Source organism: Schistocerca nitens, chromosome 8 (genome assembly GCF_023898315.1).
Source record: "Schistocerca nitens isolate TAMUIC-IGC-003100 chromosome 8, iqSchNite1.1, whole genome shotgun sequence".
NCBI classification, from domain to species: domain Eukaryota; kingdom Metazoa; phylum Arthropoda; class Insecta; order Orthoptera; family Acrididae; genus Schistocerca; species Schistocerca nitens.
Window position 1 is genome coordinate 479,876,064 of NC_064621.1, and position 72,089 is coordinate 479,948,152.

General features: G+C 42.2%; 1 pseudogene; it reads right to left on the reverse strand.

Moving 5' to 3' along the window:
- Nucleotides 1–7,439: 7,439 nt before the first annotated feature.
- Nucleotides 7,440–40,657, reverse strand: LOC126199625 (coiled-coil domain-containing protein 6-like; annotated as a pseudogene).
- Between the last annotated feature and the right edge of the window lie 31,432 nt (nt 40,658–72,089).

Sequence of the window (72,089 nt, forward strand, 5' to 3'; positions counted from 1 at the left end):
ATCAACCTCTGAAATGTGTTAGTGCACAGATTCAAGAAAAACTGAATTCTTTACAGTAGCCGCAAATGGATTCTTCGGTTCCTCAGTGACATTTAATTGTTGGTTTGAACCATTTCCATGGAGAAGGTTGCTTCTAATTACACTGCAAAGGTACTGAGATGTACATGGTGTGAAGCCATTGTGGCGATTATCATCATACAACGGAAGTTGATGTTGAGATCCCACTTGCAGTATTAATTCTTAGTCGGGGAGGAAATGAATTAACCTGTTTTGGGGCGATTCAGTGTTTACAGCGTGTGCGGGAGTTCGGCTGCCACTGCACTTAATTTTTAATTATTTAAATTTTCCAAACTGGAGTATCAATGGAAGCTTGAGTTTGTCTTCGGTGTTTCTAGTAACAGTAACTAAGCTGTGTCTGCAGGGCACTGCCTTACATTAGACTGCTTTGGTGCTTAATCCTTTGAGCTGGCACTCGGCATATTTTGTATATTTATACGCTTTCTTAAATGGTAAAAGGTAAAGGGGACAGAACTGGTACTTTACCTTAGATTATAGATATTTATTTAAGATACTATTTTGTGTATGTTAACGTTTTTGTCTTTCTGTTTCAGAGCTCTAAAACCTAACTGGACTGTACCCATGTAGTGGTGACGACCTCTAGCTGATGATGCTGAATGTAAATATCGGCTTCTGATTACGTTTTGAGACCAAGCCTTGGACTTCCTCGTCGGTAAACCCTGGTTTGTAATTTATTTTGCACTACTGGTGTTTTAAAATAATTTGGTAAGTGGTCTAATCTGTTTTGGAGCGGATTTAAATAATTCTTGGTACTGTTATTTATTGTTGCCTCTGAAACAATTCTGCATTACGAGTGTTTTTAAAATAACTGCTGGTAAGTGGTCTGAGCTGCTTTTGGGCACATTTAAATAATACCTTCATACTGTTGCTTATGGGCGCTTTTGTTATATTTTGATTTTGAGGGCGTTACAGAGCAGTAATTGTATTACTTTAATAAAGGTGCTCAGGTTATCAGTGTGTGCCTTATGTAAATTTATCGGTACTGAAATAAAATAGTTTAATTTTTCTGCTGAGTCTGAGCGCATTAGGTTACCACTCCGGCATCCAGGGATCCTTACTCATTTCATACGTATATAGTCGTGGAATATGAGTTTGTAGACATTCTGCGACAATTATAAATGAAACAGTTACTGCGTAAAAGACTTGTTTATTTACTCATTCCGCGTTTTGATGTTTAACACCATCATCTTCATGTGGAGGATTGTGTTTTTACATTTCTGGTGTAAGTGCAGAGAACTGGTGCCTTTTCACAGCAGCGGATCAAGTCCAAGGCAATTAATTTTTCGTATTTTGCTGGTGATAAAATTGGTTTTCCAGATAAGGCACTGTCAAAGTTAAAACCATGAATTTGAAGAAGTGAAGTGTGGGTACAAGGGAAGTACAATGGGAAAGATGGCGCATGCTGTTATTTGTTCCATGTGCTCTTCACTGTACATTACGATCCCTTCACACAAATATGTTAAAAATGCGAGACATATGCTTGCTTACAATGAGTGTTAATCGTTACTAAATTCAGACTTATTGCTAATTGTCAATGTACCACGGATATGAAAAAAAACTAAACAGCTAAAAATATACCGTTGCAAATGTCAGACTTTGATTGTTTACGTTGTTGTATTAACAAAAAAATTTTGTTGTGTACTACATGTTCATATTTCTTAAGTTCTTTCCTGTTTTACGAAGATGGATCAAAACAGATCATGTGTATATACTGTAAGTGAATTAAAACAGATAATTTGTATGTAATGTAAGTGGAACTTACTGGGATACAAGAAGAAGAGCTTCAATAAATTGTTGTGCCTTAAATTTTGTTCTATGTTATTAAAAGCGTTCAAGCACAAAGTGGGGCAAATAAAAGAGGCCTGGAGAACAATGTTCCAGGGTACAAAGAAACACAGCAGATTAATAGAAATACAGTACTAACTTGACCATAGCAGTTATTGAAACTAACCATCATTCATCTCTTAGCACTTTTGGGCTGACTATAGCAGTGTTGAAACTGACCACCATTCATCTGTTAGCACTTTGGGCCCTTATCAGGAAGCTGCTGGAATTGCTGCAAACTCACTCGAAATGTTCTGAGGCGGTTCTTGGAGACTATGAGGGTTGTTGCGATACACCTTAGACTTCATGGCTCCCCACACAAAGTAATAGCGACCTGACATATCAGCTAACCCAGGTGGCCAGCTACAGCGGCGACCACACTGAACTCTGCTAACAACACTGTCAGGGGTGAAGATTGTGCAAGTGTGATCCAAGGTTCGGCAGCTGTATGGGCAGTTGATCAACCCTGTTGGAAGTAACTGTAGGTCTTTTCCTCCTCCGTTAATGCTGAATGGTTTCACAAATGGTTTCAAAATGTCAGCAATGTAACGCGCCGAAGTCAGCTTCTGATGGTTGTAGGTGGGACAAATAATGCGGCGTGCGACACTGCACACCAAACCCCATCCTTCTGATAATATTCAGATTTACTCCCACTGTCCATTCAAATGTAGGCCATCTAATCCATTTAATATGTACAATGTTTTGATGTTACACAAATAAGTAGCAGTTTTTACACCTTAGTAACAGTATTATATTTGTATCACTCACGTCCTAGTCTTACGTAATACGGTTAGCCGCGTCCAACAGATCACATGGTCATCGTAATTCTTATCACCTGCTTATGCTGTTTTGTGACAAAATAAATGCAACCTTGGAATATATCCGTCTGTTGCTTTAATTTTCGACACAGTGTATTTTCTTCCTCGTTCAAATCTATTCGATTTGTATTTTAAGCTGTATCGGACAAATTCATTTCCTCATTATCGAAGTATTAATGTACAAAATTTTCTGTACATTATATACACCAGAATATGCAACATAAAAGTTGCGAAATCAACTTCAATAAAAACAGCTACTGCGTGCAAATTGGAGTTTTATGTTTTAACAGTTTTAACACCTGTGCATATACGAGGGGTGTTTGAAGAGTCCGTGCAACATCAGAGACATGACACCACCGGCGCGCGTCGAAGTCATGTTTAGTTAGTAGCATCTTTGGAAAGAACGCACACGAAGTTTCAGCCTTATTGGTCTATTTCTTTGTGTTTGGCATTAGTGTGAATCAAGGAAGTCGAGTGATTGTCCAAAAATTGACGAAAAAGAATTTCGTGTGGTAATTAAACATTACTTTATGAAAAGCAATACCCTCGGGCATGGATGTTTGTGATGTCCTTAGGTTAGTTAGGTTTAACTAGTTCTAAGTTCTAGGGGACTAATGACCTCAGCAGTTGAGTCCCATAGTGCTCAGAGCCATTTGAACCATTTTTTTGAAAAGCAAAACGCCTCATGATACTAAAGAGAAGCTTGATAAACACCACGGTGACTCTGCACCTTGGATTAGAACAGTTTATAAGTGGTTTCAAAATTTTCGGAGTGGCCATATGGGCACAAGTGATGCTGAACGTTCTGAACGCACTGTGGAGGTTACGAGTCCAGAAATCATTGATAAAATCCATGATATGGTGATGGATGACAGAAGAGTTAAGGTGCGTGGGATTGCTAGTGCTGTAGGCATCTCGAATGAATGGGTACATAATATTCTGCATAAACATTTGGACATGAGAAAGCTATCCGCAAGATGAGTTCCGCGATTACTCACGCTTGACCAAAAACGGAATCGTGTGAAGTGTTGCAAGGATGGTTTGCAGCTGTTCAGGAAGACTTTAAGCGTCGTTTCGTCACTTTGGATGAAACATGGATACATGTCTATACTCCTGAGACCTAAGAACAATCTAGACAATGTGTTACCAAGGGAGAATCTGCACCAAAAAAGGCGGAGACCAGTCCTTCGGCCGGAAACGTTATGGCGACTATCTTTTGGGATTCGCAAGGGATAACCCTCATCGACTATCTGGAAAAGGGTAAAACTATTACAGGAGCATATTATTCATCGTTACTGGACCGTTTGAAAACAGAGCTCAAGAAAAACGCCGGCGATTGCTGAGCAAAAATGTCCTTTTCCATCACGACAATGAGTCCGGAGCCGCGGGACTGCTACGGTCGCGGGTTCGAATCCCGCCTCGGGCATGGGTGTGTGTGATGTCCTTAGGTTAGTTAGGTTTAAGTAGTTCTAAGTTCTAGGGGACTTATGACCTAAGATGTTGAGTCCCATAGTGCTCAGAGCCATCACGACAATGCACCAGCACACACCTCAACAGCTGTGGTAGCAAAATTAAGGGAAATAGGATTTCAACTCGTTTCACATCCCTCCTATTCTCCAGACTTGGCTCCCTCAGATTACTATTTGTTCCCGAATTTGAAGAAATGGCTGGCCGGACTGAGATTTTATTTAATCTGTAGGCGCCCCAGTGGTCCCGGTCGCCTACGGTGGACTGGAAGCCGAGCAGTCACCTCTCCAGTTGTCAGGACGCTAGGAAATGACTGTGGACGCGTCAGAAGCGCCAAAGAAACATTATTGATTCGTGACACATTTATTCCTGCCAAGTACAATGTGGCTCGCGTAACACAGGCTGGCTGAGCTTGGTGATATCAACGACCTTCCCCGCGCCCTCGCTGACTCGGAGCGATGACACCAGCTCCGGGATGCACCAGTCTTGCTAGCGCAGCGCCGCGTGCTGTGACGTAGCGGTGGAATCCCTTTACTTCGGCTGCTCGTGGCTGGCGACGCCAGCTTGCCGGCCGGCTAGGTGGCGGACAGCAGGCCGCTGCGCGTAGGAGGCTCCGGGTTGGAGTCCCGGCCCTGTCGGTACGAGAGGCGTTCACGTAGTACGGAGTGTACTCTATCCCACCCCCTCTTCTTCGCTGCTACTCCTGGTGGCTCGTCCGCGGTGGACGGGCGGAACGAGCTGCAGTCCCCCAGCATCGTCAGCTCACCCGGTTGTGACGGCGGATGCACAGGGCCTAGGCCCCGCACGGTCTCGACGACGGCTCACTGATGTGGTCAGTATTGGTGGCGAGCGAGTCTGCCGCGATGTCTGCTAATCCTGGGTTGATGACTGACAGTGGCAGCAGAGAGGAGCAGAGTTGGTAGTGTCCCCTCACGTCTGCTGCTGGATGGGCCGCCCTTACTGCAACACCTCCTTCATAAAGATTAATATGTCGATCACCGAGCTGAGCGCTATGCAGCGACCCAGTACACATCTAACTGCGAGTGCCTTGTTGCTATCAAAGCTGGCGTATTTAAAGGAAGCACGAGCGACGTCCTGACGTCAAGCTCGTTTGTAATGAGCGCATTCGTTCCACTTATACTGCTGATTTATCTGTCGTACTCGCCCCTTAGGTGTTCTTGTTACAGAGTTACATGTTGTTACGGCAGACTTACGCGAAGTTATGAAATGCAGTACAGCTGACGCTATATCTCTGTCTTACACTCTACGAAAGTCTCCGTCTAACACAAACCCGTGTGCTAAGCAATTCTCTCTCGCCTGTTGTGCGTAACCAGGCCATTGCCCCTGTGCGACGACACATTCCGATACATGTACGAGGGCAGTTCAATAAGTAATGCAACACATTTTTTTCTGAAACAGGGGTTGTTTTATTCAGCATTGAAATACACCAGGTTATTCCCCAATCTTTTAGCTACGTGACACTATTTTTCAACGTAATCTCCATTCAATGCTACGGCCTTACGCCACCTTGAAATGAGGGCCTGTATGCCTGCACGGTACCATTCCACTGGTCGATGTCGGAGCCAACGTCGTCCTGCATCAATAACTTCTTCATCATCCGCGTAGTGCCTCCCACGGATTGCGTCCTTCATTGGGCCAAACATATGGAAATCCGAGGGTGCGAGATCGGGGCTGTAGGGTGCATGAGGAAGAACAGTCCACTGAAGTTTTGTGAGCTCCTCTCGGGTGCGAAGACTTGTGTGAGGTCTTGCGTTGTCATGAAGAAGGAGAAGTTCGTTCAGATTTTTGTGCCTACGAACACGCTGAAGTCGTTTCTTCAATTTCTGAAGAGTAGCATAATACACTTCAGAGTTGATCGTTTGACCATGGGGAAGGACATCGAACAGAATAACCCCTTCAGCGTCCCAGAAGACTGTAACCATGACTTTACCGGCTGAAGGTATGGCTTTAAACTTTTTCTTGGTGGGGGAGTGGGTGTGGCGCCACTCCATTGATTGCCGTTTTGTTTCAGGTTCGAAGTGATGAACCCATGTTTCATCGCCTGTAACAATCTTTGACAAGAAATTGTCACCCTCAGCCACATGACGAGCAAGCAATTCCGCACAGATGGTTCTCCTTTGCTCTTTATGGTGTTCGGTTAGACAACGAGGGACCCAGCGGGAACAAACCTTCGAATATCCCAACTGGTGAACAATTGTGACAGCACTACCAACAGAGATGTCAAGTTGAGCACTGAGTTGTTTGATGGTGATCCGTCGATCATCTCGAACGAGTGTGTTCGCACGCTCCGCCATTGCAGGAGTCACAGCTGTGCACGGCCGGCCCGCACGCGGGAGATCCGACAGTCTTGCTTGACCTTGCGGCGATGATGACACACGCTTTGCCCAACGACTCACCGTGCTTTTGTCCACTGCCAGATCACCGTAGACATTCTGCAAGCGCCTATGAATATCTGAGATGCCCTGGTTTTCCGCCAAAAGAAACTCGATCACTGCCCATTGTTTGCAACGCACATCCGTTACAGACGCCATTTTAACAGCTCCGTACAGCGCTGCCACCTGTCGGAAGTCAATGAAACTATACGAGACGAAGCGGGAATGTTTGAAAATATTCCACAAGAAATTTCCGGTTTTTTCAACCAAAATTGGCCGAGAAAAAAAGTGTTGCATTACTTACTGAACTGCCCTCGTATACTCCTCTTACCTCTTGACTAACCTACTGCCTCTGGCTCTAGGCATAGGCAACGAAACTATGACAATATTCCACGTTTCCAATTCTTTACTATTCCGTGACACTACAGCAGCAAAAAATAGCTATTCTGCAGACTTGGACAATCCCTATTATTCGGAAGGGATCAACAAATTAGAATAGCGTTGGACGAAGTGTACAAGTCTTAAAGGAGACTATATCGAAAAATAAAAAAGGTTTACCCCAAAGAAATAAGTAGTTTTTATTTTTGCACGGACTTTTCAAACGCCCCTCGTACACCTGATGTACTGTATGAATTGGTCATTCACGTATGTAAAACTACTTAAAATAATTCCAAACCGTGATGCGCTGGGAAGTGAGCTGCGAATTTTAGCTGAAGAGAGCGCAGGTGTTTTGAGCACGAGCGCGCTGGCACGTACGGTACGTCTTGGCCCACCCTCGGGTGGCACTGACGCCAGTAGACTGGCGCGCTTATCGCGGCTGGCGTGAGGCAGCTTCGCCTTGTCGGCCGTTCAGCGAGGCTTACCGGGGAGCCCCAGGAGTGCAGCCGGCGGCGCGCCGCGGAGCGTCGATATTGCGAATCCGCGGAGCTCTCCAAATCCACGCGACGAGCGCGGCCGCATTTGCATCCTCCATAAACACCGGCGAACATGACGCCGGCGCCGAGGAAGGCCCGCCACCTGCTCCACGGTGCTCGCAGCCCAGCTGCCAGGCGGCAACGGCGTCAACCCTGTGCTGACGGAGGAGGTCGACATCCGGAAATGACGACAAACTATACTCTCCAAAACACAGTAGACAGACTTCCGAAAAATAAGCGGTGAGTCAAAAAGGACTTTACAAGTTTGGAAGAATATAGAAATTTATTGAGATAATTTACAGAATCGGTAGGTGTGGCACTTTGTAGCAAACAACCTCAAGTTTCACATAAAAGTGTCTTTTGAGAATCTCGTTTCCAAAAGGTATCAAATCTATAAAATCTAATTTTAGAGGAGAGAGAGAAAAAAAGTTTTACAACCACAGCAGCATCAGACTGTCTTGTAGCATTGTTGTTACATGCAGACAGATACTGAGACACATTTGGATTCCGTAGAAATATTTGAACACGTGAGGCAATACGACCCTACGACTTATCTTAGAAGAAAGATTAAGGAAAGGCAAACCTACGTTTCTAGCATTTGTAGACTTAGAGAGAGCTTTTGACAATGTTGACTGGAATAATCTCTTTCAAATTCTGAAGGTGGCAGGGGTAAAATACAGGGAGCGAAAGGCTATTTACAATTTGTACAGAAACCAGATGGCAGTTATAAGAGTCGAGGGACACGAAAGGGCAGCAGTGGTTGGTAAGGGAGTGAGACAGGGTTGTAGCCTCTCCCTGATGCTATTCAATCTGTATATTCAGCAAGCAGTAAAGGAAACAAAAGAAAAGTTCGGAGTAGGTATTAAAATCCATGGAGAAGAAATAAAAAGTTTGAGGTTCGCCGACGTCATTGTAATTCTGTCAGAGACAGCAGAGGACTTGCAAGAGCAGTTGAAGGGAATGGATAGTGTCTTGAAAGGGGGATATAAGATGAACATGATGAACATCAGCAAAAGCAAAACCAGGATAATTGAATGTAGTCGAATTAAGTCTGGTGATGCTGAGGGAATTAGATTAGGAAATGAGACACTTAAAGTAGTAAAGGAGTTTTGCTATTTAGGGAGTAAAATAACTGATGTTGGTCGAAGTAGAGAGGATATAAAATGTAGACTGCCAATGGCAAGGAAAACGTTTCTGAAGAAGAGAAATTTGTTAACATGGAGTATAGATTTTAGTGTCAGGAAGTATTTTCTACAAGTATTTGAATGGAGTGTAGCCATGTATGGAAATGAAATGCGGACGATAAATAGTTTAGAAAAAATGAGAATAGAAGCTTTCGAAATGTGGTGCTACAGAAGAATGCTGAAGATTAGATGGATAGATCATATAACTAATGAGGAGGTATTGAATAGTATTGGGGAGAAGAGAAATTTGTGCCACAACTTGACTAGAAGAAGGGATCGGTTGGTACGACATGTTCTGAGGCGTCAATGGATCACCGATTTAGTATTGGAGGGCAGCGTGGAGGGTATAAATCATAGAGGGAGACCAATGGATGAATACACTAAACAGATTCAGAAGGATGTAGGTTGCAGTAGGTACTGGGAGATGAAGAAGCTTGCACAGGATAGAGTAGCATGGAGAGGTGCATCAAACCAGTCTCAGGACTGAAGACCACAACAACAGCATTGAGACATATTACGCCAAGTATCTCTGTTAAATGTTTATTTTTTAAATTGTTACTGTATAAATAAAAACGGATTTGGTACCTTTCGGCGGAAAATTGTGTTAAGCTTGGTACCATTGTTCTGCAGTTTCTGTTGGTGACACACAGTATTAATCTGATATATCATACTCCAAAATTTAATTAAAAATTTTAAATGGACATAAAAAAACACCAGACACATCCTTCCAATATACAGTGTCATGTAAACAATTCTCGGCCATGTTGGATGTGACATCATTACCGAGGCGAGCAACGATTGACTACCGGGATTTGGTACTTCTTGGAAAGGAAATAAGATTGGATTAGCTACTCTTCGCCATGGACAGCAAGCCGTAAGGAGAATTATATAACGGATATGGTATGTTTTGGCATAAATAACAGTTCTTATTACATACGTCAAGGTTCTAAGCAGTGCTCCCACTTGTCAACTAATTTTTCAATTTTTCCGATTTGGTACCTTTGGGAAATGAGCTTCTCATTTTGGATAGACGTAACTACCATTTGTGATGCGACAAACATCCCACCCGTAGTCAATTTCTTCCCACATTCGTTGCAGAGATAGGGTGTAGCTAGTGCAATGGCAGCGTTGATTCGATCTTTCAGGTTGGCTAAATTCTTTGGTAGGGGAGGAACATACACGTGGTTTTTCATGAAATCCCAGAGAAAGAATCGAGTGGTGTCAAGTGTGGGGAGCGAGGGAGACAATCGATTCCGCTTCATACCGAATCCACAGACCTGGGAAGCGACTATGGAGGAAACATGTAACTTCCGTGAGGAAATAAGGTGGTGCACCATCTTGCTGATAGTAAACAACCCCATCTCGACCATCTTCATCGATCTATGCAATTAAAAACTTTTCAAGAATGTCCAGTACACTATACCAGAGACAGCTTTCCCGATGAACAAGAAAGGGCCGAATACTTTCAATTTGCGAAGGGCACACAACACATTAACTTTGGGGTTGTCATTAACATGTTCCAGGGTTGCAAGTGGATTTTCGCTGCCCCATATTCTGCAGTTGTGGATTTTCACCGTGCCGCTGATGTGAAATGTTGACTCATCGCCGAATATTATTGTGTTCAAGAATGTCTCGTTATTCTCTATCCGATTCAAAATTTCCACACAAAATTCCCCACAAGTAACTCATCTGCATCAGTAATGTGTTGTGCCATTGTGAATCTCAACGGTTTCAAGTGTAAACGTCTAAGCAGTACACGCCAAACAGTGTTGTGTGGAATGCCAGTCTCGCGAGACGCACGAGCGTTGATTTTTGGGACTGCGGAGAAAGCTTTCCCTAACGTGTTACACATAAACAACACACGGGAGACCTGGTGTAACATGTCACAGTGAACAACGTGTCTCAACGAAGTTCTCGTGCCAAGAATAAATTGCGGGCCTGCTCTGAGGTTCTTTAGCTTATACGGTGCGAAATTTACATCAAACAGTTGCTGCAAAGTTCGTTTCATGAAATCAAAACACACAGTGAGCACGCCCCGCACCAGTGAAAGTAGCGTTTCATTCTGCACTACACTGGCGCTCCTGGTGGCGGAACACGGTACTGGTACACTATGTGAATCAATGTTGAGATTGTTTGCACAAAATCTACCGATTCTGTAAGTTATCTCAATAAATTTCTGTATCATCCCAAAGGAGTCAAGTCCTTTTTGACTCAACCTGTGTAACAGCCACTGATGGCCACTAAAATTACAACAGCTTAAAGGCAACACACGGCAAATTTGAAAGTGGCTGGAGTGCTCTTGTTGTGCATGACTGCTTACACAACGATAAGGAGGGCCGGGCTTCACAGTGGTGCAGCAACTGTTGTCGTAGGACAGCTGGACAGGAGCAGAAATGATTAGGATACAAGATAGCACGATAAACAAAAGGTTTATTTAACTTGTATTTCTCCAAGCGTATGAAAACTAGCTACAAATAATGCAGCAAAAAATGTCACAAGGAGAGGTCCCCAACGGTGGGATTGACTTTCTGAAACCTTCTATACGATGATGTAGGTTAAGATACAAGGTATGACACCCCGCAACCTTTGACCCTGATGCACCCTCGTTTGCAAGTAGTTGGGAATTTCACGTGATATTCTACATCTTTAAAAATGGTAGCGTTAATCAGGTTGTTGTCATAGCATAACAATTATTGTGCGATCCTCACTTGCAAGACGTTAACGGTTCGAATCTAATCAGATCTTTTTTATTTTTATCGAAATGACTGGTCGTTACTTTTACTCGATTAACTGGTTTACATGTAATTTTTTATTTTTATTCCTTTGTCACGCCATTTTTATCGGTGTATTAACTGCTCCAGTTGCGTTCATCTCTTCCTCCTATCATTCTTTTTCCATTTGGAATATCTGTGCATGTTAATTTCATTATTTTTATTTATCTGCCATAATGTTTAACATATGAAAATGCCGATTTATTGGTTAGAAACAAAAGACGAAATAATCTGTTCATATTGAGTGTGCAGTGGTGTCAAAAATGTATTTTTCGTTACAAGATGAACAGGTTTTTGGATGGAAATCGTCGTATAAACATCTAATACATAGTTTCTTATTGTATTACGCACAAAATAATACAGATGAATATTTAAACGAAAAAAGGATATATAATTAAAAAGAAATTCCAGCAAAATGAGGGAAAAAAATAATGAATGCAGTAACATGGATGAAAATGTAAGATAATAAAAGGAAAGAAAATGGTTCAAATGGCTCTGAGCACTATGGGACTTAACATCTGAGGTCATCGGTTCCCTAGACTTAGAACTACTTAAACCTAACTAGCCTAAGGACATCACTGCCTGAGGCAGGATTCGAACCTGCGACGGTAGCAGCTGTGCGGTTCTGGACTAAGGGCCTAGAACCGCTTGGCCACCACGGCCGGCAAAACGAAATTATTACACTTTTTAAGGTTGTAGAGCATCACGTGAAATTTCAAAACATTTTTTCGTCGTTTACTCGCATATGAGGGCCAACCAGAGTGAATGGTTGTAGGGTGTGATATCTTGCACCTTAATCTACGTCACCATATAAAAGCTTTCAGAAAGTGAATCCCACTACTGTGGCCCACTCTGTGTAAGCACTAATGATGGTGATGAAACCGCTGCTAGGCAGCGTCTATATAGCATCACGTAGCGAAGTGGATCTGAGTGCGAGTGAGCTGTCCGGTTGCGGCAGACTTGCGGCGGTAAAGGGCGCCTGTAATCCGGAGCTGCTGGAGGTGTGGCACCACTGGGTCCACCGCATTCCGCACGACATCTATCGGCGTCTGACAGAAACTTGCATTTCCGTTGCCAACTTTGACGCTTGTGCAGTGGTATCAAACATTATATCAGAGTTATATGTGCTCGGATATGCAAATGATTAGCATTTCAGCGCCACAACACAAAGTGGGTTTGAGTAATGCCATCTACATTCTGTATACAAGCAAAAATTACATAGCAAGTTTACCATTCAGAAATCGCACATGAATTACGTCTGTTTGTGAGAAGACTACGTTCCTCATGGAAGAAGGACTAATGTCTATCAGTACATGCTGGATCCGACAGTGACAGGATTGTGGCCTATCGGGAGCTTGACAGCTACAGTGTACAGAAGAATTAGGGGAACACGAGAATCAACGTATGGTACGTTAAATCTACACTACTGGCCATTAAAATTGCTACACCAAAAAGAAATGCAGATGATAAACGGGTATTCATTGGACAAATATATTATACTAGAGCTGACATGTGATTCCATTTTTAAGCAATTTGGGTGCATAGATCCTGAGAATCAGTACCCAGAACAACCACCTCTGGCCGTAATAACGGCCTTGATACGCCTGGGCATTCAGTCAAACAGAGCTTGGATGGCGTGTATAGGTACAGCTGCCCATGCAGCTTCAACACGATACCACAGTTCATCAAGATTAGTGACTGGCGTATTGTGACGAGCCAGTTGCTCGGCCGCCATTGACCAGACGTTTTCAATTGGTGAGAGATCTGGAGAATGTGCTGGCCAGGACAGCAGTCGAACATTTTCTGTAACCAGAAGGGCCCGCACCGGACCTGCAACATGCGGTCGTACATTATCCTTCTGAAATGTAGGGTTTCGCAGGGATCGAATGAAAGCCGGCCGGTGTGGCCGTGCGGTTCTAAGCGCGTCAGTTTGGAACCGCGTGACCGCTACGGTCGCAGGCTCGAATCTGCCTCGGACATGGATGTGTGTGATGTCCTTAGGTTACTTAGGTTTAAGTAGTTCTAAGTTCTAGGGGACTGATGACCTCAGTAGTTAAGTCCCATAGTGCTCAGAGCCATTTGAACCATTTGATCGAATGAAGGGTAGAGCCACGGGTCGTTACATATCTGAAATGTAACGTTCACTGTTCGAAGAGCTGTCAATGCGAACAAGAGGTGACCGAGACGTGTAACCAATGGCACCCCATACCATCACAGCGGATGATACGCCAGTATGGCAATGACGAGTACACGCTTCCAATGTGCGTTGACCGCGACGTCGCCAAACAAGGATGCGACTATCATGATGCTGTAAACAGAACCTGAATTCATCCGAAAAAATAACGTTTTGCCATTCGTGCACCCCGGTTCGTCGTTGAGTACACCATCGCAGGCGCTCCTGTTTGTGATGCAACGTCAGGGGTAACCGCAGCCATGGTCTCCGAGCTGATAGTCCATGCTGCTGCAAACGTCGTCGAACTGCTCGTGCAGATGGTTGTTGTCTTGAAACGTCCCCATCTGTTGACTCAGGGATCGAGACGTGGCTGCACGATCCGTTAGAGCCACGCGGATAAGATGCCTGTCATCTCGACTGCTAGTGATACGAGGCCGTTGGAATCCAGCACGGCGTTCCGTATTATCCCCCAGAACCCACCGATTCCACATTCTGTTAACAGTCATTGGATCTCGACCAACGCGAGCAGCAATGTCGCGATACACTAAACCGCAATCGCGAGAGGCCACAATCCGACATTTATCAAAGTCGGAAATGTGATGGTACGCATTTCTCCTCCTTACACGAGGCATCACAACAACGTTTCAGCAGGCAACGCCGGTCAACTGCTGTTTGTGTATGAGAAATCGGTTGGGAACTTTCCTCTTGTCAGCATGTTGTAGGTGTCGCCACCGGCGCCAACCTTATGTGAATGCTCTGAAAAGCTAATCATTTGCATATCACAGCATCTTCTTCCTGTCGGTTAAATTTCGCGTCTGTAGCACGTCATCTTCGTGGTGTAGCAATTTTAATGGCCAGTAGTGTATTTTGATACTGTGGTCTTACTGCATTGCTTGAATTCTTCATTTTCAATGTAAGCATATTACACTGTCAGGTGATTCTCAGAACAACTGATATGTCCCAGTATTTTCTAGTGACGTACACAGACGGCAGTTGTCATTTGTGGATGTTGTATTCAACCAAGCATTTGCAATGCTGTGACATATTAATTGGAAGGGCTAAGATGTGGGTGTGATATTCGTTTAAGACGACATCCATTTATTACAATAGGAAAAGCCAACAAACATTGCGTTAAGATAATTTTAAAAACACTCGCTCACAATTTATAGATCAGAATTTTAAACCCTCAACATTTCCAGCAAGTTTATTGTAATGATCACTCACAAAATAAGAATAAAAAGGACAATAATAATACTAATGAATCTGAAAATACTTCAGACAATTTGTCACACAATAATGTCAATAGCAAGGCAGAGTTTCAGAATGCTTGATTAGAAACAGTTTCACACAAAATTATAACGAGGCAGTATTTCAAACATTTCCTTCCAGTCGAAAGCAACCCTGATATAAATTTGTGACTTAGGTATGCAAGCTAGCACACATACGATATATGATTTTGAGAACGCATCCCTTCTACAACAGAAAAGGTTTCCTTTGTAGTACATAGCCATACGCTCAGTTTATGAAGAATCCGCCTGGATAACGATTCTGCTAGGCACACAGGTAAGACTACCGTCTAATTTAGCAAACGAAAAAACATTACAACTCAGAACCACTCGCATTTATGAAAAGGTGTTCTTCCACAGTAACTTCCAGCATCTACAACCCAGTCAACATCGACTCCTGTTTACGTGCCATATCCGGCACTCTGGCTGCACAGACAAATCAGCCACATCGTTTAGCGGCACCCAACAAGTTTAAAACTCAGTAACAAGCGTTGTTCACCAGGGGCACCGACTGGTGCACAAATCAACTAGTACACAAATTTCTAGTGTGATGGTGACCGCCACTGTCACCGATGCCGAGCAAATTGACAACTTTCGTCGATGTAGCGAACGGCGTGCTGCAGGAAGAGCGAGGCGAAGTTGACCCTAGCAGGTTGCAGACACGATACGAACAGCAGCTCCAGCGATTTCGGGGAGTGGTATTGATAAAACGTCGATACAAAGAGTTATCGATACATATATACGGGGTGAGTCACCTAACATTACCGATGGATATATTTCGTAAACCACATCAAATACTGACGAATCGATTCCACAGACCGAACGTAAGGAGAAGGGCTAGTGTAATAGGTTAATAGAAACCATAAAAAAATGCACGGAAGTATGTTTTTTAACACAAACCTACGTTTTTTAAAATGTAACCCCGTTAGTTTTGTTAGCACATCTGAAAATATAAACAAATACGTAATCAGTGCCGTTTGTTGCATTGTAAAATGTTAATCACATCCGGAGATATTGTAACCTAAAGTTGACGCTTGAGTACCACTCCTCCGCTGTTCGATCGTGTGTATCGGAGAGCACCGAATTACGTAGGGATCCAAAGGGAACGGTGATGGACCTTAGGTACAGAAGAGACTGGAACAGCACATTACGTCCACATGCTGACACCTTTTTATTGGTCTTTTTCACTGACGCACATGTACATTACCATGAGCGGTGAGGTACACGTACACACGTCGTTTCCGTTTTCAATTACGGAGTGGAATAGAGTGTGTCCCGACATGTCAGGCCAATAGATGTTCAATGTGGTGGCCATCATTTGCTGCACACAATTGCAATCTCTGGCGTAATGAATGTCGTACACGCCGCAGTACATCTGGTGTAATGTCGCCGCAGGCTGCCACAATACGTTGTTTCATATCCTCTGGGGTTGTAGGCACATCACGGTACACATTCTCCTTGAACGTACCCCACGGAAAGAAGTCCAGAAGTGTAAGATCAGGAGAAACACGGTCGTCATCGTAAACATGTCCCTGCAGATGCTGCTCGCCGACCGTGGCCCGTGTTTCTTACCACACGCAACTGAACATCGGAGGTTTCAAGCGTCAACTTTAGGTTACAATATCTCCGGATGTAATTAACATTTTACAATGCAACAAACGGCACAGATTACGTATTTGTTTATATGTTCCGATGTGTTAGCAAAACTAACGTGGTTCCATTTTTAAAAACGTAGGTTTGTGTTAAAAAACATACTTCCGTGCATTTTTGTATGGTTTGTATTAAACAATTACACTAGCCCCTCTCCTCACGTTCGGTCTGTGGAATCGGTTCGTCAGTATTTGATGTGGTTTACGAAATATATCCAGCGGCAACGTTAGGTGGCTCACCCTGTATATATACAGGGTGGTCCATTGATCATGACCAGGCCAAATATCTCAGGAAATAAGCGTCAAACGAAAAAACTACAACGAACGAAACTTGTCTATCTTGAAGGGGAAAACCAGATTTCGTTATGGTTGGCCCGCTAGATGGTGCTGCCATAGGTCAAACTGATATCAACTGCGTTTTTTAAAATAGGAACCCTCATATATTATTACATATTCGTGTAGTACGTACAGACGTATGAATGTTTTAGTTGGACCACTTTTTTCTCTTTGAGACAGATGGCACTGTAATAGTCACCAACATATGGCTCACATTTTTAGACGAACAGTTGGTAACAGGTAGAGTTTTTAAATTAAAATACAGAACGCAGGTACGTTTTAACATTTTATTTCGGTTGTTCCAGTGTGATACATGTACATTTGTTAACTTATCATTTCTGAGAACGCATGCTGTTACAGCGTGATTACCTGTAAATATCACATCAATGCAATAAATGCTCAAAATGATGTCCGTCAACCTCAATGCATTTGGCAATACGTGTAACGACATTCCTCTCAACAGCCTTCCGTAATATTCGCACATGCCTTGACAATGAGCTGACGCATGCTGTCAGGCGTTGTCGGTGGATCACGATAACAAATAACCTTCAATTTTCCCCTTAGAAAAAAATCCGGGGACGTCAGATCCGGTGAACGTGTGGCCATGGTATGGAGCTTCGACGACCAATACACCTGTCGTGAAATATGCTATTCAATACCGCTTCAACCGCACGCGAGCTATGTGCCGGACAGCTACCATGTTGGAAGTACATCGCCATTCTGTCATGCAGTGAAACATCTTGTAGTAACATCGGTAGAACATTACGTAGGAAATTAGCATACATTGCACCATTTAGATTTCCATCGATAAAATGGGGGCCAATTATCCTTCCTCCCATAATGCTACACCATACATTAACCCGCCAATGTCGCTGATGTTCCACTTGTCGCAGCCATCGTTGATTTTCCGTTGCCCAATAGTGCATATTATGCCGGTTTACGTTAGCGCTGTTGGTGAATGACGCTTCGTCGCTAAATAGAACGCGTGCAAAAAATCTGTCATCGTCCCGTAATTTCTCTTGTGCCCAGTGGCAGAACTGTACACGACGTTCAAAGTCGTCGCCATGCAATTCCTGGTACACAGAAATATGGTACGGGTGTAATCGATGTTGATGTAGCGTTCTCAAACCGACGTTTTTGAGATTACCGATTCTCGCGCAGTTTGTCTACTACTGATGTGTGGATTAGCCGCGACAGCAGCTAAAACACCTACTTGAGCATCATCATTTGTTGCACGTCGTGGTTGACGTTTCACATGTGACTGAACACTTCCTGTATACTTAAATTACGGAACTATCCGGCGAACGGTCCGGACACTTGGATAATGTCATCCAGGATACCGAGCAGCATACATAGGACACGTCCATTGGGCATTTTGATCACAATAGCCCTACATCAACACGATACCGACCTTTTCCGCAATTGGTAAACGGTCCATTTTAACACGAGTAATGTATCACGGAGCAAATATCGTCCGCCCTGGCGAAATGTTACGTGATACCACGTACTTATATGTTTGTGACTATTACAGCACCATCTATCATAAAGCGAAAAAAGTGGTCCAACTGAAACATTCGCAATTCTTTACGTACTACACGAATATATAATAAAAATCGGGGTTCCTATTTAAAAATGCAGTTCATATCCGTTTGACATATGGTAGCGCCATCTAGCGGGCCAACCATAGCGCCATCTGGTTTCCCCCTTCAAGCTAGACGAGTTTCGCTTCTTGCAGTTTTTTCGTTTGATGCTTATTTCGTGAGATATTTGGCCCAGTCACTATCAATGGACCACAGTGGGCGGCTACAAAAGGCGTCTGCTCCATATGTCAGAGGCGGCCTCAACCAACCTCCTGATCTGGAAAGTCAGCTTGTAGTCGGCAGCATGCCATACATCCAACTACTAAACATCATGATGGTACAACGAGAAAAATCTCATTACCCCGGGCCCCAGTCTACAGACTGGGATCGTCGTGAGCATCGGATTCCGGGGGCTCACGGACATCATGAGAACAATCAGAGCTTCTCAAACTCCCTCAAGACCAAACGCAAACACTACATCGGCACACTCAACGTGAACACACTGATGAAGACAGGAAAGATGAAACAACTGACAGACACTCTCGAAAAATTTCAAATCAAGATATGTGCACTGCAAGAAACACGATTCACAGACGAAGACCATTTCAACACGGAGAATTTCAGAATATACAAAGGAAAACCATTGAGACAACTGAAAAACCTAAGGCTTTTTGGCACAGGATTTGCAGTACACAGGTCCATCACGGACAGCATAATCGACTTTTCGTCACCAAACGAAAGAATCAGCACCATCACAGTGAAATCAGCCAATAAATCCTACACAATAATCAACGCACATGCACCGACTAATGACTACAACAGGAAAAACCCGGACGAAATTGATGACTTCTGGACGACAATGGAAGAAACTATCAGAAAAATTACTGCACATAGAGTCAAAATAATACTGGGAGACTTCAACGCTAAACTCGGAAAAGAAAAGATATACAGCCATATCACAGGAAAACATACTCCACACAAGGACACCAACAAAAACGGAAAACATCTGATAGACTTTTGCAGAAGCCACGACCTCGCCATTATGTCAACAAAATTCAAGAAACCAACACGAAAACTTACCATATGGAAATTTCCCAGCGGAAAGCAAGAACTACAAATCGACCACGTAATAGTCCAGAAAGACTCAGAAAAAGAAATTTTGAACATAGACACCCGTAAAGGCTGCTTCGACTCTGACCACCACCTACTACAGATCAGGATTCGCCTTTTGTCCAAGAAAAAGCTCCAGAAGAACAAAATTGTTAGACCAGATCCTGAATACGTTACTTTAAACCAGACACAAATATTACACAAAATTAAAATGGAGAAAACGACAGACTGGACACAACTTTCACGAAGAATCCGAGAGGCCCTGAAACTAGCACAAGCACCACGCACACGGAAACACCGTTGGTGGAACCACACATGTGACCAAGCTATTGACCAACGAATCAGTGCATGGAAAAAATTTAGTAGCCATAAATCCCAGGAGAATTGGGTGAACTTCTTGAAAACACAGAAGCAATCAAGCAAAATCATTCGCAGTGAAAAACGACAGTATGACAAACGGCGACTGACAAGAGATCGAATCGGACTTCATGAAGAACAATACAAGAAACTTTTACAGAACGTTCAGAGAAAATATGAAATATGACTGGATATCAACCACCCAACTTGTGCTTCAGAAGACCGGATGGAACCCTAGAAACCAATGCCAAAAACAATTGTGACATTCTGGCAAAGTACTTTGAAAAACTGCTCAACACGGACCCCCCTATGGAAGAAATGATGACAGAAACGAGCACATACAATCCAGATAGTGAACCTCCAACTCTAGAAGAAGTTAAAGAAATAATCAGGTCACTCAAGAATCGTAGAGCACCAGCAGAAGATGGCATCATCGCGGAAATCTGGAAGTTACAAGACCCAGAACTCACCAAAGACATCCACAGGATCTTGGAAGACATATGGAAGACCATGAAAATTCCTGACGACTGGAAAACTGCCCTGATACACCCACTACACAAAAAAGGTTACAAGACTGACCCGAACAACTACAGAGAAATATCCCTACTACCGTTCACATACAAGATCCTCTCTAAAGCTTTACTGAACAGACTAGAATGCCAGACCGACCACTTGATTGGGGAATACCAAGCAGGCTTCCGTAAAGGGCGGTCTTGTGCGGAACATTTTGGAACCTGAAAATGATTTTACAACACAAACAGAACCTGATAATTACCTTTGTTGACTTCAAAAAGGCATACGACTCTCGACCGGAAAACTCTCTTCAAAATTCTAGCAGAATACAAAGTAGACAACAGAACACGGGCTATCATAGAGCAAACTTTAACCAACACAACCTCCAAAGCAAAGTTCTTTGGGGAACTATCAGAGCCCTTTGAAATTCGCACAGGTGTCCGACAAGGCGATGGCCTCTCACCTCTCCTTTTCAATCTGGTGTTAGATAAGGTCATAAAAGAATGGGAAACATCACAACAGGGGATAACCTTAGGAAACCTACAGATTAAATGCCTGGCTTTTGCAGACGATTTGGCGATTGTCACGAAAGGTATAAAGGAAACAAAAGACGCTCTTGAAAAACTGCACGAAATCGCTTCCAAAACTGGACTACAGACCTCTTACGAAAAGACACAGTTTATGAGCACAAAGAAACTCTCATCTCTGAACACAAAGTATGGCACGATTTACAAAACGGCATACAAAGTAGTGTGGAATCATTACAACAAGACGTTTACCTCACAAAACGCCAAATTACGCCATTACGACATAGTGGTGCTCCCCGAGGCACTATATGCAGCAGAGACCACACTAATCCTAGGGCATACACGTATCAGACAATTAGAAAAAGTAGAACGGAAAATACTTAGGAAAATATTTGGCGCAACTAACAACAATGGAATATGGATCAAGAAACCTACAGAGGAACTGTACAAACATACGGAGACAATCACAGAAAAGATTAGAAAACGCAGACTACAATTCTATGGACACCTATACAGAATGCCATCACACAGGCTGACCAAACAGATCTTTGACTGGGTAAACACTAGAAACAACAAATGGGTGGCAGAGGTAGAAAACGACCTGAACCAACTCAACACAACAGCAGACACAATAAACGACAGAATAAAATTCAGAAACATCATTAAGAAAAGTAAACTACATTAGATACAATGTGACAAACGAACAGGCATAAAATGAACCGAAGAACGCAAGCAAGATCACAGCCAGAAGATGAAAGAAATATGGGCAACCAAAAAGGCAATCAAGATGAAGCCGAAGACACAAAGCCGACTAAAAGCATGGACAGAGGACCGGAAACAGAAACACAGCGAGCGAATGACGGAAGTTTAGGCAGCAAGGAAGGCAGCAAAAGGAACTGGCCATGTAGTTTAGTCCAGATGCGCTCTTTAAGGGCAAAACACCAATAATATCCTGGAAATTGAAATAAGAACACCGTGAATTCATTGTCCCAGGAAGGGGAACCTTTATTGACACATTCCTGGGGTCAGATACATCACATGATCACACTGACAGAACCACAGGCACATAGACACAGGCAACAGAGCATGCACAATGTCGGCACCAGTACAGTGTATATCCACCTTTCGCAGCAATGCAGGCTGCTATTCTCCCATGGAGACGATCGTAGAGATGCTGGATGTAGTCCTGTGGAACGGCTTGCCATGCCATTTCCACCTGGCGCCTCAGTTGGACCAGCGTTCGTGCTGGACGTGCAGACCGCGTGAGACGACGCTTCATCCAGTCCCAAACATGCTCAATGGGGGACAGATCCGGAGATCTTGCTGGCCAGGGTAGTTGACTTACACCTTCTAGAGCACGTTGGGTGGCACGGGATACATGCGGACGTGCATTGTCCTGTTGGAACAGCAAGTTCCCTTGCCGGTCTAGGAATGGTAGAACGATGGGCTCGATGACGGTTTGGATGTACCGTGCACTATTCAGTGTCCCCTCGACGATCACCAGTGGTGTACGGCCAGTGTAGGAGATCGCTCCCCACACCATTATGCCGGGTGTTGGCCCTGTGTGCCTCGGTCGTATGCAGTCCTGATTGTGGCGCTCACCTGCACGGCGCCAAACACGCATACGACCATCATTGGCACCAAGGCAGAAGCGACTCTCATCGCTGAAGACGACACGTCTCCGTTCGTCCCTCCATTCACGCCTGTCGCGACACCACTGGAGGCGGGCTGCACGATGTTGGGGCGTGAGCGGAAGACGGCCTAACGGTGTGCGGGACCGTAGCCCAGCTTCAAGGAGACGGTTGCGAATGGTCCTCGCCGATACCCCAGGAGCAACAGTGTCCCTAATTTGCTGGGACGTGGCGGTGCGGTCCCCTACGGCACTGCGTAGGATCCTACGGTCTTGGCGTGCATCCGTGCGTCGCTGCGATCCGGTCCCAGGTCGACGGGCACGTGCACCTTCCGCCGACCACTGGCGACAACATCGATGTACTGTGGAGACCTCACGCCCCACGTGTTGAGCAATTCGGCGGTACGTCCACCCGGCCTCCCGCATGCCCACTATACGCCCTCGCTCAAAGTCCGTCAACTGCACATACGGTTCACGTCCACGCTGTCGCGGCATGCTACCAGTGTTAAAGACTGCGATGGAGCTCCGTATGCCACGGCAAACTGGCTGACACTGACGGCGGCGGTGCACGAATGCTGCGCAGCTAGCGCCATTCGACGGCCAACACCGCGGTTCCTGGTGTGTCCGCTGTGCCGTGCGTGTGATCATTGCTTGTACAGCCCTCTCGCAGTGTCCGGAGCAAGTATGGTGGGTCTGACACACCGATGTCAATGTGTTCGTTTTTCCATTTCCAGGAGTGTATATATATATATATATATATATATATATATATATATATATATATATATATATTTCTCAATTTTCGATAAATATTTTGAAGTTGTTCTTTTGAAATTGGGATAGAACAAAATTTTATTTTCACTGTGTGAAGGGATGTTTCTAATTTTTGAGCTTTCATCACGTCTAGTCTTTCTCTTTGACTGTGTGAAGCACTTATAGGTGGCACAAAGATGAAGTCTGATTAATTTGGGGGCTGGTGGTGTGACTGGAATAACAAGACATCCGATGTGAAGAAATATCAAACCAGAACAATTTTTAACGCAACTATTGTGCTGTTTAATCGCGTCGGCATTCTTCACAATCAACTGCTGAAACTGATGAACAAAAATCTAAATGACAAGATTGGTCGCCGCAGTGTGCGGAGACACGTGAGGGAAAACGCTGATTTAGTTGCCGCTAGTTGCTTTCAACAGAAATTGCAACGTTTAACTTCACCTAGCAATTTTGATACTACAACTTTTGTGTCGTAACGTTGTCACTATAGGCTTGTACCATGGGAAGCAAAGAGAGAATGTTGTTTGGTGGCCAGTACCCTCTTTCTATAACACAACTGCACCCATGTCTGAACAGGGACCGGGCGAGGGGCGCAGTGGTTAGCACACTGGATTCGCATTTGGCAGAACGATGTTTCAATCCCGAGTCCGGCCATCCTGATTTTGGTTTTCCGTGATTTCCCTAAATCGCTCCAGGTTAATTCCGAGATGGTTCCTTTGGAAGGGCAGGGCAGGCTTCCTTCTCCGTCCTTCCCCAATCCGATGAGACCGATGATCTCGCTGTTTGTCCCTTCCCCCAAACAACCCAACCCTATTAATCACTGCTGGTAAAGCAGAAGTCCGCTATGCACACTGCTCTGGTCGCTATTTTCTGCCTGAGACTGAGACTCTGTCTGTGACTGCAAGTGACTGGGCTGAAACTCAAGATTCGATTCAGTGATTCCCTGGATGTCTGACTGGGCCCTCCGGTCGGCGGCGGCGATCTAAATACTGGCGGTCGAGTGGGCGTTGGTGGTCCGTTTCTTGCGAGTTTGCCTTGGGCCTCCTTCGTGATCGGCTCACGTGCTTCGGTGCCTAATATCGATCTTCTCGCAGCCCCTTTGCCATTCGGAGTGCTGGTGACAGCTTACAACAGCACGTTCCTCCACCCTAAAATGCTGCACTGCTGTCGTGTGAAGCTGTGAATCTGGGGAAAGAAAATCAGCAGAATCACGGGTCAAATGACAGGCGCGAACCTGGTTCTGGTGGCGGTGCTGCAAACCATCGGGACCTGCAATCACAAATATAGAAGAGCCAACGTATTCCTGGATATGAAGGCTCTTTTCCAGCGCCCACGGTTCCCATAAACCCTGAAAAGAACGAGATAGCGCAGCGCAAAGCGATACTTGCAGACCATTGGTGGCGCCAGATACTGCGGTGGGTGTGCGAAGTGTGGCAGCATCCGATGGTGGCGGCCATGCAGAAGTTCCGCCGGTGACGACTTGTCTCATGGGTGAGAGAGATAGGAGGTGAGAAAGAGTTGCTACGCCTGTTCCCACGTGTGGGTGGTGCGAAGCTTGACCATCTGCTGCTTGAAAGTGCGTACGAAGCGTTCTGCTTCTCTGTTGCACTGCGGGTGACATGAACGACTTGTTAGATGATGAATGCCATATCGTTCACTAAACTTTTCAAAATCACCTTAAGTGAACTGTGGTCCGTTGTCCGACACAAGTATTTCTGGCAAACCTTCGATGCAACATATGGAGGACAACGCTTGAACGGTGCTACGTGATGTGGTTGAAGCCATAGGCACCGTAAATGGAAACTTGCTAAAAGAATCTACCGCTATGAGCCAACGAGTGTTCCAAAATGGTCCTGCAAAATCAATGTGCACTCGTTACCATGGTGATTGAGTCTTAGGCCAAGCTGAGAATGCATGTGGCGGATTGGTTCTCCGCGCATGCATGACACTGAGAAGTCATCTGTTCAATATGGCCGACCATGCCCCGCCAAGTACAGTGCCAGCACGCTAAATGTTTAGTGCGAAAAATTCCCAATGTCCTTGGTGGAGCAATACAACACATCCTTTTGCAACACTATGGGAATAAGCACATGCGATTGTCCGATATCATTTTGAAATAGAATGACACACTGCATGGGGGCTTAATTAAATAAATATGAAAATAATTCTATTTTTTTTGCTTTAGTAGCTGTCTGTCCGATTACGAAGTCTCGTAAACGGTTGGCCCTGACTAGTATTATTATGCAATCTGACTGCATAGAACTACAACAAAGAATGAAATGGAAATTTTCATTAACACAATTAATTAATTAAGTCCCCAGCAACTATAAAACCTACGAAACCAAAACACAGGTGTCACTGTTCTGTATGTGGAAGTATGACTCAACGTACGCATCTGGCACGGTTCTTCTTCAACAACACAAGAAATTTTAAATATCATTTATACTGAATTAATTAAAGAAAATAGAAATACCATAATTACTCAAGAAAACCAGAATTACACTCTAATACAAGAACACAAGCCAGATGCTTTGTTGACTGAACCTGTAATGACGCATTATTCAGGACATTGAAATAATGAGAAAGAAAAGAAAAGTAGTTTGTTACCTTAATTTATATTGATGAAAAGCACTCTAGACATTACAATCTCTCCACACCGACTCGCTACTATCACATCTCAACAAGAACTTTTCAGTATCACATCTCAGCAAGCACTGCCTACTAGCTCATCTCAACAAACACTCCTCACTACGACATCTCAGCACTGACTACCACGAGTTCTCCCAAAGCACTGCCCACTACGAGTTCTCAATAATCACTGCCAGTGGAGGCGGCGGAACAATACTCTCTAGCGCGATCTCTGGCGCTGTGGCTCAGTGTAGCCACCTTTCAACACTTTGAACTGAAAGATTGTGCCTAAGTGAAAAATATTGGCGCATAACAGAGTTTTTGATATTGTTCAATGAACAAGGCCAAGACGTGTGAATGTAATGCAACACTGTCCGCATCTCGTGGTCGTGCGGTAGCGTTCTCGCTTCCCACGCCCGGGTTCCCGGGTTCGATTCCCGGCGGGGTCAGGGATTTTCTCTGCCTCGTGATGGCTGGGTGTTGTGTGATGTACTTAGGTTAGTTAGGTTTCAGTAGTTCTAAGTTCTAGGGGACTGATGACCATAGATGTTAAGTCCCATAGTGCTCAGAGCCATTTGAACCATTGTAATGCAACAAAATCTTTAGATTTAGGTCTGCTTCTATGGCCTGTGTAATTTTTCTTTAGTGCAAGGGAAAAGATTCCAGCGCATCGATTTGGCAACAAGATGTGGCACATGCAGCAAAATCAGAGTCTGGGCCAATCGGAAAGCGACATAGGGCGTCTGCATTGCCATGCTTTGCCGAAGGTCGGTACAGAATTTCATACTGATACTGCGAAAGCAACAAAGCCCAGCGTTGCAATTTTTGAGCTGTGCGTGATGTAACCGGCTTCGACGGATGAAACAAAGACGGCAAAGGCTTGTGATCTGTCACTAAATAGAACTTGCATTCATACAAATAGCGATGGGATTTTGTCATACCCTACACAATAGCGAGAGCTTCTTTTTCTATTTGTGAATAACTGCACTGAGTGTGAGTTATCAACTTTGAAGCAAAAGCAATGGGTCTGTCTTGTGCGCCAATTCTGTGCGAAAGTACAGCGCCGATTCCGTAGGAAGAAGCATCGACTTGCAGAACTACAAGCTTGGCAGGGTCAAAATATACTAAGCATATGTCACTAACTAAAGCATTTTTGATTTTCTGAAAGGCGTCTTGACAGTCTTTATTCCACACAAAAGGAACATGTTTGCAAGGCAAGCGATGATATGGAGACGCGATCTGAGCGGCATTCGGTATGAACCGTATGTAGTAGCCTGTGTCATCTTGCCTAGTACTGACTGCTGTTTAGGCACATTGCGAGGAACAGACAGATCACAGATGGCAAGCAAATGAGATTGGAGGGGGTACACAACCTGAGTGTTTACCACATGACTTGAGTACTGTAGTTCAGCTTTAAGTCACACTTTTCGAGACGACACTTTAGTCCTGCTTCTGACAACACTCGAAAAAGAGTACGCAAATTGACAATATGTTTCTCTGGCGTATGACCTGAGACGACAATATCGTCAAGGTAGTTTGAACTTTTAAAAGACACTTTTGCAGTCAGCTGTTCCAGTAACGTTGAAAAATGGCGGGTGCGGAAGCACTGCCGAAGGGCAAACGCAAATACTTGAACAGCCCTAAATGTTTATTTACAACAAACACTTTCTGTGATTGTTCATCTAATGGAATTTGCAAGCAGACATCACGCAAATCTCTCTTAGAAAAGTAACATCCTGCACCAAGCCTGACCATGAGTTCCTCAGGGCTACTGTCTGTGGGTTGACTGTAGATTTGAACTCAACACAAATGCGACTGCGACCAGAAGGATTAGGCAACAAAAAGAGAGGACTTGCCCACTGACTATCTTGAGTGGGAGCAATTACACCGTTATCTTGCAATTTTTTTCAGTTCATTGGCTACTTTGTCTCTTAAAGCAACTGGAACGGGTCGGGCCCGGAAAAACTTAGACTGTGCTTTGTCTTTCAATGTAACATGCGCCGGCCGGGGTGGCCGAGCGGTTCTAGGCGCTACAGTCTGGAACCGCGCGAGCGCTACGGTCGCAGGTTCGAATCCTGCCACGGGCATGGATGTGTGTGAAGTCCTTAGGTTAGTTAGGTTTAAGTAGTTCTAAGTTCTAGGGGACTGATGACCACAGATGTTAAGTCCCATAGTGCTCAGAGCCATTTGAACCATTTTTAACATGCGCTACGAAGTTATTTGCTTTTCCCATTCCTTCTGAAAATAGTTCAGGAAATTCTTTAAGCAAGCTAGCGACACTGTCTTTTGGTGCAATTGTAGAGACTGACAGTACATTATCGTGGATGCTAAGGCCAAAGAAGTCAAAGGCATATATACGAAAATGTTCTCACTGTCTCTGTTTCAACACTAAAATTCACTGTCCTGGTGTGAGATTTCTAAGTGGCAGGCAAACTACTCTGTCAAAGTTGTGGAATTTCCTGTCCGTTGTAAGCAATGAAGTGCTTGCTAGGTTTATAAAGGTATGCTGTGCCTAACTGTTCGTAAGTGGTGAAAGGTGGCTACACTGAGTCACAGCGCCAGAGATTGCGCCAAAGAGTATTATTCAGCCGCCTCCACTGGCCGTGCTTGTTGAGATGTGGTAGTGGAGAGTGCTTGTCGTGAAGGCGTCGTGGGGAGTGCTTATTGAGAAGTGGGCAGTAGGAGTTCCGATGTAGCCGTGACTAGTTGTGAGCATGTTGTATGCAGTTGTTCTGATAGACAGCCGATGCTGTTCGATTGCGGATGTTGTAATGATCAGAGTGTATGTTTCGTCAATATATATGAAGGTAATAATTTTTTTTTTTTTTTTTTTTTTTTGTAACTGTGTGTAACTGAAAGTTCACAAGACGGCCAGCAGTGCGTAACGATACAAATAGTCTATTCGAACGTCGTTGCACAGCAGTTGTTAGAGAAGGAGGCACAACCTTAAAAAAAAAAATTATTACCTTCATATATATTGACGAAACATACACTCTGATCATTACAACATCCGCAATCGAACAGCATCGGCTGTCTAGCCCATCAGAACAACTGCATACAACATGCTCACAACTACTCACGGCTACATCGGAACTCCTACTGCCCACTTCTCAATAAGCACTCTCCACGACGCCTTCACGACAAGGACTCTCCACTACCACATCTCAACTAGCACTGCCAGTGGAGGCGCAATTTCTGACGCTGTGACTCAGTGTAGCCACCTTTCAGTGGCACGATTAAGCAATGTTACTGAGGCACCTGTGTGTAACTAAAGTTCACAAGACGGCCAGCAGTACGTAACGATACAAATAGTCTATTCGAACGTCGTTGCACAGCAGTTGTTAGAGAAGGAGGCACAACCTTAATCTTACTTTTGACAGAAACTACTTTAGGTTTAAAAAACACAACGTTCACAGCTTGTGCACGGGCAAAATTAGCGTTTTTGTGCCGTTGCAAACAAACTGCTTGGAGATGACTTTTTTTTTTTTTTTTTTGCCCGCATCTCGTGGTCGTGCGGTAGCGTTCTCGCTTCCCACGCCCGGGTTCCCGGGTTCGATTCCCGGCGGGGTCAGGGATTTTCTCTGCCTCGTGATGGCTGGGTGTTGTGTGCTGTCCTTAGGTTAGTTAGGTTTAAGTAGTTCTAAGTTCTAGGGGACTTCTGACCACAGCAGTTGAGTCCCATAGTGCTCAGAGCCATTTTTTTGAGATGACTTTTTTTTCACACATGTGACACGTTGCGTTATGTGATGGGCAATCCTGTCTTTTATGGCGAGCAAAACATCTAGGGAAAGACTTCACCAACTTCACTGGTCTGTTTACCTGTCTGCGTGACTGTCCACGCAGTTGTGTACGAGCTCGTTGTTGTGGCTGCTTGGGATGGTCGCGAGCAAGGAGCTACTCGACGCGACAAATCAGGGCCTGGTCACACGTATCGGCCGCTGTGTCACCCGAATCATAGTGCTCTAAGATTTGAAGTACTTCGGGAAGTGATGGGTCTGAGTACTTTAAGATTTGGTCCCGTATTCTGTCTGGGACATTGAATGATATTGTACCTATAATCATTAAATCACTGTAAAAGTTGCCACAACTACACTTAAATTTACACTTGGTTCTGTGTAGCACTTACGGTACGTCTGTTCCAGCTTCCTGTGCGAGCGAAAGAACTGATACCTGGATGCAGCTACTTGGATATACTGGTCATAGTACTTGGTTAATGCAGCGATTACTTCGTCATAACTGAGTTCGTTGGGAGACGCAGTTTTTGTATTAACCTGAACACTGGGGACCCTGCAATCGAAAGAAACTATTGTAGCTTAACAGTACCTTGAACTCTATGAACTTAACAATGTGCTTGGAACTGTGTCAGGTATTCGAGCCATTCCTCTTCGGTGTCGTTTAATTGCCGGGACGTTGGTATGCTAGTCGGCGGGAATTGTTGGGCTGGTCGGTCCGTCGGTTCTTGTGCGGCAGACGCAGCTTCTGCAACCAGTAGTTGTTGTACCGTCGTCAGCAAGGTAGTAATTTGTTTGTTCTGAAACTGAAAAATTTATCTTAGATCGATGACATTGGCATCTGTTGCTGAGGCGTGGGGCCACGGGCTGGCGGGAGTAGGGTAGCCATGGTTTACATAAATACGTTATAGCAAAAAAGCAAGCATAGCCTCTGAAAAGAGAAATTTGATTAGTTCTGCGGCTTCCCTCCCGGAATAGATGCAAGAACACAACAACACATTAGCAAATAGAAATGAGCTCCCCTATAAGCTACAACACAATAGAAGCAAGCAAAATCTACACTGAATTATGATCGTCGCCAGTTTTGTGTCGTGTCGTTCTCACCGTAGGCTTGTACTACGGGAAGCAAGGAGAGGACGTTGTTTGGTGGCCTGTATCCTCTGTCCATAACACAACTGCACGCATTTATTACCAGGGTTCTTTATTCACTTAAACAAAAAGCTACTTAAGGTAGACCAGGTGTTGTGGTAGAAGCTCTTCCGTAGTAGCATACATTAGTCTCACTGGTGGTGAAATACAAGTCCGCTATGGACACTACTCTGGTCGCTACGTGCTGTCTGAGACTTACGACTGCAAGTGGCTGGGCTGCGACTGAATACTTGACTCGGTGACTCCCTGGATGACTGACGGGGCCCTCCGATTGGCGGCGGCGATCTAAATACTGGCGGTCGAGAGGACGTTGGTGGAGCGTTTCTTGCGAGTTTGTCTTTGGCCTCTGTCCTGATAGGCTCGCTTGCTCTGGTACCTACTATCGATCTTCATGCAGCCTCGTTATCGATCGGAGTGCTGGCATCAGTCTTACGCCAACGCAGAAACTGCTGGGTCGCTGGCGTTTGCAGAAATGGAAAACCAGGGAAGTCAACATGAAGTGTTCCAGACAAATCCGACGTGTGACGAAACTGAACGACGGACCCATGGGACACCTTTTGTTTTACCACTTACCTGCAGTTACCAAAATCAGTACTTAAATATACAACGCTAAAACTGTCAGTATATATACAATGTGCAGACGATATTTTCTTTGCGATACTTTTTCCGTCGATTTATCGATGTATCGATAATATTGCCCGACATGCCGTAGGCTGATAATCATATTTTTTTTAAATATCGAATTCCCGATATTTTTTTTAAATATCAACTGCCCTAGTGTCCGGTTAGCCGCTGCTGCAACTAGACGGCGCCACACTCAGCGCAGTCTGCGGCGCCGCACTGCGGTGAGTTCAGGAGACGCGGGGTTCTGGTATACAAGTCACCGAAATTTCTGGCGAACACAGCCAGCACAAACGCGACATCTTAAGGGGCTCCGGAAAGGCTCAAAATCATGAAAAGTTCAATTTTTACTTTTTTGCGTTTTCTGAATCTGCAGACTATTACCTTTTAATAGATATATAATTTATTCAATTCCGAAGACGACAACTATTTTTAAATTTTTTTTGAAATGTGTTCTACATGGGCGTGACCCACTGTGGCGCTGTTAAACTGCTGTCAAATGGTGTTATTATTAACGTCCGTGTTCATCAGGTACATTTTAGTGATGTGAGATAAAGTATGTGTTGTGGCTAACCTGTGATGGTTCAATATATATCGCTGGTGTGATTGTCGATTGTTTCATGTTTATTTATTCTGTCGTTATCTCGAAAATATTCGTAATTAATTCTGTTTCTTGAGTCTCTGTTTTGTTGAAGTATAATAATGACTAAAAGTAAAGTTATTAGAAATCCTCTGAAGGCTTTTAAGAAAAGGAGAAATGTTGGAAAGCCAAAGGTATTTAGAAATATGGGAATGAAGATAGGTTCTAACATGGTACGAGCGATGCTTGCTTTAGACAAGGAACGCTTTCGGGCTGCAGACAGGGCTGTAAAGAGTCTAGAAATACAAGCCAGGGTAAACAGGAGGAGGAACAAGAGGAAGCTGGAGGAGGAGTTTGCAGAGGATGAAGATAATCCATCCTATGGACCTGGAATGCACTAAAAAGTTAATCCAATCTTTGTCGCTCGATTCCCAAAACTTTTATTTTCTCATACTAATTACATGTTTCCTAAGGATCTTCCAAACATATTTGTTTCAAACTTTCAGTAAATGTTACACAGTACCTTCTGCATAATTTAACACAGCCTTTTTCCAAAAAACTGTATATTTTTGAATATATAAATAAAAAATTGCAAAAAAATGTGAATTTTCATTACAATTGAAAAAAATCATCTTTAATAACTGAACAAAAATTTTGTAAAATTCCTGTGTTAAGTTGTAGCCCATATTCCAATAAATAATCTGTAAAAAGTTCAACTTCCTATCTCAAATACTTTGTGAGGAAAGATGTAATTTACAAGCGTTATTTTAACATTGCAAGTATAGGGCGTTCCGGAGCCCCTTAACGCAGTGCAAGTTGCAAGGACGGTGAGTTTAATCCAAAATGGATGTACCTTTGGTCCTGTTCCTGTAGATGCCAGTGCCGCTCCACGCGTCATCCATATGTTATGGACACACAACAGGGAAACAGGACAGTACACAAGGCGAGTTGGACAAGATCGCCGAAGCTTTACAACCCCACGTGGAGACAGACATTTGACCATGTCTACGTCGCGGCATCTTACGGATCTCACCAGAGCACCGATCAGACTGTAAAGAACAGGTTGCGAGGAAAGGACCTTGCGACCCAGACGTCCTGTTCGAGTACTCAGCTTGAAACGACATATTGCAGTTCGCCTTCAGTTTAGCCGTCCGCATGTCTAGTGGAAACTTCGTCAGTGGCGAAACGTGTTAGTCACACACGTGTGCAGACACCTGATGCAAGGTAGTGGTCGTGATCGGTTGTGGAGGCCCGTGATGAGCGGTACTCGCCAAATGTCGTCCAAGAAAATCGATACATTTCCAAGGTTCGGTAATGTTTTGAGAAATCTTCAGTGTGGACAGCCATTCGGATCTCGTCGTTGCCCACGGTCGCCTCACCACCAGGCAGCACATCGAACAGATCCTGATGGACCGTGTGGTGGCTGCTACACACGATGAAGACCGTGCATTCCTTCTAATGCTAGGGTCTGTGTGGCGGGAATAAGGGGAGATGTCTGAACATTGAAGTAATGGAAGCGCCGACGTTGAGTCACGACCTAAACCCCATCGTGCGCATGTCGGGCATGTCTTAAAAACGTATTCGTGGTCGTCCTAAAAAAATGGTTCAAATGGCTCTGAGCACTATGGGACTTAACTTCTGAGGTCATCAGTCCCTAGAACTTTGAACTACTTAAACCTAACTAACCTAAGAACATCACACACATCCATGCCCGAGGCAGGATTCGAACCTGCGACCGTAGCGGTCGCACGGTTCCAGACTGTAGCGCCTAGAACCGCTCGGCCACTCCGGCCGGCTGGTCGTCCTACTCCACCACATATTCTCCAAGAACTCTGATGGGCTCTCATTGCAGAATGGGAACAGATCCACCGTGCGGACTCTGTAGACTTATAAGGAGATTGCCATGTGTGTGTCAGGCAGCGATAAACGCTCACGTAGGGCATATATGTTATTGAAACTGTCAAAGGCCAACGAAAACGACCACTTTGTTTTCGCATTTATCGGACATTTCATTTCTTTTTATGTCAAGGACCTAGGGTGTAGTATTTTCTTGTTTTCTCAGGTTTTAAAAGATAAAGTATAATTTGGTAACATACCTAGTCCTCAATTATTGCTCAATGTAGTATGGCAGACGCCCTACTAATTAATTTGAGCAGCGTAGTTCCGCAATATTACTGCTCTCGTTGGCCGTCGTGGGGGACCAGAACACTCCGTTAACTTTTGTTTTTATCTATGTATTCTTTTCTTTCTTTTTCACGTGCTCACAAGTTGTTGTGCCGCACTCATAAGATCTGATATTGATATGTTGGCATTCTCTCTTTTCTTTCGTGAATACTGTGTGATTCGCACACGCCGAGCGATGTGGAGCGAGTCCTGTGACACCCTATGTTGGGTTCAAAATGGTTCAAATGGCTCTGAGCACTATGGCACTCAACTGCCGAGGTCATTAGTCCCCTAGAACTTAGAACTAGTTAAACCTAACTAACCTAAGGACATCACAAACATCCATGCCCGAGGCAGGATTCGAACCTGCGACCGTAGCGGTCTTGCGGTTCCAGACTGCAGCGCCTTTAACCGCACGGCCACTTCGGCCGGCCCTATGTTGGAAAAGATGATGACTGCGACTGGAGGCTGACAGATACCAGCTCTTGACCGATGTTCCAAATCGGTGTAACAAATGCGATAAGTGGAAAATAATAACCGCGAGACAAGCAGTATATTTTCTGTGGGCGTCAATCCGTGAATAAAAAAGGCAGTTAAAAACAATGTCAACCGACTCTTCGCTGATTGTTAATGTTGAAGGGATGAAATTATGTTTAACGTAAAAATGTTTGGTTTGTCTCTTCCTCTGTCTTGTGTAATGTTATGAAAGGAGGTGTACTAATATTCTGTTTATTCCTTAAAAGTACTGTTTTTAAATTAAACATAAGCCTGATTTGTAATGTTGCTTATTGTATGTTATTCCTGTAGGAGTAAGTGAGATGCATTCGGAGTTGTGAATACGAACAACCATCGCTTGTATAAGGGAATGACGACAACGAAAATTTGTTTACAGGTATTGGGTTTCATAACTTCGCAAAATTTCATAATTACCTTGAAAATTAGTGAAGTTTGTTACATATGTTTATTACAAAGATGGATAATAGCAGTTCTCACTTTATTCCGGACATGGCTTCAAGTATTTTGCCCGGCAAAACGAAAATAAGCGATAAAGCGTAACACAACTTCATTATTTTAATTAACACAGAATACGACGGTTTCAGATGTTCCTACCAATTGACTGAAGTGCGTAGGTTTGATATGTTGGTATTTCATAGTCATTTACATATTACATCATTCGCACGGGAGATATTACTTTTTGTGACATTACAATTATCTTGTTAATTGCAGCCTGGGAGATGATTTGCCCTTAAAAAACTGAGAGTTGTGGTACCGACCTGTTCGATATGTTTTCCAAAGCGGTCTGTTACGTTTCAGTGAGGAGAGCACGGGCAACATGCAGTCTTGCGTTATCTTGTTGAAACGTGATGTCACACAAACCTAGAAGCTAGCCACAGCAACTTGGCTGAACACATCGGAAATGGAACGGCTGCCGTCCAAATTACCAGCTGTGAGAACAAGAGATTGTCTTGTTGTACACCTAGTGCCAACCCATAACATTACATCAGGTTCCGTGCCTGCGAGAAGATGATGAACGTATTCTGGCAATTTTCTTTCTCCTCGCAGCCTCCGCACACGGATACACTTATCTTAATGCTGGCCACGGAGCAATTACGCGTCTGAAAAGACGACTAAGTGTCACTCCTATGTCCGGTGACGTAGCTGGGCACATAACTGTCAGCGACCGTCTCTCCCCCACCACTTCATAGACAACCATATGCACAGTCGCCGTGCTGAAAGTCCTGGTGGCTCCAGAGGCTATCGCTCTGTCCGTGCGCATTTTTCTCGATCGTAATATTATTGCACCTGGGAGCGAGGGCGCTTTGGTCGGCTTATCGTGAGTTTTTATCGTGATATTTAATGAGGCCACGCTGAACAACTTGATAGGATATGCACAGAGAACTTCAAGGCACTGACACTCTGATACGTTTTCCTTAGTCACCACTGTACTTGTGTCATCATAACAGACGCCAAGGTCTTGTTGGTTTGTCCTCTTCCATTGTTTTCCATTTCTGTCACTCTAAATGTCATCGGTAGGAGTGGTCCGATTAAGGTCGCCGAATAACCTGTGATCGGGTACTGAGAGCTGTAACCTCATCTTCTCTGATTAAATTGGGTGTTGAATCAGTATGTAAAAGACAGTGGCTAGGCAGAAATTTGGAGCGACTTGCTGCTGTCTCGCAAAATAGTTTTACTGCTGAGTAGGCGTACTGGTCGCCATCTTGGCGCCAGGCATGTGCGTTGTGGGGGTGACGTCCTCGGCACCCGACCTCTTTGCATTGTGGGTGCCCGAGAGATATGCGCCACACGTAGACGGTGTTTTGCAGTGCTCGGGTGCAGTTTCTCACGCCTCTGCCCTCCCGCACGTGGCAAAAAAGGAGTGAAATTTTCTGATGGCTGGAGATGGTTCATGCAGAAATCACAGAGCGCCGCTCATATTTGGCAACAAGCCTCCCCAACGGAACCATATCTTGCGTAGTGGTTTTGGAGTTGTGTGCAGCGTACGGAGAGTTTCCGAGGAGTCTCACTTGGGTTGCCAGAGAGAGGTCGTGGCGACTCTCCTGGACCGGCAGAGAGAGAGTGTTTCATCATGGAACAGAAGACCAAATTCTTGGTCGACAAAGGAGTGATTACTGTCACGCGAGACCGAAAAGAGTTTCACAGATCCCATTCGTAATCGTCTGTCGGAATATGTTATCTTCCGAATCTGTGACTTGTCGGGAAAATACCCGCTGTCGCAGCATGTAAATGAGTTCGATGATCCTTTCTGCAACCTGCAAAGCATCCCAGTGTTTATAGCTGTCTACTCACGACCCGACTTCAAAGTCTAGTAAAACATACAGAGCACTGGCAAAGCAGAGACTTGTTTGTTCATGCTGACGCTCTCAGCTACGTGCACCATCGCACTGTGGCCACACCTGGGATTTTTGCATGTGTGAAACTATAGATGAGTAATCTTACTCAATCACTGTTCGACAGCATCGTCAAGTTTTTAGTCTACCTGAAATTTCATCCTGCATACAATAGAACGTAGGGAACCGTAGTTACGTAGTAGGTCCCTCTTGAGTTGTCCAACAGCTCATTATCACAACATTTTTTTTATTGATCATATTACACAATCATGACAGTGTTCATTGAATTGTCTCTGTGTCTAAGGTAATAAATCTCATACTGATACTCAATCTGATTATCATTTTAATAGTTGAGGTATGACGTTTAATATCCTGTCTCTGTACCATACATTTTTGGACGATATTAATCAAACAAATTGTCACTAAAGTAAATTATGATGCAGGTACCAACTCTTGAACTATCCACTCAGGGGCTGCAGCACAAAAAGGGGTGGGGGGGGGGGGGGTATAGAGTGCACTTTCCTTTCGGATACAGATTTATATGAAATCATGTGAACATCCCACTTCTCCATCCCGGCAACTCGCAACCGCGTGTTTCCAACAGCGGTCAAGAGAGACCGAGTGCAGAAATATCTTGGTTGTGTAGTACTTATCAAGCTGCAAACAAGCTTGTTTCCTAAGTCGAAGGCCGGCCGCGGTGGTCTAGCGGTTCTAGGCGCTCAGTCCGGAACCGCGCGACTGCTACGGTCGCAGGTTCGAATCCTGCCTCGGGCATGGATATGTGTGTTGCCCTTAGGTTAGTTAGGTTTAAGTAGTTCTAAGTTCTAGGGGACTGATGACCACAGATGTTAAGTCCCATAGTGCTCAGAGCCATTTGAACCATTTTGAACCTAAGTCGAGGTACGTAACATGGCTCCATCATCCAGTACGCCCTGGTGAGTAATGTCAGTCCTTGTGGGCGCTAATCGCACGGATCCTGCATGGCGTTGAGAAGGGTCGTCTTGGACCCGTGGATTCCACATTCACATGGCACTCATAGGGTCCATCAGAATACTCACAAATGGCAGTGCCGATTTAGTATCCCAAAATTTCTCATCTCTTCGAAAACTGTTTGATAACCCTGTCAAACCAAAGTCTCCACTTAAAAATTTGTTGCTCGGCTCCACGCCACAGTGTCATATTTTGTAATAATTAAGTAAAAACCAAAATAAATTCCTTAATTGCTTTTTTGATGTGTTGCTTAAAATTAACTACATGAAAAAGAAAGTTTTGCTACTGAAATAATTTTACTGCAGTTACATATTCCTTTTACCAATGTGAAAGAAGGCCTGACTGTTTAAGTACCTCTTTTTCTTTTCTTCTCTTCTCTGTATGTGCAAATTTAAGTCTCCTTTTCGTGTCCGTCTGTATGTGTTGGCTAATCTCTCGAACTGCTGTAGAGATTTTGATAATGTTTACGCTAATAGATACACTGATACACTAGGAAGGCTTCTGTATGTAATTCATATATATTTCGTACAAATTATACGAATTAAGATGAATTAAAGTTTTGTTGGGAGAACTCTGCCATTGCCACCTAGCATAGTCACCGTAACTCGGCGGTTTAGCAGTGTTTCGAGAACGAAGCAAGCAGAATCTACTTTGCTCTACATTGCATCTGGTTTTGTGGTCTAGCGGTCGCGGTTCGAGTTTGTCTGTTGAAAATATTTCAGCTCCTCTGCCCCAACCACCTCGCCCCCCCCCCCCCCCCCCAAGCCACATCTGCCCCGCGAGAGGATGTCTGCACGTCTTAACACGTCCCAACTCCTTCTTCCTTCTTTATCTCCGGCGTCACACCTATTAGCTTACTTTCAGTTTTACTTGTTTATGGAGGCGGGTAGTTTTATTGTCTCCACATCTTGTTAAAAAAAAAAGCAGTAGTTACCGACTTCTTGCCACTAGAGACTTTAGTGTAGTGCGTTGTATTTATGCTTGTGCAAATAAGGAAGTTTTGCCTATTTCCACTCTGTCTTTTAACGTAGCATTCCGCTCTTAATGATGTGGAGATACACATTTCGAAACATAATGGTAGTTTCAGAGTGCCAATCTCTGATTTCCTCAGATTAGCGATCGAAATTCGCACTCTTAATTCACTGCAATGTCTTCGAACAAAGGCAGTGAGATACTCAACTTTAAACTATCGTAATAAATATGAACAACGACTGAAAGATAACTGTATGATCATCTTGTGACTTATAATTTGAATGTACAAATTTTTTAACCAATCGTTTCCCTACAATCGTTTGTGAACAATTGTACAGCGAAAAAACATGCAAATCCAAAAATGTATTGTTTTATTTTTTATGCTACAAGTAAGACGTTTTCCTAAAATCTACTTCAGCTAGTTTACTTCGTTTACATACATTAAATTGGTTCAGCAGCGCAGCGAATGACTCAACTTTTTGTTTTCCTTAACCAAACACAGATGTGGAGACGATTCTTTACCTCGCAGGGCGAAGAAGTCTGCCATAAAGAGTCTACGTTCAATAACTGTGGTAATGAGTCTGAACAATGCATCGTACTTGGGTACTAAGCTTCACAAGCTTAACATTACGTCATGGGAGATTTTTTTACGATGAACGCCACTTCTACACAATTAAAAAATTCAGCTCTGCCATAATGTAACTTTTTATCACTGTCTGACTTAAATTTACCTGTAGAAACAGTGCCTCTTCATTCCTTTAAATGATACCTGCGAGAGAATTGCAGGAAGTTAATTCCAGAAGCGTATTTCCACTCGCGATATTGCAGTGCCTGGGCTGCTAAGAAGTATGATACAATTTTCCTTCATACGTGCAAGCAAGTCCGAAGAAACAGACACTGCGGCTGCTACAACCGTTTTCTGAAACTGTGTCACCGTTGCTTATTTCTCGAGGTGATGCAGCATCTGATACTGGTTGGTCCAGTTGTACCTGCAACATCGTCTTTTCAGTTTCAAGCTCGTCCATTCGCTTCTATTGTTTTTTAACAAGTGCTTCCTGTTCTTGCTCCAAGGTATTCTCGAATTCAGTCTTTTCTTGTCTACGCTGTTCCCAATTGTTTTGCTTTGCAAAAGTCTGCTTCCAATTTTTCTCATAAGCTTATCAACCAAACATTCCTGTTCTTGTCCCAGGGTATTTTCCAGACGCCATTTCTCTTGTCATAACTGGATGGGCTTCCTTGATAGGTTATTCGTAAGATAATCTTCTTATTGTTTTTATAGTGATGCGGCAGAGCCTATTTCTTCTTCTTCAGGGCGTGAGTATTTTTCAAAAGGGTGTTTCTAATGAGTTCTTCCACTTGTTCTGCTTTATCTTGGAGTATCACAGATGCTTGCCATAATCATCTGTTCTCTTCTTGCAGTGCCTTCACCCTTAAATTATAGTTCCCCTATTCCACTTTAAGCACTCAGTTCTGCCAGTGCAAGGACTCTGTTCTTTGTAATTGTTGCCGAGTTATGAGGGCCGTTGGCATCATTGTAGGACCTACATCGATGGTAGCTGACTCACTCTCACCGTCACTATCTGCCACGTTTGTTTAATCCCAACGTCGGCCTCGGTATAACTTAGATGGCCTAGAGGCCGGTGTTTCTCTTACCTTCAGCCTTTGCCTTTCCGTGCACGGCTCACAGCTAGAACCCTACTTCCATAAGTCGTCGTTCTTGTGTCACGACATGTACTAGCTCGCACATTATGTATTTCCCGTACAAGTGAAGATATTTTAATTGAAAGTCGTTACCACGTATCGGCGGATAAATACGATATAGCAGTGCCTGTGTTGTTAAGAAGAACGTTATAGTGTTCCTTCGGATCGTTTTTGTGTCAAAGACAGAATTATTGTTAATACTGGGCAAAAGACGTCATCAAATGTAAGCCGAGAAGATGGTAGGAAGAATGTGCTTAATTTTGTTATTGTTTAATTAAACAAATAGTGCATGGGGGCTTAATTAAATGGAATGCAAATAATTTTAATTTTTGCTTTAGTAGCTGTCTGTTCGGTTACGAAGTCTCGTAACGGTTAGCCCTGACTAGTATTATTACGCTATCTGACTGCATAGAACAACAACAAAGAATGAAAAGGAAATTTTCATTAACACAATTAATTAAGTCCCCAGCAACTATAAAAACCTACGAAACCAAAGCACAAGTGTAACTGTTCTGTGTGTGGGAGTATGACTCAACGTACGCATCTGGCACGGTTCTTCTTCAACAACACAAGAAATTTTAAATATCATTTATACTGAATTAATTAAAGGAAATAGAAATACCATAATTACTCAAGAAAACCAGAATTGCACTCTAATCCAAGAACACAAGCCAGATGCTTTGTTGACTGAACCTGTAATGACGCATTATTTAAAACATGGAAATAATGAAAAGTAAATCAAGTTTCGTACCTTCATATATTGACCAAAATCACTCTCATAATTACAATGTATCTCCACACCGACTCGCTATTACCACATCTCAACAAGAACTTTTCAGTATCACATCTCAGCAAGCACTCCCTACTAGCACATCTCAACACGAACTGACTGCTACCAGTCCTCGACAAGCACTGACCTCTAGCACATCTCAATAATGACAGCCCGTGGAGGCGGCGGAACAATGCTCTCTAGCGATCTCTGGCGCTGTGGCTCAGTGTAGCCACCTTTCATATGCCCTTCCTCCACGGCTAGAATTTGATGGTATTTTTGCCAGCATTGGTGGTGAAAATACCACCAAATTCGTCAAAAAAATACAGACAAAAATACAAGATAATATTAATACGTAAATATCATATAACTAGATAAAATTTTGGCTTTGCACTGACCTTTCAATAACCTATTATATAGAATACAGTAAGCAATACAAATTCTTTCATACATGTGACTTTACATAACAGTTTATACAAGTATTATGTGGTTAAACAGTTCAATCAATAGCGTCAGCAATGACGAATATGTGCAGGTAAGAGTCTCATAACTTTCCACAAACAGTAATACACAATAAATCAGTTTATACAAATATTCACATAAACGCTTTCCATAGCCCAAGAATAAGCAGTTGACAGTTCCAGCAGTAGCACCCAGCAATGGTCAACAGGTGCAAATACCACAAGTAACATTTTTTCAATAGAAACAGTCCATCAGTGGCACCCAGTACTGTTGAATAGGTGCAGACACCAACAAGTAACACCATTTCAGTAGAAGCAGTCCATTAGTGGCACCCAGCAATGTTGATCAGGTGCACACAGCAACAGGTGACTTCATTTCAGTAGAAGCAGTCCATCAGTGGTACCCCGCAATGTTGAGCAGGTGCAGACACCAACAAGTAACACCATTTCAGTAGAAGCAGTCCATTAGTGGCACCAGCAATGTTGATCAGGTGCACACAGCGACAGGTGACTTCATTTCAGTAGAAGCAGTCCATCAGTGGCACCCAGCAATGTTGAGCAGGTGCACACAGCAACAGGTGACTTCATTTCAGTAGAAGCAATCCATCAGTGGCACCCAGCAATGTTGAGCAGGTGCAGACATCAACAGGTGACATCTTTTCAGTAGAAGCAGTCCATCAGTGGCACCCAGCAATGTTGAGCAGGTGCAGACACCAACAAGTAACACCATTTCAGTAGAAGCAGTCCATTAGTGGCACCCAGCAATGTTGATCAGGTGCACACAGCAACAGGTGACTTCATTTCAGTAGAAGCAGTCCATCAGTGGTACCCCGCAATGTTGAGCAGGTGCAGACATCAACAAGTAACACCATTTCAGTAGAAGCAGTCCATCAGTGGTACCCAGCAATGTTGAGCAGGTACACACAGCAACAGGTGACATCTTTTCAGTAGAAACAGTCCATCAGTGGTACCCAGCAATGTTGAGCAGGTACACACAGCAACAAGTCACATTTCTCAGCAGAAGCAGTTCAATAAAATACACTGTCACTGATCACACTGTTCATCAGAGTTTATAAGCAGAAATTAAACATGTCCTAGTGGCACCAATCATGTAGAAAAGGTACAAGTAACAGTCCATAATTTTTTACAATCACTGATCACACAGTTCATCAGCAGAAATTAAACATGTCCTTGTGGCACCAATCATGTAGAAAAAGTGCAAGTAACAGTCCATACTATTCACCATAACTACTGAGACAGTTCAGTCATGAACAATAGTTTGAATGCACATACAATTTCTTTAACAAATTATTATCAATGCTCTTACACTAAACATACAAATCATAATAAACACACAAATGATATCAGATAATTGTCCTATTAACTATTACAATACACAAATCCAGTAAACCTATAACATTTATGGGTGTCAGTGCAAGCCACAACAAACAAGTGAAATAATATTTAGGAGATAGGTTGGGATCGCTTCTCTGGGATTATAAAAGGAAAACACACAAAACACACTCACTCATCTTTCATCCACATTAGTGCTACTGTGTAATTGAATAGTGTTAACTGTGTAAATGCAATTCTGTCAAAATTTTATGTTCATCCTGTGTATCAAGTAGTAGTGGCAGCAATGTATAACAGTCAATAATAGTTAAGTCAACGTCATAGTCATCATGTCAAGACCAATGTTTGCCAAGCCAGATCAAAATGTACGGTTGCTGAACAACTGTCAGTGTACCAAGATATGCAAATGCTTCCTCTCTCAAAAAAGTATATACTGCTTAGTGATTTGACAAAGTGTGTGTGTAGACAATCTTCCTTCCACTTTAGTGTTCTAGTCTGCCATCTTCATCCTCCTTGTTCCATATAAACCCACAAAAACAATATGCTCCTCATTTACTTTACCTCTTATTCACCAAAACTCCAATAATCATCATCATCACTTAATCTTAATACTTCAATAATACCTCATTTACCTTACCTCTTGTCCACGAAACTCGAATAATCATCAACTTCACATAATCTCAATACCTCAATAATACGTCGATACATATAAACCTCAGCACCAATATCATTTCACTTCCATAACAACTCTTTCCTCTAGTCAGTCTCCTCGAACAAGTACAGACAAAATCCTAGTGCAACTTCAATTCATCATCCCATACAATCAGAAGACACAGTGTCCACACACAACCTCTGTGTAATCCATCTGACCCAAATTTTCTACTCATTATAAATTATAAGATACATTTTGGTTCCTTGTCCATCATTAAATAAAAGAAATGCATACATGACCTCTAACAGACTTAGTTCGAATAACTCTCAGTAATTAAGTACGATTACGGAGTGTGAATGATCATAACATTTCACAGTGTGTACACCACTTCAAGAATCATAGCAGAAGCAAACATGTGGAGTATTTTTTTGTGTCAATTGTCACTTCCTATTTCAATTGCTCACGAAAATGCAGTGTAATACTGTCAATGGTCTAAACCTAGTTTTGGTATGTCATGTCGTTAGCTTCCTTCCTAGTAACATAAATTTATACAGCTTCCCTAAAACCTCAGCTCATGTGACTTCTATGAAGTTTCTTGTACTAATGTCGTTCGTCGAATTATAGCAGTTCATTTTCCTATCTTAAATATATAAGGCACTGAGCGTAAGCAAAACAAGCAATAGCGAGTAAATATACCAGTAGAGAACAGAAAGTCAACAAGTGGATGCAGCACAATTCCTACAACGAGGCTCTGCCAAGCGAACAATCTATAATTAATACCACAGTGTAACCTAAACTCTATGTTCGTACACTGTACATCAGCATTGCTATATACTAAATTGAAGAGTAGTTATGACAACAAAACAGAAATGTGTAAATATGCAATCCATACGCACAGCAGCAAACATGCCTTACACAATAAACAGGTCATTAGCATCACATCGACATAAGCAAATAAATGTTCATATGTAATCTTAATAAGTACACATGAAGGCGCAAGCAGATAAATCACAAAGTGTAACCTACATACATAACAGCACAACTAATCAGGTGACAATTATAATTTAAATAAATAAGCACAGCAGGCACATAATAAAAAAAATATGACATCAGTGAAAAAGCATAGCAGCCAAGCGATGCATAATATACACAAGTAATAACACTGTTCATTAATCAATAATTGTCAAAATCAGTAAATGTACACAAGCACGTCGCTTCACAAGTAAATTCATAGAACATAAAATTTAGCACAAAGTATGAGTCACGTAATCGCGAGCAGCAAATTACGTCTAAAGTACGTACCTAAGTGGAATTATGTTACCTGAAAAATAAACTCAATTAACCGTTACCTTTTTTTTGTCTATTACTTTCTTCTTCGAAATGACATTCTTCCTGAAAATTTTCTCCAAAGCAAGTCGTCTTAACGTCGGACACGCACAGAATTTACCTGAAGGTCTTAAATACTTTATACAACCGTATCCTGAAAAATACTGAACGTTAATAACATAATTTATGAGGTCACCATAGCTTTATACTGAATTTAATCCGAGAAATTAGACTGTGTATTTGTTTACGTCTGTCAGTGCATTCGCACTGAGCGCTCGATCAGCTGTAGGCGCGTGACGTAGGAATTCATTGTTTGCGGTCAACGACTGCCTCGTGCGGCGCGCAGACTGACTGTTACTTTGAGTAGGCGCCGCCGCCGGAACACGGCGCGGTATCCTTGTATTCTCCGCATGTTTACATGTAGCTGTTAGTTTCTCTAAAGTATGTCATTCCACAAAAATTTTTACGTTCGATATATGATGTATTCCTTTAGAGCGTCGTGATTTAAGAGTTTCTACTTCAACAGTGTTATCATGAATAATTTTGCGAACTCTATATGGACCGTTATAAAGCAGAAAAAATTAGCGACACAAGCCTTTTCCTTTATGAGACAAACGGTGGGACTTAATTAACACCTTCTGGCCAACTGACAAAGTTTTTAAACGACCAGGACGCTTAGCTGATTTCTCTCTTCTAGCAGCTGCAGATGCAATATTTTGCAGAGCCAGGTTCACAACTTCAGAATGCCGCAGTTTCCGTGAAGGCGGAAAAGGAACGATTTCAGAAATGCGATTTGTTGGTACTTTATTTTTTAATATCAATAGAGGCGGTAAAGAAGTTGAGTCATTAGGAAGTTCATTCAGAATGTTTTGAAAAATATGAAGATACTGATCCCAAGTTCTGTGATTCTGATGACAATAAAGACGGCACAATTTATTGATTTCCTTCATCCATCTCTCTGAAGCATTAGACTGAGGGTGAAAAAGTGAAATGAAGATTGGTTTAATTTTCCGACGCCGTAGAGTACGAAGCCAAATTTTAGAGCGAAACTGTGATCCATTATCTGATATAACCTTATCAACATGACCAACTTCTTTAAGAAAATGTTTGATGAAAGCATTAGATACTGAACGAGCTGTTGCCTTGCGTAAAGGTGTAAAACACACATATTTTGATGTCAATTCCACTGCTACGAAAATGTACGCAAAACCATTAGTAGAACGAACCACTGGACCGAACAAATCGACTGCAGCCATGTCCTTTAATTTCGCTGGAATGATAGGAAACAACGGTGCTCTGTGAGAAACTGTTGGCGGCTTAGCCTGCTGACATAATTTGCATTTGGCAAGAACAGATCGAATACGTTTTTCCATATTATTGAAGTAGCAATTTTCCCGTAATTTATGAAAGCATTTTCTGGGACCAAAGTGCGCATAACTGAAATGTGTGTACCAAATCAATTTATTGACCCACTCATCAGGAATACAAACTAACCAAACAGAGTTTTCGACCGATTTTCGTTTAAAAAGAATATCATTGCGAGCTAAATAATGCTGTCTAATCGCTACGCTTTCCTTTCTCCTCCACTTCTCCTTAATGTCCTTCCAGATTGGATCCTTGTTTTGCTCCTTAGCGATGTCCTGGAGCGAAGACGAAATAAAGTTCTCAAACGCAACACCTTGAATATACATCAAACAATAATGGTTTTCTTTGCAGTCCTCTTCAGCTCTTTGTTTCAAACCCATAGGTGCACGTGATAAAGCATCAGCAACAATATTTGAAGATCCCTGTATGTAAACAATGCTAAAATCAAATTCCTGTAGATACAACGCCCATCGTGACAATCTGCCGTGAGTTAATTTTGTTGACATAAGAAATTCCAGAGCTCGATGATCGGTGTAAACCTTAGTATGTCTGCCAAACAAAAATGTGCGAAATTTTGTGGAAGCCCAAACAACAGCCAAAGCTTCAAGTTCCGTAATCGAATAATTCTTTTCGGATTTAGAGAGAACACGACTTCCAAATGCAATAGTCTTCTGTACTACAACGCCGTTTTCTTCTATCTCTTGAAATAAATGTGCACCTAGGCCTTTGTATGATGAGTCCGTCGCCAAACAAAAATCTCTAGATAAATCCGGATGTGAAAGAAGTGGAGCAGCAACTAAAGCGTCACGAAGTTGTTCAAATTCTGATTGAGCTTCCTCATCCCAACACCAATTAGAATTCTTTCCAGATAGTTCACATAAACGAGGTGTGGCCAAATTGTCCAATCTAACAAAGCGTCTAAGAAAATTACAGACACCAAGGAAACTACGAACATCACGTTTTGTGGTAGGAACAGCATAATTACGAATAGCGTCTAGTTTCTCTGGATCAGGGAGAATACCTTCTGTAGAAATAATGTGACCGAGAAATTTCACCTGAGAACGACCAAATTCTGATTATTCCAAGTTCAATGTCATGCCAACTCGTGCAAAAATACGTAATAATGAATCCAAAATTTTGTTGTGCTCACTCCAAGAACGTTTAGCAAGAAGAATGTCGTCAACATAAGAAGTAATATTGTCACGAAGATAAACAGGTAAAATTTCATTTAAGCTACGAATGAATGCTGCTGAAGATACAGTAAGTCCAAACGGTAATTTCCGAAACTGGTAACAGTTACCAAAGGCTAAAAAAGCAGTATATTTTCTACAATCAGGGTGGAGTTCTATTTGCCAAAAACTTGCGCGCATATCAATCGTGGATAAAACTTTAATTCCATGGAAATGTTGAAGAAGTTCATCTAAATTTTGTGGACGGTCAGTTTCAGGAATGATGATATTATTTATCTGTCTGGAATCCAGAACCAAACGAATTGACCCATCCTTTTTAAGAACAACGTGTAATGGGCTGGTATAAGGGCTGACTGCTGGCTCAATAATGCCCTGATCTAACATGTATTGAAGTTCATTCTTAACCTTGTCTCTGTAAGCCAAAGGAATAGCGTACGTTTTCCCGCGAAATGGTGTGTGTTCTTTTACTTTAAATAAATATTGTAAGCCTTGTATAGTTCCTGTGTGATGACTAAAGACTGTAGCATGTGAAGTCAAAATATGGTGCAGCTCTTCTTTTGCAACGTCATCTGGCACTTCAGCTTTCTTAACCTTTTCATTAATTAATTCTTCGCTACTAATTATATCCTCCATCGCGTCTCTGTATCTATTGTCATTGCCATGAATGAACACATTGTCGTCATAATGCTCAGCGAAAACATCAGAAGTAAGAAACCTTAAACATTTTGTATCTGATTCAGATCTTGCTAAACACTCGAAAAATTTCAAACATTTCGGCATTCCGGCAACAGTCAAATTCACACTTCCTTCTTTAAAGTTCAAAATTGCCTTATGTGCGTTAAGAAACTCCATACCTAATATAATTTGTGTACTGAGTAATGGAACAATAATAAAATTAGCAGACAATTCGTATCCTTGACAAATGAAATTTAGGTTGGTCTGTTGTTTAACTTCCACACCTTTTCCAGAAATCGCTCCTCGAATTGTAGTTTTAGAAATAGGTAACACAGGACAGGCAATAGTTCTTTCACATATACGAAAAACTGATTCACTAATGACGTTCAATGGGCTCCCAGAATCTAAAACTGCAGTGAACTTATTCTTACCCACACATACTTCAATAACAGGATGTAAAAATGTATCTATATTATTTTCCTTTTCATCTAGCAAAATGTCTCTCATGTCTTCCAGGCGTACGTAGTGTAAAGTCGTAGTGTCATTACTTTCTGAACCGTCTATATTGCTGCCAGAAGCCGAAGCTGCTAGTCATTGTCGATTGTTTGCGTCACGTCTTTGATTATTCCCGACATTTCGCGGATCAATTTCTACTATTTCCACTTGTCTCTCTGAATTTCTGTCACGCGGAGGATGCCAATTAGGTCCTTCCTGTCTGTTAGATGCAAATTCTTGGTTGTGTCTGTTATTAAAATTTCTGTTTTCCTGTCTGTCTGCATAACTACTTCTTGTATAATTTCGACTGTCACTTCTGAAATTATTGTTAGACCTACTACCCTGGTTATTTCTGTAGTAAGAGTTTCTATTATTGTATGAAAAATTTCTGTCTTGATGATACCGATTACTGTTTCCGTATGATTGATCATTCCGGTACGAATTACCGTTATTATAATTGTCTGTGTAATTTCTGTTAGAACGTCTGTTATTGTCATAAGGCTGGTATCTATTGTCCTGTCTGTTACGTCTGTCATTCTCAAAGTTACCCATATAACGCCCGTTCCGATCACTATCCCTTTTCTCTGAAAATCTATCGTAATTACTGTTACTGAAAAAGTTACAAGAAGTCCCGTCGTCGTTGTCATACTCAAGTTCTTGTAACAAAGTCTTAAAAGTCTCGATGTCGTCTTTACATCTTCCAGCTAAAGCAATTTGTCTTATGGATTGTGGCAGCTTAGTTAAACAAATGCGAATTAATTCAGTCGGGCTATAAGGGTTGGACAGGAACTGATTCTTTCGAATCATGTCTTCAAAATATTCCGCTGGCGTGCGGAACTCAGACTGTTTGAAATTACGCTGCATAATAAGACTGTGTTTGACTCTGTCTTGCGTGTTTTCGGACCAATATGCCGATAGAAATGCATGATAAAAATCATTCAGATTATTACAATCTCTAATGAGTGCGCGCATCCGCGTCGCCGGTTCATTTTCTAAATATCCACACATAAATTCCAGTTTGTGACTTAGTGGCCAATTTGGTGGGAGTGCGTACATAAATTGATCTAACCATGCACATGGATGTATGTCATTCTTAGAATTGCGGAAGATCTTAAATTTCCGAACAGTCAAAAAGTGTTTATAGTCAAAGTTTTCGCCTCGTGGCGACAAAGACCTACCGCGTCTGTCCCAGTCCCAATGTCGATTATTGTCAAGTTCGCGCGCCTGGCGCTCTCTTGTTGCATCCCGTAAATGAAACAAATTATTTTCTTCAAACCCCTCTGCTATCTGTGATTCCAAATTTCTTTCGCTGTCTTTTCCTACAATTTCCCCTTCAATTTGTTTGACTTGCTTTCGTAATGCCTCAACTTCCCTTTTAACACGTTCATTAAATTTTCCCTGATTTTCAACATGCTTATTTATGTTCTGGTACTCTTCGGTTTCTGCAAATGGTAATGGAGCTGTATCATCCGAATCTCTTCCCCCATGTAAACTAAGACTTGTCAATTTATCTGAAATCTCTTCAACTCTTTCCGATAAGTCACCTATTTTTTCTTTCTGTTTATTTACGTCTTCCGTAAGTGTCGCGACTCGGGTTTCAGTGTTGACACATTTGGTAGTTAACTGTTCATATTGTTGTGTTAGATTATTTATTCTGTCATTTGGTACGGATTCCTCGATTCTCTCAAATATCTCATCCTTATCGTGTGCACATTGTAAATTTAACTCTGAAAATTTCTGTACTATCACGCGATCTCTCTCCTCCTGTTCTCTATCCTGTTCCCTTTGTCTAATCTCTACTGCAATTAATCTATTATTGTGAGAATTCAAAATCGGTTGTACTTCTTCTCTGATTTCTTTCTTTAATTCATCTTTCATGTTTTTGAAACAAGTCCCTATTCGTGAATCTAACCGTGTTTCCATTGTTTCCATCTCTGTTTTAATTTCAGATCGTAACTGTGATCCCACTGTTTTTAATTCAGATCCCAAAGTTCCCATCTCTGTTTTAATTGTTCCAATCTCTGTTTTAATTGTTCCTATTTGTGAGTCAAACCGTGTTTCCATTCGTGCTCCCAAATTTAATATAGCACTCATCAACTGCTCCATATCTTCTGTCGCTAATCTCGTATTCTGTAAATTTTCTGATTGAGAAGAATTTTGAAATGGTTCCGGACTATTTTCCCGACTTATTACATTGTTTTCCACTTCATTATCCATCATACTGTTTTCCTCTGTTGGCGAGTTCGCCATGTTAACAATTTCGTCATTCTCACTGTCCATCATTTTTGCCTTTTTCATCGACCGCGTAATCATTTACAAAACATACAAACTCGTCACTATATGAAAATTACACACAATGACACTTTATCTCCAACAATACCATTCACACGAAATGTTTCCCTCAAACACGATTAATCGAACAATTGAAATAATTGCACTAATTGTCAAACCCGTAGACAAGACAACAAAAAAAAAATTTTGAAAAAATACTATTACAAGAATGCCAATTACCACATCTACACATGCAAAATAGACTACAATTACTAAACTACAAATTACTACAACAATACTACTGTCTACTATTTTTACAATCAGAAGAATTCCAAGGGACGATCCGAAGCAGCGGTCGCCACGTGCATGGGGGCTTATTTATAATGTAATGAAAATGATTTTGATTTCTTGCTTTAGCAGCTGTCTGTTCGGTTACGAAGTCTCGTAACGGTTAGCCCTGACTAGTATTATTACGCTATCTGACTGCATAGAACAACAACAAAGAATGAAATGGAAATTTTCATTAACACAATTAATTAAGTCCCCAGCAACTATAAAAACCTACGAAACCAAAGCACAAGTGTAACTGTTCTGTGTGTGGGAGTATGACTCAACGTACGCATCTGGCACGGTTCTTCTTCAACAACACAAGAAATTTTAAATATCATTTATACTGAATTAATTAAAGGAAATAGAAATACCATAATTACTCAAGAAAACCAGAATTGCACTCTAATCCAAGAACACAAGCCAGATGCTTTGTTGACTGAACCTGTAATGACGCATTATTTAAAACATGGAAATAATGAAAAGTAAATCAAGTTTCGTACCTTCATATATTGACCAAAATCACTCTCATAATTACAATGTATCTCCACACCGACTCGCTATTACCACATCTCAACAAGAACTTTTCAGTATCACATCTCAGCAAGCACTCCCTACTAGCACATCTCAACACGAACTGACTGCTACCAGTCCTCGACAAGCACTGACCTCTAGCACATCTCAATAATGACAGCCCGTGGAGGCGGCGGAACAATGCTCTCTAGCGATCTCTGGCGCTGTGGCTCAGTGTAGCCACCTTTCAATAGTTAGGATTATTGTTCATTCTGCTTATTTCATGTAAATTCAAGTGATAACATTGTTTTCTATGATAAAATGAGGACGAGACGTGAACCTGACACTACATCTGAAGATGTCAAATAAGAAACTTGCTGAAACGTTGCCGGAGAACGACGCACTGACTTGGCTGTCAACCCGGGAAAATTTTACCATCGAGATTCGCCGAGAAAGCCTGGATTCTCATATAACATTGTTTTCTGGCTCATGTGTATGTTTGAGAAGAATAACAACGATTGAGACCGATAACAACGATTGTAACGTTTCTGATGTATGTCAAATTAACTTCACGTGATATTTTAAAATTGTAATATCCTAAAACTTATAATATCAACAACGAAATAATTGTACAAGTGCGTGAGTTGGAGATTTCATGTTTCTCTGTTGATCTGATATTCGTTCCGGCCGCTGTGGCCGAGCGGTTCTAGGCGCTTCAGTCCGGAACCGCGCTGCTGCTACGGTCGCAGGTTCGAATCCTGCCTCTGACATGAATGTGTGTGACGTTCTTAGGTTGGTTTGGTTTAAGTAGTTCTAAGTTCTAGGGGACTGATGACCACAGATGTTAAGTCCCATAGTGCCCAGAGCCATTTGAACCATTTTGATATTCCTGGTGGACCACCTGTGTTGCTCTGAGTGCGATGGGCGTTCAATAAGTAATTCAAAACATTTCGTTCTCTGCCAGTTTCGGATGAAAAATTGTAGAATATCCCCGCTTCAGCTGCTATAGTTTCATGAGGTTCCGATAGCCAGCGGCGCTATACGTAGCCCTCAAAATGGCGTCTGTAATGGAGGTGAGCGCCGCGGAGAGAATTGTCATTGAATTTATTTTGGCAAGAAATCAGACATCGCAGATATTCATAGGCACTTGCAGAATGTATATGGAGAACTGGCAGTAAACAGAAGCACGGTGAGTCGTTGGGCGAGGCGTTTGTCATCATCACAAGTTCGCGTTAACCTGTCGGTCCTTCTGCCTGCCAGCCGGCTGCACACATCTGTGATTCCCACAGCTTTGCAACGTGCGAACAGTCTCATTCGAGGTGATCGACGGATCACTATAAAACACCTCACTGCTCAATCGGACGTCTGTGTTTGTAGCAGGAAAACGTTGGCTCCCACGTCGACCAGTAGAGTGATACTATGAGGCATACAGGCCCTCCCAGTAAGGTTGTCGCATTGAACGGAGATTATGTTGAAAAATAAGGTTTTCTAGACAAGAGGGTGTGAAATGATATGGTGTATAGAAATCCTGAGTAAAATCAACCTGCTGCCAGGAAAAGATGTGTTGCATTACTTACTTAAAGCCCCTCGTGGTAAAATGTATTAGAACGTATGTCGGTATATCTTTTACTTAATTCACTGAGCACGCAGGATGAATATACATTCAGATCCTGTTCTTGTGAATAATTCCAAGATATCGAATAAGAAGAAGTCAAATACCTGAGTTACACCACCCATCTGAACTGTTTATATTTCGCTGAATCTAAATTGTAACAAGCTTGTATCATTTTAACTATCAAGAAATAAAATATAATTACTTGAAGACGCTACGTCTCCTCACCTACCTAAATATGGGTGGTATTAGTGTTACTGCGCTGGCCAGCAAGTTCTACTGAGTTCTCACCCACTAAAAATATCTGATAATGGGTTGCCGAAAGACAGGTGCGTCACCACTTGCTAGCCACCAACGTCGATGAACTTTGCACACAGCTGAAGCAGCGTGAAATTACGTAGCTACCCGTATCCGTCACCAAGGCTCAGTTTGACTCAGTTCCCAGCCGTGTTAGTACCGTTACTAGTGCCAGAACTGGCAACTCTTTGTATTAAATTTTGCGTTTTGATTATCTATTCATTTAGCCATTTACTCTCCCTACTATCTGTACATGCACAACAAGTAAAAATTCAACAGTCTTTAGTGTAGGATGTAATTCTGTCTGCACGGCTCTGAGGGTTTTTTCCGTGACAATATCTGTCGGGATGAAAGAAATGACAAAGTTACAGTACATTCGCTATTATTCAGTCAATCATGTCATGTCTTTATTAGTTAGTTACTTGTTTCTCAGGTCATTAGCCCAGCTTTTATCTAAATGATGTGAATCGATGAAGTTTACAGGCTTTGTGCACATTATTTATTTGTTTGTATGATTCATGTAGGGTGCTTACACAATACTAAAGCTTCACTTTCACAAAAAGTGACATATTAATTACTAATCATACAACAAACGGGACACAGATTGTACAGTGAAGTACATTACTGGCCAATAAAACTGCTACACCAAGAAGAAATGCAGATGATAGACGGGTATTCATTGGACAAATATATTATACTAGAACTGACATGTGATTACATTTTCACTCAGTTTGGGTGGATAGATCCTGAGAAATCAGTACCCAGAGCAACCACCTCTCGCCGTAATAACGGCCTTGTTACGCCTTGGCAATGAGTTAAACAGAGCTTGGATGGCGTGTACACGTACAGCTGCCCACGCAGCTTCAACACGATACCACAGTTCATCAAGAGTAGTGACTGGCATATTATGACGAACCAGTTGCTCGGGCACCATTGACCAGACATTTTCAATTGCTGAGAGATCTGGAGAATGTGCTGGCCAGGGCAGCAGTCGAACATTTCCTGTATCGAGAAAGGCCCGTACAGGACCTGCAACATGCGGTCGTGCATTATCCTTCTGAAATGTAAGGTTTCGCAGGGATCGAATGGTGGGTAGAGCCACGGGTCGTTACACATCTGAAATGTTACTTCCACTGTTCAAAGTGCCGTCAATGCGTACAAGAGGTGACCGAGACGTGTAACCAATGCCACCCCATACCATCATTTCGGGTGATACGCCAGTATGGCGATGACGAATACACGCTTCAATGTGCGTTCACCGCGATGTCGCCAGACACGGATGCTACCATCATGATGCTGTAAACATAATCTGGATTCATCCGAAAAAATGACGTTTTGCCATTCGTGCACACAGGTTCGTCGTTGAGTACACCATCGCATTCGCTCCTATCTGTGATGCAGCGTCAAGGGTAACCACAGCCATGGTCTCCAAGCTGATAGTCATGCTGCTGCAAACGTCGTCGAACTGTTCGTGCAGATGGTTGTTGTCTTGCAAACTTCACCTGTTGACTCAGGGATCGAGATGTGGCTGCACGATCCATTACAGCCATGCGGATAAGATGCCTGTCATCTCGACTGCTAGTGTTACGAGGCCATTGGGATCCAGCACCGATTCCATATTCTGCTGTCATTGGATCTCGACCAACGCGAGCAGCAATGTCGCGATACGATAAACCGCAATCGCGATAGGCCACAATCCGACCTTTATCAAAGTCGGAAACGTGATGGTACGCATTTCTTCTCCTTACACGAGGCATCACAACAACGTTTCACCAGGCACCAGGCAACGCCGGTCACTTGCTGTTTGTGTATGAGAAATCGGTTGGAAACTTTCCTCATGTCAGCACGTTGTAGGTGTCGCCACCGGCGCCAACCTTGTGTGAATGCTCTGCAAAGCTAATCATTTGCATATCTCAGCATCTTCTTCCTGTCGGTTAAATTTCATGTCTGTAGCACGTCATCTTCGTGATGTAGCAATTTTAATGGCCGGTAGTGTAATTATATTTTACTACTCATGCTATATACAATATGAGGAGCCGTCTTAGGATTTTTTCCAGATGATGCTGTCGTTTATCGTTTAGTAAAGTCATCAGAAGTTCAAAACAAATTACAAAATAATTTAGAAAAGATATGTGTATAATACGATAGTTGACGCTAAATAATTAAAAGCGTGAGATCATCCACGTATGTGCTAAAAGGGATCCGTTAAACTTCGGTTACACGGTAAATCAACCAAATCTAATGGCCGTAAATTCAACTAAATATCTAGAAATTAAATTACGAACAACTTAAATTGAAAAGATCACATAGAAAATGTTGTTGTGAAGGCGAAACAAAGACTGCGATTTATTGGCAGAACACTTAGAAGGTGCTACAGGTCCTCTAAAGAAACTGCCTACACCGTCCTGCTGCATGGTGTAGGATCCTTACGAGATAAGATTAACGAAAGACATTGAGAAAGTTCAAAGAAGAGCAACACATTCTGTATTATCGAGAAATAGAGGAGAGAATTTCAATTACATAATACAGGAATTGGCGTGAACATCGTTAAAATAAAGGCGTTTCTTGTTGGGTCGGTCTTCGCATGAAATTTCTATCACCAACTTTCTCCTCCAAATGAGAACATATTTTGTTGACGCTGACCTACATAAGGAGAAAGAGAGAAACGATCACCGTAATAAAATAAGGAAAATCAGAGCTCGCACACTCTTCGAGAGTGGAATAATAGAGAATTATGTGAAGCTGGTTCGATGAAACCTCTGCAAGGCACTTAAGTGTAGTTTTCAAAGTATCCATCTAGGAGTAGATGTAGACTTAGAAGTTATGGTGAAAATCTGTTTAAAAATTGTCCAGAATTGTCAACACTGCTTTCAATAAACATCGTCGTCTTCATTATATTATTATATCTTTGGTGTCGTAAAAGTTTTTGGAATATCTTAGAGTAACCTTACATAAACCCCTCTCCAGAATGCAGCGAAGAGTACGTCTGAGATTCACTTGGGCCACCATTCAAACCACTATGTCTCGAACGTAAAGGAAAGGTAGCTAAGGAAGAAAATAATATTGTATCACGAGGAAATGATTAAGTAACAAAATGTACCATGATTGCCAGCAGAACACAGAACTCTAAAGTGGCAGGGAAGTCCATATGACACTTCCATATGTCAAGGATCAGAACAGAATGAAGTACGAAAATCAACACTAGGAATAATTCTCTACGTAACAGGGCACGGATGTTATTAAGTCTACCAACTGATTTATTTAACTTTAAATAGACTAATAAGCACTATTTGGATGTTGTGGTTACTCCGAAGCATAGAGAACAAATCGTTAGTGAAAAAGTGAAATAAATTTCGGACGATTCTCTGATAGGAGAGCGCAATACGTGAGAGTGGACGTAATACTGTCGATAGATATTCACTGGCCATTTACTCGGACAAAAATGAGGATTGAAGAATACAATGTAACCGTGTAAATAAAGAACTTTAGAAAGAAGAGTTGTAGATAAAAATGAACCGAACGATCTACATGCGGCAAAGACTCTTCAATGAACATGAAAGGTATAACAAGGTAATCTCAGGCCAAAGGGAGAAAAATCTTAACAAAAATCATGGGCCGCTTCAAAGATAACAGCATTTACAGAAGGCATCACAACCACGAACCTTATAAACTAGTGGAGAAACTAAGTGACACGATTCGGAAAAGAAGGATTGCTTTTTATGGCCATGTGCACGAGTGAGCCCATGAAGGTTTTCTAAAAGGATATTAACCAACTTCCAAGATCATGAAATCAAAGGGACATGGTTCACAGAAGTCGAAAAAGATGTACGAGAACTGGAAATTTCTCCTAAAGACATCAAGGAGCGTGATCCGCTTAAGGAAAAATTACGAATGCACAAAGCTTTCCAGTAAAAGCCGAAGCTGAAGATAGGGAGCCGCTAAAGAAAAAACAACAGCGGAAAAGAATGTAGGAGCACTGGACGACAGCCAAAGCTCGGAAAGAGAAACAGTTGGATTGACATGGTCCCTAATTGGCCGTAACTAAGAGTAAAGAAAGAAGAACTGTACGCATAGCTATATTAGCTGTGACACATTCGTTTCCTCTCTCTGTTCGTTTCATTGTGGTTCATTTCACAGATGTGTCTACTTACTTAATGCGCTGTAAAATACATTATCCACATTAGCATAGTGGTGTCACAGAAAAGAAAAGAATATAACGACAGAGAACTACACGTGCCGTTACGTGAAATTGACACAATGTATTGTGCACAAAGACATCCATTAGGCTGGAAACTTCAAATGAACAAAGCAAATAAAAAATTCTCCGTGACAGTACGTCAACGTTTTGTCAAATCTAATAACGTGAGTCAGATTTTTGTTTTACAGTGAAATACTTTGTTCAAAGAGCATGGCCGCCCGCTGTGACCGAGCGGTTCTAGGCGCTTCAGGCCGGAATTGCGCTGCTGCGACGGTCGCAGGTTCGAATCCTGCCTCCGGCATGGATGTGTGTGATATCCTTAGGTTAGTTAGGTTTAAGTAGTTCTAAGTCTAGGGGACTGATGACCTCAAATGTTAAGTCCCATATTGCTTAGAGCCATTTCAAAGAGCATGCATCAAACTATACTAATATGTTATTTCAGTTGTGCGCAATACACATTGCTATAGTTCGAGTAACGTATTTACCATTAGCGAGAAATACGTATTTCTACCATTAGCGAGAAATACGTATTTCTCTGTACACCATTAATCGTCATGCAGCACGTGGCACAGTACACGTAATGTAACATTGCCAATAGTGTTTTCGAAGGTTTACTCGAGCCATACCTGGATGACATCGAATTTCTCTGAGTCTGCCATTTTAATCATTACGCGCCACACATTAGGGAAATACACAAAACGGTCGAAGCCTAGAAGATTTCTTCAATCAGAGTGCAAGTAATCTCACACAGATAAGGAACTTAGGAAGAAATTTCCTTATTAGTATGTTTAGAGCAAGTATGTTTAGAAGTGGAACTTGACTTTGAAAAATCTGAGCAGAATATCTTTTAAACATAGTGCCACAGGAAGATATTAAAGATTAATTGCAAGTACGAAGTGAAGTGGGTCTGGAGAGAAGTCAGAGGAAAATCGACACTAGAGAAAAATGTGTAAGTAGGCTGTTTAGGTTTTTATGTTGGTAACGCCACGCAGCGCTCTGTATGAAAATCACTGACTGTGCTGTGTGCAGTCTGTGGCTGGTTGGCATTGTTGGAATATTCGCTATTGTAGTGTTGGGCAGTTGGATGTGAACAGCGCGTAGCGTTGCGCAGTTGGAGACGAGCCGCCAACAGTGGTGGATGTGGAGAGAGAGATGCCAGAGTTTTGAGAGGTTACTATGAGCAGACGATCTGGACGTGTGTCCGCCAGAAAAAGGAAATTTGTAAAGATGGAGGTCATGAAATTATATGATGACTTTTGAACATTATTAAGGTAAATAAATTGTTTGTTCTCTATGAAAATCTTTGATTTGCTAACTATGCCTATCAGTAGTTAGTGCCTTAAGTAGTTAGGATCTTTTGTTTATCTGGCAGTATTGGCGCTCGCTGTATTGCAGTAGTTCGAGTAACGAAGGTTTCTGTGAGGTAAGTGATTCATGGAAGCTATAGGTTATTGTTAGTCAGGGCCATTCTTTTGTAGGGATTATTGAAAGTCAGAGTGCGTTGCGCTAAAAATATTGTGTGTCAGTTTAGTGATGATCGGAATAAGTAAAGAATGAAATATCTGAGTACGTTCAGTTTTACTTAGCTGTCTCTGTATCAAATAACGTAGAAGTTTACCAGCACAGTAATTCATAATTTTCCAAAGGGGAAGTTACAAATGCTGTTTACCGCAAGATGTTCTTATTCAAAATGCACTCTCTGAGCAAAAACATGGCCTACAATCAACCGTCAGCGACAAAACTACGCAATGTTTTATAAATTTTCAGCACAACGGAAAGAAAAAAATGCAGTTTCACTGAGCTAAATGCAGGCTGTGGTGTCACCGCTAGACACCACACTTGCTAGGTGGTAACTTAAATCGGCCGCGGTCCTGTAGTACATGTCGGACCCGCGTGTCGCCACTGTGGGATCGCAAACCTAGCGCCACCACAAGGCAGGTCTCGAGAGACTGAGGAGACCTCAGCCCCAGTTGTACGGACAACATAGCTAGCGATTGGACGGGCTAAGCCTTGCTCTCAATTGCCGAGAGATAGACAGTAGAATAGCCCTCTGCTAAGTTAAATGGCGACCAACTAGCAAGGCGCCATTTGTATCAGTGCCTATAGCTTACTAATATTCAAGAGAGATGTATTCCAAGGACTAATTAAAAGTTAAGTAACAAGCATCTACGTACTTTTCTTATTATTCATTTATAAGTTCTCATGTTCCAGACTTCACGCCCGTCTGCGTTAGCCTTGCGTGCCCTATCGGCTACAGCATTGTGTCTAGGCTGTATGGTCTAGACACAACACAGGCCTGGATCACGTTACGAGCGCAGAGTGGAGTGTGACCACTCATATTGCGAAGTCACTTTTTTTTCTCATTTGCTGGAGTAACAAAACGAGCGGTGTGCTCGTGACTTCAGCCCTTTGTACGGCAATAATCTTTCCAAGTAAATCCCAAATAGCTGTTTTTCAGTGCAGGAGGTTCTCAGTCGGCATTTGACTTGGTCGTAAAAGGGAGGTCTGAATTGTATTAATTTTGTGGTCTAATAACACTTTCCCAGTCAGAAATACGTCAACCTAAAGTGTATGCGTATAGCTCTGTGTGTGTGTGTGTCTGCGTTTGTGTGTGTGTGTGTGTGTGTGTGTGTGTGTGTGTGTGTGTGTGTGTACCGATTATATAAGTCCTGAAATTCTTCTTCACTCTCAGTTGATATCGATGTCATCAGCGAATCCTGTCGTCGTTATCATCTCACTCAGAATTTTTAGCCAGTGAGGATCACAAGTCATTTCTCGTCTTTTAGTCGTAGACTCGGTAGCGGCGTGAGTCAATACTTCATTAAAGTGTATCAAAAGTCGTGCCAGTATTTAGAAGATATATTCATGTGGTACAGATCAAATTAACAAAGGCGGTAGATTTAGTTTCCCATTAAAAGAAGAATCATTTTAAAAATGACGGATATTAGCCTAGGATTCAGTATAAACCAGAACTGAGTGAAAGAAATTTCTGCTCAACGGCGAAGAAATTTAATATTGAAATTATTTGTTAAGATTTTAATTCAGTTGAAATGACAGCAAGAAAAGAGGTACAGATTGGACTGGTAGAAACTAATGAAGGGGCAATGAATCGAATTCAGAAGAGGAGAAATTTATGGCACAGCTTGGAACGGTTGGTAAGACACATCCTCAGGCTTTAAGTAATCATGAATTTCGTAATGGAGAATTGTGTGTGGCGTTAACATTGTAAAGGGTGACCAAGGCGTGACTAATGTAAGCTTATTCAAATGTGTGCAAGTTGCACGGCACAGCTTGGATCGGTTGGTAAGACGCATCGTCAGACATCAAGTAATCATGAATTTGGTTATGGAGAATGGTACGCGGCGTAAAAATTGCAAATGGTGACCAAGACCTGACTACTGCAAGCTTATTCAAATGGATCCATGTTGCAGTAGCTATGCAGAGATGAAGAGAACTGCACAGCATAAACTAGTGTAGAAAGATATATCAAACCCGTCTTCCGTCTGTAGACCATCACCACCGCCACCACCACCACAACAACAACAACAACATGATTGTTGGTTTTACTGTAACAATATCCCTAGTTAGAACAGATGGTGAGGAGCTAAATTAGTTTCTGGGGCAATACGTCCCGGCCAAAAATAAAAGGCAAAGTGTAAGTATTCGTTTGTCTAACAGAAATAAGTCGATGACTTCCTCCACGTGTGCAATGTGACGGTGTAACAAAGTGACAACGATCGAATCAACAGAAAGAACGTGTTGGCTACTTCCGATGCTACAAGACTAACATTTGCAGCAGATCCAAGAGCAGCATCCGCGACGTCATGTAGTTTAATACAAAATGCAACTCATGCAGAGTTTAAGAGAAGAAGACCCTTACATACTACTGGAGTATTGTAGATAGGCTAAGAAACTCTCGGGGAAATATCAGACGTTCTGTTAGAAAAAATATGCCCACTGATAAAATCAGCTTTTTTTTTCAGGGATGTGAATCATCTGAATATCAAATCAACGCCAGTAGATGATTTAAATAAATGGAACAAGTCGGTGTTTCAGGGTGTAGTGTAATGATGGAGAGACAGATGACATGATCAGTTGTCATATTCTTCGATGAAATAAACAGTGATCACAAGAAAAAATTCCCATTGGTTGAACAAACAAATGGCCATCGCTCAACTGTTTCGGAAATGTGTTGACTCTTTACTAAAAACTTTTTGTGAGCTATCAGTCCTCTGACTGGTTTGAAGCTGGTCGCCAACATTCCTCTTTTGTGTAATCTCTTCAACTCAGAATATCGCTTGCACCCTACGTCCTCAGTTATTTGCTCTGATTTTTATGGCTTCTTTGCATCGTCCGTCATTTGTTGTTTGGCTTCCAAAGTAGCAGAATTCCTTCACTACTTGTACTTCGTAGTGACAAATTTTGATGTTAAATTCGTCGCTACTATCGTTTTTGCTACTTCACATTACTCCTCCTTCGGTTTACTCTCAGACCACACTCTTTAAACTGTTCATTCCATTTAACGGCACCTGTAATTCTTCACTCTCATTGTCTACAGCAATGTCATCAACGAATCTTTATCGTTTCGCCTTGAATCTCTATCCAATCCTTGAATCTTTTTTTATATTTTGGTCATCACTTCTTCGATTTATACATTAAATTGTAGAGGCTAAATACTGCGTCATTGTCTTAAATTAAGCAGAGCACTTTTTTCTTGCTCTTCCATTCTTATTGTTCCTTCCAGGCTCCTGTAGAAGTGTATTATCCGTATTTTCCTATAACGTATTGCTATATTCAACAAAACTTCGGACATCTTGCACCATTTTACATTGTCGAACGCAGATGCTGTGTTGATAAATATGCTTATTGAGTCTTGATTTATCTGAAGTTTTGGTTTCATTATCAAGAGCAACGTCAGAGCTCCCTTTCTGGTGCCTTTGTTCTACCGACAGCCAAACTAATAGTCTTCTAAAAGCACCTCCAACTTCTTTTTCATTCTTCTGTATATCATTCTCTTCAACAACTTGGATGTATGAGACGTTAAAGTGATTGTGCGACAGTTCTTGCACTTCTCTTTCCTTGCTACTTTAGTGTAGGGGTCACACTTTATACTACTCAGGACATCAGTTTCTTATGGAATGATAGTTTAATCATTCAGTACACATTATATGACGAACGTCCTCACAAAGTTTGACAAATACGGTGTATATTGGATGCGTGTACTAGAGGGTCCTCAGTCTATTTGCATGTAGCCAACCTTTCCTTTTTTTTGTTTACTAATTTGAGCGGTAACCCCAGATTTATCGCAGCTAACGTAATTATCTTCGGGAAAATATTGTGGTGGGAGAGGTGTGGAGCGGACGGCGGAAAGAGCTCAGCGGATTTATCGACCTAGAAATTAAAAGGATTTGATAGGCCCTGTTACCTGGATGAAAATGTGTACGTATACACGTCAGTACCACTCAGATATAAAATTAACGATCCATATCTGAAATAGGAACTCATAAATACCCGGGGGTTAACAATACACAGGGATTTAGATGGAACCATCGCATAAATTCATTCTCACGTAAAACTGATACAGATATCCGTTCACTGGCAGGAAGCTGGGAAATTGTGCCGCACCAATGAAATACGTTGCTGCCCAAACGCTGGTACTTATCTAAATGGACAAAGTGAAGTGGCACACTGTCATTAAAGCACTCGACTAACAATTTGGAAGACCTGGGCTCTAATACCCGCCTCATTATGCGGACTTACTTTTCCATCGTTTCCCTGAAATCGTTAAGGTGAATGGGGAGACGGTTCACTTCAAATGTAAACATTAGGTCCCGCTCTTCTTCCCTTTTGCCCATTTTTTAAGCTGAAATTCAAGGATCCTGGATCCGAGTAATCTTGAAGTGGAAACGTATTTCGAACTGAAAGACTGGGTTACAGTCACACAGGTTTATACTCTGTGCAGTTTCAGTTGCCAAATAATTGAAAAAAAGATCGAGATGCAAGTAGGAAATTTCAAAAACCAGTTTAGGCAAGAAATCTTCAGTTCACTCTCTCTCTCCTTGTCATTCGCACAGTGTTCGTTAATCACAGCACATACAATGTGCGAGGAACAATTCTCTTCAAGTGCCAGTCGGCAGAGGAAATTAAAATAAATTCAATTTACATGACATATGAGACAGACTTAGTTGTAGAATACGTAGGTAAAACATTTTCCTTCAACACTTCATAATGAACAGCATTTGAACATGTGTCCACTCGAATTAGTATGCAAATTAATAGATGAAATACAAATTAAATATTACTCCCATGAAGGAGTAATTATTAGTTTTTGACAATAGTTCGCCTCCACTTCACACCAAGACATTTATCACAACAGTGACGATAATCGCAAGTATTTGCATTTCTGTGTCTTTGGATGGATACAGACTCCATTTATTTGTGTTCTCTAAGCAGCTACTACAGGAATTTTCACCTACATTACTGCCTACTTATTTGAGTCCCTTGCGACACCCATATCATCTCAGTAGCCTCTAGATGTTGGGCGTAATGTCTACTATGCTTCGCTTACTCTCTGATTTATTTCACGTCGTTTGAAACTTGGTATTTTGAAAGCAAGACCATGACAATTGCTAGTGTTTCTTCTTCCTTTTTCTTCCTTGTTTTTGTATTTCCAAAATATGATGTCTTGCTTCAGTATCCATAGAATTTATGTTCGCAGTTGTACACAAGTCTGCAAGATATAGCAGGTCAACGTTAGTTAACTGATAGGAGACATCAGTCTTTTCAGTGACTCTGGGAACAACTGATCTTGCTTGCGTGAGTGTTTTACTTCAAATTTTCCTTGTGGTATTTAAATTGATTCATGAGTAGTGACACATGTGCAATACGGATTCACAGCTATCCAGGAAATATTTGTGTTTTTATAAAGCCAGCTATGGATCAAAAAATATATATAAACCAGGTAATTAATTTCGGTCATCTATGACCATCTTCAAACCTAAGTGAATTCAGTAGGTATCATAATTCATGTCATAGCGTATTCCGTCTATAGATGTTAATTGACCGCACCATCTATATATGCTATGACGCGGATTATGCAATGTATTGGATTCATTCAGGCCTGACGATGGTCGTAGCTGACCGAAATTAATGACTTCGTTAGCAAATTTTTGTGTTCCATTACTGGATTTACAACAAAACACATTTAAAAATGGTTCAAATGGCTCTGAGCACTATGCGACTTAACATCTGAGGTCATCAGTCCCCTAGAACTTAGAACTACTTAAACCTAACCAACCTAAGGACATCACACACATCCATGCCCGGGGCAGGATTCAAACCTGTGACCGTAGCAGCCGCGTGGTTCCGGACTGAAGCTCCCAGAATCGCTTGGCCACGGCCGGCTAAAACACATTTAAACTGAACTTAACAAACATTCATGGAAGATCATCGATTTTTGAAACAGCTCATGTAACGATGATTTCTGATGTTATTCAACAGACTGATGAGGCTAAATGACTGGGGTTTGGGAGAATTTCTGCTATCGTCCCGCCGACGGATGTTCTGCATTTTATTTCTATCATCCAAACCGTTGAGGACTCCTAGAGCTTTTTATAAAGACAATACGACCTCCGTTGAGGTCCTATCGACTAGATGCTGAATACCAATAAGAGAAGGGGGGAATGACTTTCATTTATATTTCCAAGACATAAACTGATGTGAATGTTGGTGTGCTTGTAAGACATTACGAGCAGAATGGATCCAAGAACTGGGAAAATGTAATGAATTATAGGTACGTACCCCTAAGAATTTTCATTGCTGAATAGGCATAGTTGATCAGCCCCTTTTTTTCTTTATTTTTTAGTCATCAGTCTTCTGACTGGTTTCATGTGGTCCACCACGAATTCTTCTCCTGTGCCTGACTCTTCATATCAGAATAACAGTTGTACAGTAACGTACTCAATTATTTGCTGGGTGTATTCCAGCGCCGGCCGTTGTGACCGAGCGGTTCTAGGCGCTTCAGTCCGGAACCGCGCTGCTGCTACGATCGCAGGTTCGAATCCTGCCTCGGGCACGGATGTGTGTGATGTCCTTAGCTTAGTTAGGTTTAAGTAGTTCTAAGTCTAGGGGACTGATGACCTCAGATGTTAAGTCCCATAGTGCTTGGAGCCATTTGAACCATTTTTTTTTTTTTTTTTTTTTTTTTTTGTATTCCAGCCTCCGTCTTCCTTTGCACTTTTTCCCTCTGTAGCTCCCTCTAATACATGGAAGTCATTCCCTGATGTCTTAACAAGTGTCCTATCATCCTGTCCCTTCTCCTTGTCAGTGTTTTCCATATATTCCTTTCCCTCGGATTCTGCGCAGAACCTCCTTACTCCTTACTTTACAGTCCACCTAATTTTCAAAATGGCTCTGAGCACTGTGGGACTTAACTGCTGTGGTCATCAGTCCCCTAGAACTTAGAACTACTTAAACCTAACTAACCTAAGGACACCACACACATCCATGCCCGAGGCAGGATTCGAACCTGCGACCGTAGCGGTCGCGCGGTTCGAGACTGTAGCGCCTTGAACCGCTCGGCACTCCGGCCGGCCCCACCTAATTTCAAACGTTCGTCTGTAGTACCACATCTCAAATGCTCCTATTCTGTTCGCTTCTGGTTTTCCCACAGTCCATGTGTCATTATCATATAATGCTATGCTCCAAACGTACGTTCTCAGAAATTTCTTCCTCAAATTAAGGCCGATATTTGATATTAGTAGACTTCTCTTGGCCAGGGATGTCCATTATGCCAGTGCTAGTCTGGTTTTGATGTCCTCCTTTCTCCATTCGTCATTGGTTATTTTGCTGCCTAGGTAGTAAAATTCCTTAATTTCACCTACTTCGTGACCATCAATACTGATGTTAAGTTTCGCGCTTTTCTCATTTCTGCTAGTTCTAATTGCTTTTGTCTTTCTTAGATTTACTCTCAGTCCGTATTCTGTACTAATTAGAGTGTTCATTCCATTCAGCAGATGACGTATTTCTTCTTCAATTTCACTGAGGACAGCTCTATCATGAGCGAATCGTATCACTTGAAACGTCCCCTTTCAATAATAGTACACTACTGTGCTTAAACTGACACACAATATTTTGTTAGCGCAACGCAATCTGACTTTCAATAATCTCTACAAGAGAATGGCCCTGACTAACATTAACCTGTACTTTTCACAAATCACTTACCTCACAAAAATCTTGGTTACTCCCACTACTGCAATACAGCTAGCGCCACTACTGCCAGCTAAATAAAAGATTCAAACTATGGAAGGCACTAACTACTGATAGGGATAGTTAGCAAATGAAAGATATTAATAGAGAACAAACAATGTATTTACCTTGATATCATCGTTCATGACAAATTTCAAAACTCCGCCATCTCTCTCCCCACATCCACCACTGCTGGCGGCTCACCTCCAACTGCGCAACGCTACGCGCTGTTCACAGCCAACTGCCTAACACTACAATGGCGAGTATTACAACAATGCAAAGCAGCCACAGACTGCACACAGCACAGCCAGTGATTTTCATACAGAGGTGGCGTTACCAATAAAAAAACCTAAACAGCCTACTTACATACTGTCTTTATGGACTGTGAGAAAATTTTAGCTTTTGACCAACATTGTATCAATAAGTGTGTGCATTTGATTTCTTTGTTATTGTAATTATGAAAAATTTTTTCAAATCTGTATTGGCCACTGCCCAAACCATTTTGTAAAATTTTTTGTGGGGAGCATGGGGGCTATGTAAGTAGGCTGTTTAGGTTTTTTTATTGGTAACGCCACCTCTGTATGAAAATCACCGGCTGTGCTGTGTGCAGTCTGTGGCTGCTTTGCATTGTTGTAATACTCGCCATTGTAGTGTTAGGCAGCTGGCTGTGAACAGCGCGTAGCGTTGCGCAGTTGGAGGTGAGCCGCCAGCAGTGGTGGATGTGGGGAGAGAGATGGCGGAGTTTTGAAATTTGTCATGAACTGCTCTATATATATATATATATATATATATATATATATATATATATGATGATATCAAGGTAAATACATTGTTTGTTCTCTATTAATATCTTTCATTTGCTAACTATCCATATCAGTAGTTAGTGCCTTCCATAGTTTGAATCTTTTATTTAGCTGGCAGTAGTGGCGCAAGCTGTATTGCAGTAGTGGGAGTAACCAAGATTTTTGTGAGGTAAGTGATTTGTGAAAAGTACAGGTTAATGTTAGTCAGGGCCATTCTCTTGTAGAGATTATTGAAAGTCAGATTGCGTTGCGCTAACAAAATATTGTGTGTCAGTTTAAGCACAGTAGTGTACTATTATTGAAAGGGGACGTTTCACACTGATATCCTTTCACCTTAAATTTCAATTCCACTCTTGGACCTTTATTTTATTTTTCTCATTGCTTCTTCAATGTACAGATGGAACATAAGGGGCGAAAGACTACATTTTTTGTTTTACACCCTTTTTAATCCGAGAATTTCGTTCTTTGTATTCGACTCTTATATTACCCGTCTTTCCTTATGGCTTGCCCCTATTTTTCTCAGAATTTCGATCTTCCATCACTTTCCACTGTCGACCGCTTTTTCCAGGTCGACAAGTACTATGAACGTGTTTGACTTTTTTTAGACTTGCTTCCCTTATCAACCACGACATCAGAACTGCTTCTCTGGTGCGTTTACATTTCTAAAAGCCAAACCGACCGTCATTTAACACTTTCTCAATTTTCTTTTCCGTTCTACTGTATATTATTCTTGTCAGTAAGTTGGATGAATGATCTGTTAAGCTATTAATTATTGTACTTGTCAGCTCTTGCAGTCTTCGAAGTTGTTTTCCGAAAGGAACATGGTATGTCGCAAGATTCACACTTTCCACACACCAACATGAATAGTCGTTTTGTTGACACTTCCTGCAATGATTTTAGAAATTCTGATGGAATGTTATCTATCCCTTCTGCTATGGAATGTTATCTATCCCTTCTGCCTTATTTGATTATAAGTCCTCTAAAGTTCTCTTAAATTCTGATTCAAATACTGGATCCCCTATCTATCCTAAATCGACTCCTGTTTCTTCCTCTGCCACATCAGACAAATCGTCCCCCTCATAGAGACCTTTAATGCACTACTGCCACCTATCCGCTCTTTCCTCTGCGTTTAACAGATGAATTTCCGTTGCACTCTTAATGTTACCGCCCCTGATTTGAATTTCATAGAAGGTTGTTTTGACTTACCTATAAGCTGAGTCAGTCCTTCCGACAATCATTTCTTTTTCGATTTCTTCACATTTTTCATGCAACCATTTCATCTTAGCTCCCGTGCACTTCCTATTTGTTTCATTCCTCAGTGACTTGTATTTTTATATTCCTACATTTCCCTGAACGTTTTTGTGTTTCCTTCTTTCACTGATCAGCTGAAGTATTTCTTCTGTTACCCGTGGTTTCTTCGCAGTTATCTTCTTTGTACTAAAGCTTAGTTTTCTACTTCTGTGACTGTCCTTTTCAGAGATGTCCCTTAATCACAGCTACATTGTGATCTGAGTCTCTATTTGCTCCTGGGTACGCCCTAAAATCCATTATCTGATTTCGGAATCTCTGTCTGAACATGATGTAATCTGACCGACATCTTTCAATATCACCCGGCCTTTTCCAAGTACACCTCCTCCTCTTATGATTCTTGAACAGAGTATTCGCTATTACTAGATAAAATTTATTACATAACTCAATTACTCTTTCTCCTCTCTTATTCCTTGTCTCAAGCCCATAATCTCGTGTAACCTTTTCTTCTACTCTTTCCCCTACATGTGCCTTACAGTCCCCCGTAACTATTAGATTTTCATCTCCTTTACATACTATATTACTCTTTCAATATTCTCATATACACTCCTGGAAATTGAATTAAGAACACCGTGAATTCATTGTCCCAGGAAGGGGAAACTTTATTGTCACATTCCTGGGGTCAGATACATCACATGATCACACTGACAGAACCACAGGCACATAGACACAGGCAACAGAGCATGCACAATGTCGGCACTAGTACAGTGTATATCCACCTTTCGCAGCAATGCAGGCTGCTATTCTCCCATGGAGACGATCGTAGAGATGCTGGATGTAGTCCTGTGGAACGGCTTGCCATGCCATTTCCACCTGGCGCCTCAGTTGGACCAGCGTTCGTGCTGGACGTGCAGACCGCGTGAGACGACGCTTCATCCAGTCCCAAACATGCTCAATGGGGGACAGATCCGGAGATCTTGCTGGCCAGGGTAGTTGACTTACACCTTCTAGAGCACGTTGGGTGGCACGGGATACACTCAACTGACTGGAAATCCTTGCCTTCTTTCCATTTCACTTCAATGATCCCTACGTTATCTAGATCGAGCCTTTGCATTTCCCTTTTCATATTTTCTAGCTTCCCTACCATGTTCAAGCTTCTGACTTTCCAGGCCCCGACTCGTAGAACGTTAATCTTTTTCTCATGGTCACCTCCCCCTTGGCAGTCACTTCCCGCAGATCCGAATGTGGTACTATTCCGGAATCTTTTGTCAATGGAGAGATCATCATGACACTTTTACAATTACAGACCACATTTTTTAGGATACACACTATGTGTCTTTAATGCAGTGGTTTCCATTGCCTTCTGCCTTATCATGCCGTTGATCATAGCTGATTCTTCCGCCTTTAGGAACAGTTTCCCACCCCAGGGACAAGAGAATCCACTGAACCTCTGTCCGCTCCCTCGCCCTCTTTGACAAGGCCATTCAGGGTGACCTCTTATGCCGGAAATCTTCGGTCGTCAAGTCTCATTATTAATACGTAATCTGTATATAGCGAAAATACCAGAGACGTGGGGATTCCATATCAGGAATGAGACATGAGTCAAGTCACTCTTTCATTACTGAACATATCAAGACCTCCAGATAATGAGTTAACATTATAGAATTTTACATAATCAGTGGTGGAAGATAAGTTTTCCTTTGGGTAGCGATGCGAAAACAAGTATTCTAATCTTATTAAGAAGAAAGTCACGTGGCATAAATAATGAAATACTGAATCAGTAAGCGGTATTAACAAAGTATTCAGTTTTTTCATAACATTGTATTTCCTATTGCAAGCGAATTTACATGCTGCAGTATTTGTTGAAATGTACTAGCATGTCTTAACAATAAATTATAATAGACATCGCGTTAGAAGAAAACTAAATGGCAACTCCTTTCATTGCTACGAAGTATATAATTTAGAAACACGCCTTCGAAATACGCTCATAGAAAGTCTATACCGATTACATCTGCACTGTGTGATAATTCTCTTGGACCCACCAGTTGACAGGAGCAACGACTAACCGCATTTTCTTTTTTAAAAAAAGTTGCCCAGATTCTTAAAGGAAATAGTCTGACCAAAAGTAGGAAAAATTTCCTATTAAAATATGTCCAGAAACAAATGTTGAAACAAGATCCATTTTATCCAACGAGATTTATGTCTGTTTACACTATATGGGATGTGCAGTGTGGTTACCATTCATTCTTACAATCCCTTCAGCCTCCTTTTCGAAGAAACGCGGCTCCCCTGGGATATGTATAGGACACGCCCTATGGTAACGTGTGGAAGTTATTTGTATTATTTTTATTATTTTAATAAATGTGTGTGAAAATTAATAAAGTTTTGTTTAAAGTTGGTCACCGTCAATCTGCTACTCTAAGCGTGCAAGTGGCGTTTCTATCGTCTGACCTAACGGCAGAAGATAAACACGCCACGATAAGACCACGAGACATATTGCTGACACTCGCCTACTTCGTC